The 68553-nt window shown below is 43.9% G+C and overlaps 3 protein-coding genes and 3 pseudogenes across 3 annotated transcripts; all 6 read left to right on the forward strand.

The window, feature by feature from the left end:
• The first annotated feature begins 14109 nt into the window (after nt 1-14109).
• On the forward strand, nt 14110-15054 carry LOC105756132 (olfactory receptor 1361-like). The gene has a single exon (XM_012554681.2). The coding sequence runs from the start codon at nt 14110-14112 to the stop codon at nt 15052-15054; it is 945 nt and encodes a 314-aa protein (XP_012410135.2).
• Nucleotides 15055-20501: 5447 nt separating this feature from the next.
• On the forward strand, nt 20502-21452 carry LOC105756111 (olfactory receptor 1361-like; annotated as a pseudogene).
• An 8304-nt stretch (nt 21453-29756) lies between these two features.
• On the forward strand, nt 29757-38550 carry LOC105756112 (olfactory receptor 1361-like; annotated as a pseudogene).
• A 4693-nt stretch (nt 38551-43243) lies between these two features.
• Nucleotides 43244-44185, forward strand: LOC105756113 (olfactory receptor 1F1-like). The gene has a single exon (XM_023728431.1). The coding sequence runs from the start codon at nt 43244-43246 to the stop codon at nt 44183-44185; it is 942 nt and encodes a 313-aa protein (XP_023584199.1).
• A 10395-nt stretch (nt 44186-54580) lies between these two features.
• Nucleotides 54581-55522, forward strand: LOC105756114 (olfactory receptor 1361-like). The gene has a single exon (XM_012554614.2). It carries the CDS (start codon nt 54581-54583, stop codon nt 55520-55522), a length of 942 nt encoding a protein of 313 aa, XP_012410068.2.
• A 2248-nt stretch (nt 55523-57770) lies between these two features.
• LOC105756115 (olfactory receptor 1F1-like) lies at nt 57771-58697 on the forward strand (annotated as a pseudogene).
• The last annotated feature ends 9856 nt before the right edge of the window (nt 58698-68553 follow it).

The following is a 68553-nucleotide window of genomic DNA, read 5'->3' on the forward strand; positions in this document are numbered from 1 at the left end:
CAACTCTGTAAATTCATGTATACCTATATATATAGAAAAAACAAAAACCAAACCCACTGCCATCCAGTTGATTTTGACTCATAGAGACCCTATAGGACAGAGTAGAACTGCCGTATACAGTTTCCAAGGAAACAACAGTCATAGCTCTTAATCACTGCACCACCAGGGCTCCAGATGTATAGAGAGATACAGATAAAGGGATACAGATATATAGCTAAAGATATGTTTTTAGCCTCTCTGTTCTGCTATGTTGATTTGGGTTTTTATTATTGTGCCAAGACTGGGCTATTTTAGTTTTAGGATTTTTTTTTTTTTTTTTTTGGAGGGGGGACTTGATAATACTTTGTGGTATCAGGTAAATTATTCTTGCAAAACCATGCCAAGATACAGCTACAAGAATGTTGATTGTTGTGAACACACACACGTAACACCTGAAAGAGCTCAAGTATCCTTCAATAGGGAACCAATAAATAGATTACAAATCATCCTTATAAGGGAATCCAATACATCCCCTAAAATGGATAGAGATTTGTACTTTCTTATATTGAAAGCACTTCAAGATATATTTTTAAGAATGTTTTACAGAATGATTTCTGTGTCAATAGAAGAATAAAGATTACACAGACATACACTTCTAAGAGAAGCCGTAGCTGTGTGGAGCTTGCCTTGGAGTTTCACTCTTCCCATCCCACAATCCTGCTTCCACCTCCTCCTTCCACAGGTGTTGATCTCTGGTAAACGTCTTGTACCTCAAAAGCCACCTTAGCATGTGCTTTTGGAGAACTGAAGCTGAGACAACATTTTAACATCAGTAACAACACCTGTATTGCCACTGTTATGGACTGAATTGTGTCCCTCAAAAATATGTGTTGTAAACCCTAACCACTATACCTGTGGAAGTGATCCCTTTTGGGAAAAGGATCTCCTTTGTTATGTTAATGAGGTCACATTAGTGTAAGGGTGTGTTTTAAACCAATCACTTTTGAGGTACACAAAGGGCAGATTAGGAACAGAAGCAAGTAAACACCAAAGGGGTGGGGGGGCTGGAAATAGATGCAATGCCACATGAAGACCCTCAAAGAATGGAGGAACACAGCGAAAAAGAGACAAGGACTTCCCCCAGAGCTAACAGCCAGAAAGCCTTCCCTTAGAGCCAGCACCCTGAATCCATACTCGTAGCTGCCTAAACTGTGAGGAAAAAAAAAAAAAATCTATTTTAGTATTTCTGTTGCATCAACACTAAGAAACTAACACAACCACAGTGAAAAAGAACAGCTACATCACGCTGCCTGACCAAAGTTTAGGTACTGGGACCTGGTCCATTTGCCAATCACTATTTACTGAAAACATTATTTAGTATTTTATCTGAAAATAAAATACAGCGATGCTATCCACTAATCTTCCTTGATTTCTCATGCATTTGGCATTGTTTAGCATTAGTTTTTTTTTTAACTCACATGTGCATTAGTGTCTTAAAAACTATTTTCGCCTTGCTGCCTGTCTCCTTGCCCCATTTATTTTGTCACCTCCTCATCTATCATCTCCGTATATATCTTGTCCGTCTGAGTTTTATTCTTGAACTTCTATCTCACTCTACACTCTCTCCCTGGACAATTAGATTCATTTTGGTGTCTGTAACTGAACTGGATATGGGGACGTCTAAATCCATATCCATCAAACCACCCCTTGACTGTAGACTTACAATACTCACCTCTTGGACAACTTCACCTGCATGTCTTACACAACTTCACACCTATCATTTCCTGCTGCTTCCACCAGCACCACAACCCACCCTACATGTGCAAACACACCTCATACTTCTCTCCAGCCTGCATTGCCTATCCTAATTGATGGTACCACTGTGTTGGGTATCACCCAACACTTGCTTTCAGCCCACATAGCCAATCAGCCACTAAGTGCTCTGCACTCTACCTCCTTAGCATCCCTCATGATATTCCCTATTCTCCATGTTTGCCATCGTTCAGGGTTGTACATCTTACTGAATTATGGCAATACTTAATATTGGTCTCTTTGCCTCAGAGTTCCCCTTCTCTGATTTAACTCACCACACTGCTGTCACAGGGATCTTTCTACAATGCAAATCATATCATATCCTTCGTGGGCTTGCAGTCTTTGAAGACACTTCCTCTGATCCCAGAATAAAATCTAAACATTTCTATATGGCTTATTGTGAGATATAATTTACCACGCAGACAATGATTGGGTAAAAGGAGACTATCAATAATTAGAGGTAAAATCAGACTTGCCAGGCAAACCAAATTGCATGATCACCCTCTTTTCTGGGATGTCGTGATCTGCTGTCTGCTCCGTGCCTCTTTCCCCGCTCTAATCCACACACTCTAACTCCACTCAAACCTGATTACCCCTTCTCCAGTAGACTAGGTTCCCTGATGGCCACACTTACTTCCTTCTGCCTGTAATATCTTCACAAGCCTCCTTCCCCAAACTGACCTCCCTTTCCTGAAAAGCACCTATTTGTGTTTAAAACTCAAGTCTTTCTTTACTTTTCTCCACCCATCCCAATGGAAATTGCTTATTTATGCTCCCAATGTGTCTTGTACAAACTTCTCTTGCAGTTTGCACTTGTGGGGAGTCTTCTATGAGAATATAGACCCTTGAAAGGAGAAATAGACATGTGAATCTATGGATTAGGGGGGAACTCTGAACTGGGTGATGCTTTGTGAGTTGGGAAGACATCCCAAGAGAAACCTACTCCAGGAGCCTGGAGTTCCTCAATCATGGCAATGCTATGTACTTCCTGATATATCCCCACCTTCCCCTACCCCATTACACACAGATTATCCTTCACACCAAATGTTTTAAGGAGTAAGGACAGCGTTATAATGTGCCCCAGCATTCCCACTGGCAAAGGCATCACTGAGTCCATGCAGTAGATGACCAGACATGAGAAGAAAACAGGTTTACAGGGATAACACTGTAATCCCCCTAGTTTCTGAGCTAAGAAAGCAAGAAGAAAAATGTCTTAATAGTGGAATTTCCAAACCTATAAACATAAGCCCAGATCAGCAAGGTGATGATATTTGAGGCTCCAGAGAATTTTGTCTGGGAATTGTCTGGACCCAGATTGCTTTATCTCCAAGTTCTGACCTAGGCCCAAGCCTGTTGCTGTTAAGTCGATTCCAACTTACAGCGACCCTATAGCACAGGGTAGAACTGCCATATAGGGTTTCCAAGGAGTGGCTGAAGGATTCAAACTGCCGACCTTTTGTTTAGTAGCCGAGCTCTTAACCACTGTGCCATAAGGAGTTACCTAATATTCTTTGTCATCATTCTTGAGTCCAAAGGGACTAAGAAGTAGGTGGTACAATTACTTTCTGCTTATCTGTAATGAGGCTCTCAGGGAATCTGGTCCCAGTGGCCATGGAGGCGGCTATAAACAGCTGATCTGTGATTGCTGCAAACATCCTTCTTGCACACAGGACCAAGACCATGAACCCCCTGTCTTCACTCACTCAGGACTTGCCTTCATTTCTGAAACTTTCCCATGTTTAGAATACAGTGGAGCATTGGCCACTCCATAATGACAGTACCCACTTCTCCCAGGTAATACTATATTACTGCTGTTATGTTGTTAGATGCTGTCAAGTCAGTTCCAACTCGTAACAACCCTATGTACAACAGAACGAAAGACTGCCCAGTCCTGCACCATCCAATCTTTGCTATGTTTGAGCCCATTGTTGCAGCCATTGTGTCAATCCATCTTGTGGGGGATCTTCCTCTTTTTTGCTGACTGTCTACTTTACCACGCATGATGTCCTTCTCCATGGACTGGTCCCTCCTGATAACATGTCCAAAGTACGTGAGGGTAAGTCTTGCCACCTTACCTTCTAAGGAGCATTCTGGTTGTACTTCCTTCAAGACAGATTTGTTCCTTCTTCTAGTAGTTTGTGGTGTGTTCAGTATTCTTCCCCAACACCATAATTGAAAGGCATCAATTCTTCTTTGGTCTTCTTATTCATTGCCAGAATTTGCATGCATATGAGGCAATTGAAAATGCCATTGCCTCCGTCAGGTGCACCTTAGTCCTCAAGATGACATCTTTGCTTTTTAACACTTTAACACTTTAAGAGGTCTTTTGCAGCAGATTCATCCAGTGCAATAAGTCGTTTGATTTCTCGACTGCTGCTTCCGTGGGTGTTGACTGTGGATTCAAGCATAATGAAATTTTTGACTACTTCAATTTTTTCGTAGTTTATCATGATGTTGCTTATTGGTCCAGTAGTGAGGATTTTTCTTGTCTTTGTGTTGAGGTGTAATCCATACTGAAGGCTGTAGTTTTCGATCCAGCATCATAGCAACATGAAAGCCACCACAGTGCGGCAAACTGACAGACGAGTAGGTAAGACTATAGCAGCGGAGATAGTAATACTTATTTACTGAGGAGTAAATTTTAGGAACTCCCTTTGCTAATTCTTGCAGATTCAAGAAGCAATAGTAGGAGTCATGAATTCATCAACTGGAGCTTGTGATAAACCCAGTAATAATAGGCTGTTTCTCTGGTCTCTTTAGGAGCAACTAAGTTGTTGGGAATGGGAACTCGGAAATGTAAGAGACACACAGAGTCATAGAGTGGACTGTGTACTTGCCTGTGTGCTTTTCAATGTAAATATACAAAACAAGAGTCAGTAAGCCAAGTAGGAATAGCAGGACTGAGTTTTGGAAACTGGGTGTGTACTTACAGTGGACAGATCTTGTCTTAGCAGATCTATTAATTGATTTGAAATATTGCCCATCCTGGAGCTTCATTTGCTGCAGTTGTTTGCATTTTGGTGGGTCTTCCCCTCTGAGAATATAAAGCCCTTGAAAGCAGAAATACACTTGTGGATGTATGGATTAGGGGGACACTCTCTTAATAGGGTGATCCTTTGTGAATTGGGAAGACATCCCAAGAGAAATTTACTAGAGGAATTAGGAGTTTCTCAGTCATGGCATGCTATGCACTTCCTGATATCTCCCTGTCTTCCGTCTATCCCATTACATACAGATTATCCTTTACACCAAATGCTTTAAGAAGTAAGGACAACTTTATAACGCACCCCAGGATTCCCAATGACAAACCAAAAAACCAAACCGGTTGCTGTCAAGCCGATTCCAACTCATAGCGACCCTATAGGACAGAGAAGAACTGCCCCATAGGGATTCCAAAGAGTGGCTGGTGGATTCGAACTGCTGGCCTTTTGGTTAGCAGCCAAGCATCACTACGTCCATGCAGTAGATAACCAGACAAGAGAAGCAAACAGGGTTACAGAGATAACACTGTAATCCCCCTCAGTGTCTGAACTAAGAAAGTAAGAAAAAAAAGTCTTAATAAGGGAATTTCTAAACCTATAAATATAAGCCCAGATCAGCAATATGATGACATTTGAGGCCCCAGGGAATTTTGCCTGGGAATTGTCTTCGTCCAGATTGCTTCATCTCCAAGTTCTGACCTAGGAGTTAACTAATATTCTTTGTCATCATTTTTGGGTCCAAAAGGACTAGGAAGTAGGTGGGACAATTACTTTCTGCTTATCCATAATGTGGTCCTCAGGGAATCTAGTCTCAGTGGCCATGGAAGCGCCTGTAAATGCCTGCTCTGTGATTGGTCCAAACTTCCTTCCTGCACACAGGGCCAAGGCCATGAGCTTCTTGTCTTCACTCACTAAGGACTTGTCTTTGTTTCCAACACATTCTCATCTTTAGAATACATTTGAGCACTGGCCACTCCATAGTGACAGCACCCACTTCTCTCAGGTAATGTTGTTAGGTTCCCTTGAGTCAGTTCTGACTCATTGCAACCCTATATACAGCAAAACAAAACACTGCCCAGTCCTGTGTCATACTCACAACCGTTGCTATGTTTGAACCCATTGTTGCAGACACTGTTTCAATCCATCTTGTTGAGGGTCTTCCTCTTTTTTGCTGACCCATGGACTCCAAGGACTGGTCCCTTCTGATAACATGTCCAAAGCACCTGAAACATTGTCTCGTGCCATCATCCCTTCTAACGAGCATTCTGGCTGTACTTCTTCCAAGACAGATTTGTTTGTTCTTCTGGCAGTCCATGGTATATTCTTCACCAACACCATAATTCGAAGACATCAATTCTTCTTCCTTCTTCCTTATTCATTGTCTGGTGCTCATTTTGATCGAGTCAATCCACAGGAGTGAAACAAACCTCTAGTTTCTTGTACTCTGGCGTCTTCTCTTCCCTTCGATATTTAAGACTACAACCTACCATGAATTGGTTTCTTTGTATAGTATGAGGTAGGGTTCAAGATTTATTTTTTATGATCCAGAACTATTTATTTAAAAGACCACCCTTTCTGCCACTGGTCTGCTGTGAACACTTTTACACAAATCAAGTCTCTAAATACATGTGGTTCTATTTCTGGAAAGCTTTGTTCCATAGTCTCTCTGTCTACCCTTTCATCAGAACCAGTGTCATGGATTGAATTGTTTCCCCCAAAAATATCTGTCAACTTGACTGGGTCATGATTCCCAGTATTGTATGATTGTGTACTATTTTATAATCTGATTTGATTTCCTTACGTGTTGTAAACTCTATCACTATGATGTAATAATAAGATGGATTAGCGGCAGTTATATGGATGAGGTCTAGAAGATTAGACAGTGTCTTAAGCCAATCTCTTTAGAGATATAAGAGAGAGAAGTGAGCAGAGACACATGGGAACCTCATACCACCAAGAAAGCCTGCTGGGAGCAGAGCACATCCTTTGGACCTGAGGGTCCTGTGCTGAGATGCTCCCAGACCAGGAGAGGACTGGTGGTGGGGACCTTCCTCCAGAGCCAACAAAGAAGGTATTCCCCAGGAGCTGACACCCTGAATTTGGACTTGTAGCCTACTGGACCGTGAGAGAATAAATTTCTCTTTGTTAAAGGCATCGACTTGTGGTATTTCTGTTATAGCAGCATTAGATGACCAAGACAATCAGTTTAGCTTTATGATAAGTTTTAACATCCAGGAATGTACAAACCCTCTAGACTTGTTTTAGCTATTATTCATCCATTTAGCTATCTATTCATCCATAGAATCAGCTTGTCAGTTTACACAAAAATATCACCTGGGATTTTGATTGGGATTTTTCTATAGATCAGTTTGGAGTGATTTGACATCATTACAATATTGAATCTTGCAACTCATGAACATGCTATATATCCCTCCATTTATTAAGGTCTTTTTTTTTTTTTCACTTACCACAACAGTGTTTTATATTTTACTCAGATAGGTTTGGCAACTTTCATTAGAATTTTCCCTGGCATTTGGTGTTTTGGATGCTAGTGTAAATTATGTTTTAATATAATTTTCTATTTTTTACAGATCTATAAAAATACAATTCATTTTTATATATTAATCTTGGATTCAGTGACCTTGGAAATTCACTTATTATTTCTAATCTATAGATTTTTCTACATATTCAGGCATGTCATCTGTGAATAATGGCAATATTTAATTAAGTATTTAAAGATTTTCAATCAGTATTTATATCTTTTAATTAATTTTCTTTCCTTATTGCTCTATCTAGGACTCCCAATAAAATGTTAAATAGAAGTGTGGTAGAGGTAATTCTTACTTAGTTTTAGAATTCAGGGGGAGAAGCTTTCAAAATTCTACCATTAAATATGATATTTATTGTCATTAAAAAAATAGTTAGCATTTATCAGTTACTATCACTGTGTAACAAACATCCCCAAATTTAGCATCATCAAACAACAATTTTATTATGCTGGTGGATTCTGTAACTCAGGAATTCAACAGGAAACAGCAGGTTTAACTTGTGTTTGTCAAGTATGGGGCTTGGCTGGGAAGAGTTGAAGGCTGGGGGCAGCTAGAGGGCTGGGGGCCAGAAGCATCTGGAGGTCCCTTTACTCACTTGTCTGTCATGTGGACTGAGAGGAATCAAAGGCTGAGCTCAGCTGGGACTCTGTGGAGGCTTAAGGGAGTGGATAATATTGCTGGTTTATCCAGTTATCCCGCACAACTAAACCCTTCACCTGAAAATCTATGTCTGTGAACCGGCAAACCACCTCCCAGGACTCAGAGGTGCTGGTACAAGCAACTGCGCAATGGGGTGATTGAAGTAACCTATCAATCAGCTGGAGATCAATTAAGCAGACACTAACAGGGTGGCTCGTTGGTCTAGGGGTATGATTCTCGCTTTGGGTGCACGAGGCCCGGGTTCAAATCGCGGACGAGCCCTGCTATTTTACTCTCTTCTTTAAGGAGGCAGACATTTTCACCTTTTGTGAAAGACAGGAGACTCAAGAGGTGGAAGGTTCCAGCTGCCACAGCCGTTGGGGGATCCCCAGGGTCGAGAAACTCCGACAGGTGGGACTAGTTCGCCTGCCCTGGCAATCAGGTCACGGTCCCAAAAGATCAGGTGGCGAGAGTGGGGCGCAAACCCCTAACCCCTATCGCAGAGCTAGGATCCTGGGCCTGGAACGTTGCTTAGAACAAGGAAACACGCAAGTCACGCTCTTTGGTTAGTTGTTGCCCAAGTCGTGTAATTCTTGTGTGGGCTCCAGAGGTTCTTCTGTCAGGCGGCGAGGGGCCCTACTCAGGCTTCAAATCGCGTTTTAGCGGAAAGCGGAGAGCGGGGCTGCCCGGGCTTAACTTCTGTGCGCGCTCCTGGCTGGTCTGGTCCCGAGGAAATCTCCACCTGTCGGGGGAACCGCGGGGAGGGGAAACTGCTGACCTTTTGGTTAGAAGAGTAGCTGTTAACCACTATGCACCAAAGTTTCCAAAATAATGTAGTTCTGTGAACAGACAAGGACTCCTCTAGGATTTGAACCTGGGACCTCTTGCACCCTAAGGAAGAATCATACTCCCAGACCAAGGAGCAGACACAAATCACACAGCCTGGGCCTGAAAACCGGAACCTGCAATATGGCATAGAACAAATTTTAAAGGCCTAAAGCTGGCTCCTGATGCTCCTAAGTTTTTAATTGGAGTCCTGCAATGCCAGAGTGTGTGGAGAGGGGGCAGGGCCTCCGGAGGAGCTCTGGTCATGTCCCATCCCAGTCCTCAAAGGGTTAGACTTGCCCGGGCAGAACAGTAACAGCCCCAAGTTCAAGGTCAGAGGATTAGCCCTGGGCTCGTGGGTGGACTGGGGAGTGTGAGTGACCCTTGAGTGGGACCAGACTTTCTGAGTTCCAATCCCGAGAGCTGCTTTCTGTAAAGGGTGAAATTTTCCCCCTTTCAGGGCCACCATGGGCCCAGGGGGCTCAGGTCCGATCTCCTACTTTCGGAGTGCCCCGCAGGCCCTGGGACTGAGGTTCAGTTTGATTTCCCAGGGGAATCCCCTCCGCCCAGAAGGTATTTAAAAACTCTTATGTGTTGCTTAAAGAAACACCACTGTCACAGCAGGAATTTACAAAGAAAAATTTTCCTGGAAAGAGCCATTTTCCAACAACAAGAACGGAGGAGGTTGTTGAGAGCAACCCTCTTGCTGAAAACAACCGAAAATGCTGGTATTAAAAATAAACAAATAAACTTAAAAGCATTGAAGAGCTTTCAGGAGAGTAAAGAAATTCCAGGCCAAATTTAAACCAAAGTGGGAACCGAATGGGGTGCGTCACTCTGAGGGCACTGGCCAAGGTGGCAAACGTGAGCACCTCAGGAATCTGGGAAAGAAAGGTACAGCCCAGGGCCCACTGCAGGTGGTGGAGTTCCCCATGAATTTGTGACCCCAAAAGACTAAATCTTTGGAAGAGTATGAACAGAAATACAACCGGCCCACCCCAAGTAGGACCCCCACTGCTTCAGGAAAGTGCCCCAGCCTGGGGACTCGTTCCTAAGACTTCAGGACCTTAATGTGTGCCTCCCTCCAGGACTTCTGCAGACGAAAAATTCTATCTCCCTTGCCAGCCACCATCCTACTCCAAAACCCTCAAGCTGTGGAATCAAGGAAGGTCACCTTTATAGAAGACAGCCAAAGGGCTTTATATCAAAGCCCAATACTCCACCACCTGATGCAGCCAGAGGCTGCTGCATTGCTTTCTGGATCCGTTCATCTGAAGGTAAATCCAGCACCTTTGGGAGCCTGAGATCCCTTCTGGAGGAACCAGACGCACCCGAATCCATGGAGCTGGTGCCGGTTGGAACCTGGGAAAGGAGAGCTCTGCAGGTGGAGAAGGTGCAGTCTGAGGCTAGGAGCTCCCAGGGAGGGCGAGGGTTCGACTGTTTGGTTCACTATGCTGTCCTCAGCAACTTAAAGAGAGGCTGGTACATTGTAGGAACTCAGCAAAGTTTTCTTGAGTAAATACTCAAACTCATTCTTGGATCACTTTCTGGCTACCAGTAATGAATGATTTCTTCTTTCATTTTTCCCATGAAAACACCTGCTGTCTGCCCCAGTGGTCTGACAGATAAGGCACTGGCCTCCGAAGCCAGGGATTGTGAGTTTGATTCCCACCTGGAGTAATGTCACTATAATCATCTTTAGATGTACAACTAAGTTTTTTATTACACAGACATTTAAAATATGTCTATTATGAGGTAAAAACAAATGCCACTGTCAAAAGGTAAATAAAAATGTGATAGATGGGGAAATATTTGCAACTTCAAAAATAAATAAGGAGTTAAAATAACCCATAAAGTTGACTTTTACACATTATAAAAGAACAACAACAAAACCACAACCTTACAGAACAATGGGAAAAGGACTCCAACTTTTCAGCCAATGCTTGGAAGAGTAACTTCAAATTTCTGTAAGCAAGTAGAAAAAAAGATGTTTTATCTCATTAGGTATGAGGGAAATGCAAATTAAAGTGAAACGTTTACTTCTCACGCAACACATTGACAAAAGAAAGAAAGGAAGAAGAAAAGAGCAGTGCATTCTCATACCTGGTTAGGAAAATGTGAAATGTCATTGATTTTTTGGAACACATTCTAGTAAGAGTAATTAAAAATGTAATCCTCCTTAACCCTTTAATTCTACTATTATGAAGTCAATCCGTCTTATAGGACAAAAGGACCAAGGTATGTTAGGATATTTTATTGCAGCAGAGTTTCATATGGTAAGAAAACAAGAATGGCCATCAACAGGGGAAGAGTTCACCCTCTAGAGCACAGTTCCACTCTGACACAAGGGAGATCACTATGAGTTGGAGTCCACTGGACAGCAACTCGTATTTTTTAATGTTTATGGTGAACAGTAGGCAGAGATAAACACCAAAAGATTATAGGGAAACTTGTTTAAATTTAAAAACCGGAAATTTTTGTAATTCTATTTCTTTACCTAGAACATTAAATTTCATTGTGTATCAAGAACCCATTAAAGTCAATGCCCTATCCATATGCTACTTAAAGTCTGGATGGAGACCTTTCAAAGTGTTAGTATCAGTTTTCATCTATCCTGAATGACAAGGTAGGAAAAACAGTCATAGAGAATGGCATAAATTTACACTATTCCTACCAGTTAGGGGTTCAAACCCACTCAGTGGTACTGTAGAACAAAAACCTGGCCATCTACTTCTGTTAAGATTATAGTCAAGAAAATCCTGTAGAGCAGTTCTCCTTTGCCCGTATGAGGTCACCATGAGTTGGAATTTGCTCAGCTGTGTAACACACAGGATCGCCAAGAATTGGAATCAACCCGACAGCAACTAACAACAACAGTTCAAAATACCACCTCTAGGAATCACCCACATTATCATAAAGGCGTATTTCCGCTTTGCAATTAGCAAGCAACCTGTGGAGTGATATAATTTGATACTATGGGAATATTCTGTTTCCAACAAACTTTTATCTCTTGCTTTTAACAACCCTTTGTGTTCATGACATCTATCAATTATTTCATTGGAAGCTGCAAAATGATGATTTCCCAATTCTATCATTTTCCACATTTCTTAACTGGACATGTTATCAGGAAGGATGAATTGCTGGAGAAGGACATTATGCTTGGTAGAGTAGAGGGTCAGTAAAAAAGAGGAAGACTCAATGAGATGGGTTGACACAGTGGCTTCAATAGTGGGCTCAAAAATACGTTCTATTTTGAGGATGTTGCAGGACGGGAAATGTTTCATTCTGTTATACCTAAGGTCACTACAAGTTGGCGGTGACTTGATGGCACCTGACAACAACAACCAAGGTCACACAACTGGTAAAGATGAGCCTGGGAAATGAGTACAGGTCTGTGTGAATTCAAAGATACTCTTAATCCCTATACAGCTCCATGTATATTTCCCAACAGTGACACCATCCAAGGTTGGGGGAAGTATAAAGTATAGGATTGTGAGTTCTCTTTAGCAGAAGAGTTGTTGCCAGGGATTACTCCCAGGATTGCATCATTTTCAATGTTGCCAAGTCCTGCAGCAGGAATTACATAACTCAGATGACAGGTCTTTATTATCAGTGTTGGATTGAAATAGCCCAAGGAAGAGAAGGGAAAATTACTCTCTGCTTGTCTCTAATGAGGCTCTCGGGGAATATGGCCCCAGTGGACATGGAGGCTCCTGTAAAGGGCTCACCGTGTGATTCCTCCAAATACTCTTCCTGCACCAAGGACTGAGGCCATGCACTCCAGCTCCTCATTCATGCATAATTAGCTTGCAATCCCCAGTAACAAGTCCCTGTCCTTCTGACCAATAACCTCTGGCCAGATCTGAAGAAGTGAAATGAGCCTGAGACTTCTGGTGACAGAGAGGACTGCAATTTTTGCCAGGTAAGAGTCACACCAGTGGAGACTTCACCAATACCTGCTTGTCAGGTTGGAAAGACTTATAGAGGGATTCCTCACTAAGTCTTTTAAGTGAAGCCACAGTTCTAAACTCACCAGCTGTTCCTTGAGATCACCCAGGAATGACCAGTACGTGCCCTGTCAATGAGTCCCTGGACTGTGGGCATCACTAGTTGGCCGAGTTTCTGCCTATACTTTTGAGTTATTTCCATTTCAATATTACCAGTTGGATTTAGGAAGCTGAGTGGATGCAGCCAAGAAGTCCTAACTGAGACCTTTGTAAAGTCTTCATAAGCATGAGCCCAGAAAGAAGCAACAGCAGAAGAAATATTATCACTGTCGCTTTGGAAGCAGTGGATGATGGACAGTTGATATAATTCTCTGAGCACATGTGTTAGGAATGTGTACCATGTCGGGATTAAAGATAATGAAACTGAAACTCAGAGAAGTTAACTATTTCCTCTAAGGCAACATCACTGATAATGTTGATAATATCAGTCACCTATTTTAAATACTTACTACATGCCAGTCTCTATGGTAACCATTGTACTTATGTGTTGTCCACCACTCAATTAAAATCTTAAAGTCTCTATTAATATTTTATATTTACAGTGTTTTAAACATTTACTTTAAAAAAATTCATGAGGCACAGCAGTCCAGGGACAGGGCTAGAAGGCAGAAGGGGCCAGGAAAGCTGGTGATAGGGAACCCAAGGTTGAGTAAGGACAGTGTTGATGTGTAGTGAGGTTATTAACCGTTGTCATAGGGCAACATGTGTACTACCTGTTTAATGAGAAACTATTTTGTTCTGTAAACCTTCATCTAAAGTGAGAATAGCAGCACAATTGGAAGAGCGTAGTCGATGTCACTGAACAGTGCACGTAGAAATTTTTGAAATGGTGTATCTTTGGCTATGTATATTTTCACCAAAAAAAGGGGGAGGGGTCGAGAAGGGAGAGGGTTGACATGTCGTGAGGTTATTGACCAATGTCATAAAGCAATATGTGTACTACTGTTTAATGAGAAACTATTTGTTCTGTAAACCTTCACCTGAAGTACAATAAAATAAATAAATAAATTCATGATAGTGGTAGAAATTTCAAACTGCACAAAAGGATTTTCAGAGAAAACCACTGTCACAATCTTTTGAGCATTCTTCCAGAGGTGCTATGTATGGGTAAGTATTTGTACTGATTTTGCTAATGAAGAAATAGAGGCTTTAAAAGGTCCAGTGGCTGGCTGAAACCCCCAGGGAGCAAAATCCTAACGACTTTCCTGTGGCATACAAAGATTTCCCCTTCTGATTTTCTTAATTGTCCCAACTCAACGATCCTTTTCTAGGTTTTAAAATTTGTTCTGTCTTATCTGAATCTGGACTCAAGTCCACATGCTCATGAGCAGAGAAAACCAGTCGAGTGTCTCCGAGTTCCTCCTCCTGGGGCTCTCCAGGCAGCCCCAGCAGCAGCAGCTTCTTTTCGTGCTCTTCCTGAGCATGTACATGGCCACAGTCCTGGGAAACCTGCTCATCATCCTGGCCATCAGCACAGACTCCCGCCTGCACACCCCCATGTACTTCTTCTTCACTAACCTGTCCTTCGTGGACGTCTGCTTCTCCTCCACCACTGTGCCCAAGGTGCTGACCAATCACATCCTTGGGAGTCAGACCATCTCCTTCTCTGGGTGTCTCATGCAACTGTATTTTCTCATCGTGTTTGGTGACGTGGACAATTTCCTTCTGGCTGTGATGTCATATGACCGCTTTGTTGCTGTGTGCCACCCTTTACATTACACAACAAAGATGACCCCTCAGCTCTGTGCCCTGCTGGTTGCTGGGTCATGGGTCATTGCCAATCTGAATGCTCTGTTGCATATCCTGTTGATGGCTCAACTATCATTCTGTGCAGACAACACGATCCCCCACTTCTTCTGTGATATGACTCCTCTCCTGAGACTCTCCTGCTCCGACACACACCTCAATGAGATGATGATTCTTACTGAGGGGTCCCTGATAATGATCACCCCATTTGTTTGCATCCTGGTTTCCTACATTTGCATCACCCATGCTGTCCTGAGAGTCCCATCCACAAAGGGAAAATGGAAAGCCTTTTCCACCTGTGGCTCCCACCTGACTGTGGTTTCCCTCTTCTATGGCACCATCATAGCTGTGTATTTCAACCCTTCATCTTCCCACTCGGCTGAGAAAGACACCACAGCTACTGTGTTGTACACAGTGGTGATTCCCATGCTGAACCCTTTCGTCTACAGTCTGAGGAATAAGGACATGAGAGGGGCTCTAAGAAAAGTGATTGGCAGAAAGAGATTTTCTACCTGATGAAAGCTTCGGTGCTGAATCTCATTCCCAAGCAAAGTTCTTTTTCGCCGGTTGAGTATAAGGTAGCAGTTCTTTTGTCAAAGCCAGTGTCATGGATTGAATTGTACCCCCAAAAAATGTGTGTATCAATTTGGCTGGACCGTGATTCCCAGTATTGTGTGGTTGTCCCCCATTTTGTGCTTGTAATTTTATGCTGACAAGGATTATGGTGGGATTGTAACACCCTTACTAAGGTCACATCCCTGATCCAATATAAAGGGAGTTTCCCTGGGGCGTGGCCTGCACCACCTTTTATCTTACAAGAGATAAAAGGAAAGGGAAGCAAACAGAGAGTTGGGGACCTCATACTACCAGGAAAGCAGTGCTGGGAGAAGAGAGTATCTTTTGGACCTGGGGTTCCTGCACTGAGATGCTCCCAGACCAAGGGAGGACTGGTGGTGGGGACCTTCCTCCACAGCCAACAGAGAAGGCATTCCCCAGGAGCTGATGCCCTGAATTTGGACTTGTAGCCTACTGTACTGTGAGAGAATAAACCTTTCTTTGTTAAAGCCATCCACTTGTGGTATTTCTGTTATAGCAGCACTAGATGACTAAGACAGCCAGTCTAGAAACAAACATATTGCTAGGGGCACGTAGAAGGCTGTTGTAACTTATTGACTAGTAGACTACGATTTGCCTGTAACCCTGCTGGATATGCTAAGAAATGAGACTTCTCTTTGATTACTAACTTTTGAATTATTTTACACCCAAAGTTTTCCTTTTTAGGTGGTATGTTTTGAAAGACACATGCTACAAGCGTTTTTGAATATTAGAATCACATGGGAAGTTTTTAAAACACCCATTGTCCAGTCCCCAGCACTTAACAAATAAATCAGACTCTCCGGGGTGGGCCCAACACTGATAATTTAAGGAAATTCTTGAGTGATTGTAATGTGCAGTCACACAAGATTCTCTGGTCTACCTCATACTCCTTTATATGTCCTCTGTGACAGTCAATCGTAAAAGTTGGGTCTTAAAAACCCTCACAAATTAGTTTTGAGACTCAGACAAAAGAACAGCAGGGTGAAATCTGAGGACTCAAGTGAATAATGACATTTCAGATGAGAAGAACCTCCGTTAGTCTTCATCCCTGATTATTGCCACAGTAATCTGTGCATTCTACTTCTCCAGCCCAGATTAAAACTTAAGATCATCTTTCCTTTATTTCTTCAATTATTCCCACCTGATCCCACCTACAGTTTCTAGGAGGAGTCCAATACCTCGCTCTTAGAGTCTCCACCAAGCTCTCCAGAAGCTCACTCAGTCCAAAGGAGCCAGCCAGTCCTGTTTTCCCCCACTAGGTGGAGAGAGAGTACTGAGGCTCCCTGACATGATTTCGTGAGTTGCTGGTACAGTGTGGTATTGAACCTTGATCTTGTTTGATTGCCTGTAGGCTTGTCTGCTGCTGCATTATGCCCATGGCCCACATCTCTCGCCTCGCCTTTTAAATATATATTGTGCTTTAGGTGAAAGTTTACAGCTCAAGTTAATTTCTCATACAAAAATTTATACACATATTGTTATGTGACTCTAGTTGCAATCCCTATAATGTGACAGCATACTCCCCCTTTACACCCCAGGTTTCCCATGTCCATCCAACCAGCTCCTGTCCCTTCCTGCCTTCTTATCCTGCCTCCAGACAGGAGCCGCCCATTTGGTCTCATGTATCTGCTTGAACAAAGAAGTACACCCTTCACAAGTAATAGTTTATGTTTTATAGTCCAGTTTAATTTTTATCTAAAGAGTGGGCTTTGGGGATGGTTTTAGTTCTAGATTAATAGAGAGTCTGGGGGCCATGGCTATGAGGGTTCCTCCAGTCTCAGTCAGATGGTTAAGTCTGGTCTTTTTATGTGAATTTGAGTTCTGCACCCCACTTTTCTCCTGGTCCATCAGGGACTCTCTGTTGTGTTCCCTGACAGGCAGTCATTGGTGGTAGCCGGACACTGTCTAGTTCTTTTGGTCTCAGGCTGATGGAGTCTCTGGTTTATGTGGCCCTTTTGTCTCTTGGGCTAATACTTTCCTTGTGTCTTTGGTGTTCTTCATTCTCCTTTGCTTCAAGTGGGTTGGGACCAATTGATGCATCTTAGATAGTTGCTCACTAATTTTTAAGACCCCAGACCCCACTCACCAAAGTACAATGCAGAACATTTTCTTAATAAACTTTGTTATGCCAATTGACCTAGATGTCCCCTGAAACCATGGTCCCCTGACCCCTGCCCCTGCTACTCTGTCCCTCGAAGTGTTTGGTTGTATTCAGAAAACTTCTGAGCTTTTGGTTTAGTCCAGTTGTGCTGACTTCCCCTGTAGTGTGTGTTGTCCTTCCCTTCACCTAAGATAATTCTTGTTTACTATCTAGCTAGTGAATACGCCTCTCCCTCCCTCCCCACCCTCATAACCATCAAAGAATGTTTTCTTCTGTGTTTAAACCTTTTCTTGAGTTCTTATAATAGTGGTTTTACACAATATTTGTCCTTTTGTGACTGACTAATTTCACTCAGCATAATGCCTTCCAGATTCATCCGTGTTGTGAGATGTTTCTCGGATTCACTATTGTTCTTTACTGTTGCGGAGTATTCCACTGTATGTATGTACCATAATTTGTTTATCCATTCGTCTGTTGATGGGCACCTAGATTGTTTCCATCTTTTTGCTATCGTGAACAGTGCTGCGATGAACATGGGTGTGCATATATCTATTTGTGTGACTGCTCTTATTCCTCTAGGATATATTCTAAGGGGTGGGATTGCTGGATCATATGGTACTTCTATTTCTAGCTTTTTAAGGAAGTGCTGAATCTATTTCCAAAGTGGTTGTACCATTTTACATTCCCACTAACAGTGTATAAGTGTACCTGTCTCTCCACAACCTCTGCAACATTTATTATCTTGTGTTTTTTGGATTAGTGCTAGCTTTGTTAGGGTGAGATGGTATCTCATGGTAGTTTTGATTTGCATTTCTCTAATGGTTAATGATCGTGAGCATTTCCTCATGTATCTGTTAGCCACCTGAATGTCTTCTTTGATGAACTGTCTGTTCAAATTCTTTGCCCATTTTTGAATTGGGTTATTTGTCTTTGAGGTCTTGTAGTATCTTGTAGACTTTAGAGATTAGACTCTGATTAGATATATTGTAGCCAAATTTTTTTTCCCAGCCTGTAGCTTATCTTTTCACTCCTTTGGTGAAGTCTTTTGACGAGCTTTGATTTTTAGGAGCTCCCCGTTACCTAGTTTCTTTTCTGGTGTTTGTACATTGTTAGTTACATTTTGTATTCTGTTTATGCCATGTGTTAGGCCTCCCAGTGTTGTCCCGATTTTTTCTTCCAGGATCTGTATTGCTTTAGATTTTATATTTAGGTCTTTGATACATTTTGAGTTAGTTTTTGTACACCACATCCCTTTTGTGACTCAATATTTTCTTTTTACTTTAAAAAATTGTCATTGAAAATATATACAGCAAAACATACACAAATTCAGCAATTTCTACTTGTAGTGTTCAGTGACGTTGATTACGTTCTTCAAGTTGTGCAGCCATTCTTACCCTTCTTTTCTGAATTAGTTCCCACCATTCATACAAACTCACTGCCCCTCAAGCTTCTTATCTAATCATTCTCAATATTCTTTTTATGAAATCTTCTTCTACTAAATTTGTCCAGGGTTTGCATTAGTTACTTGCAATTAAGAACTCTTACTGAAATATGCTGGAATGTAGCTAATCATGAGAAAAAGACTAAAACCCAGAACTAGAAAACCAGGAGGACTTTCTCCAACTAATATCTTCTCTTCTCTGTGTGTTTGCCTCTTTAGCCCCTCTCTGCTCCTCAATCCATGGGCAGTCAATGAGGCAGGCAGAAGAGGGTTGAGCGTACACATTCCAGACAAGCCACAGAGTGATAAGGACTGGCTGTCCTCCAATCCCAGTTCTAAACACCCTGGTCCAATCACCTATGGCGAAGGCGGAAGGAATGTAGTATAAACACATGATTGTTGGGACCCCACCACACTGTAGCTATGTGGATTAGGGGCTTCCACTCTGAGAAAAGGCTAAAACCTGTGGGTTGGACATATACCCCAAAAGAGGTCTAGAGTTCATAAATCACAGCATGCTGGCCTCTCCTCCAGCCAACCCTCCTTCAGAGTATCCTATATCCCAAATGGTTTTATGGTCTAAGTCCGGCTTTGTAATGTGTTCCTAACATTCCCATCAGCAAAATGGAGTAGACAGGTATCATTAATCGTCTCTAAAGATGACCATACATGAGAAACTAGGGTTACAGAGAAAACACAGGAATAGCCCCAGTTCTGAACATGGGAAGTGTGAAGAAAGAGGATTTAATCACTGAATTTTCACATCTATGGACACAGAACCAGAAGAGCAAGGTGATGAGAACTGAAGTCCTAGGGAATTTTGTCCGGGATTTGTCTCCATCAAGATGGCTCCATGTCTAATATCTTCACGTTTTGACCCAAAAGTTACACCTACATCTTAAGTAATCTGTCATCATTGTTTGGTCCAAAGGGGCCAAAAGGTAGGTGGTAATTACTCTCTTTTTGTCTCTAATGAGGCTCTTAGGGAATCTGTTCCCAGTGAACATGTAGACGGCTATAAATGCTTGCTCTGTGATTCCCCCAAATAGCCTTCCTGCAGACAGAACTAAGACTATGAACGCCTGCTCCCTCTTGCTCAAACCAAAAAAAAAAAAACCAAACCCATTGTCGTCAGGTCAATCATAGTGACCCTGTCAGACAGAGTAGTACTGCCCCATAGAGTTTCCAAGGAGTACCTGGTGGACTTGAACTGCTGACCTTTTGGTTAGCAGCCATAGCACTTAACTACTATGCCACCAGGATTTCCAGTCTGTATTTCCAAGACTTTCCAATCCTCAGAATAAAGAAGCATTGGCAAGTTATGCAGAGGTGAAAAACACATGATAGCTACAGAATAAACTTCCCTTGGTAAGATTACAACAGAGGAGACATCAATTTTTGTTTTTTAAGACATGAAATTCTTCCAGATCCAGGGAGCAATAATAGGAGTCCTACATCTATCAGCTAGAACTTGGGATAAACCCAGTAACAATTAGCTGTTTCTCTTGTCTCTTTAGGCACGACTGAGGACTTGGGAGTGGAAACTGGAAAATGTAAGCAGAGACGTAAATAGTCAGAGTTGGGGTGTGTATATGCCTGTGTATTTTTCAATGTTAAATATACAAAAGAAGCGCCAGTGATTTCAGTAGGAATGACATCAGAATTAAGTGTTGGAAATTGGGTGAATAATTTGGATGACTGATTCTATCTTAGCAACCCTATTATCTGATTTGCAAATGTGGCTCAACCTGGAGCTTGATTTGTCATATCATAACCATCCGTGTCTAGGTTTCTGAATTTGCTCTTGGGCATTTTCCTGGTTCTATGCCCATGAGCAGGGTAAACCAGTTGAGTGTCTCCGAGTTCCTCCTCCTGGGGCTCCCCAGGCAGTCCCAGCAGCAGCAGCAGCTCCTCTTCATGCTCTTCCTGAGCATGTACCTGGCCACAGTCCTGGGAAACCTGCTCATCATCCTGGCCATCAGTAGAGAGTCCCACCTGCACACCCCCGTGTACTTCTTCCTCAGCAACCCGTCCTTCGTGGACATCTGCTTCACCTCCACCACCATCCCCAAGATGCTGCCCAACCACATACTCGGGAGTCAGAACATCTCCTCCCCTGGGTGTCTCACACAAATGTATTTTTTCATTGTGTTTGGTGATGTGGACAATTTCCTCTTGGCTGTGATGGCCTATGATTGCTTTGTTGCTGTGTGCCACCCCTTACACTACAGAACAAAAATGACCCCTCATCTCTGTGCTCCACTGGTGGTTGAGTCATGGATTATTGGGAATTTGAATGTTCTGTTGCACACCCTGCTGATGGCTTGACTCTCGTCCTGTGCAAACAGCACGATCCCCCACTTCTTCTGTGATGTGACTCTTCTTCTGGGACTCTCCTGCTCTGACACACACCTCAGTGAGATGGTGATTTTTACTGAGGGTTCCCTGATAATGATCACCCCATTTGTCTGCATCCTGGTTTCCTACATTTGCGTCACCTCTGCTGTCCTAAGAGTCTCATTCACAAAGGGAAAATGGAAAGCCTTCTGCACCTGTGGTTCCCACCTGGCTGTGGTTTCCCTCTTCTATGGCACCATCATTGCTGTGTATTTCAACCCTTCATCCTCCCACTCAGCTGAGAAAGACACCACAGCTGCTGTGATGTATACAGTGGTGACCCCCATGCTGAACGCTTTCATCTACAGTCTGAGGAACAAGGACAACAAAAGGGCCCTAAAAAAAGTGATTTCTGTGAAACATTTTTTTTTTCAATAATAACATTGACTCTGAATGTCATAAAGGAAACTAGTTTGGAATAAAATCTTTTTTTTTTTCTCTTCTCTAAAACTTAGCATTTGTTCCATCCATGTATTTGCCTTGGGAGAATGAAACTCTCTGCACCATCCTCACATTCTTTGCTATGTTTGAACCCATGGTTACGGCCACTGTTTCAATCCTTCTAAGGAGCATTCTGGCTGTACTTCTTCCAAAACAGATTTGTTTGTTCTCCTGATTCTATTTCTGGAATGTTTTTGTTCCATAGTCTCTTTGTCTACAGTTGGGTCAAAACCAACTTAGCTTTATGATAAGTTTTGACATCCAGGAACGTACAAACCCTCCAGACTTGTTTTAGTTATTGTTCATCCATTGCATTTTCGTATTAGAATCAGCTTGTCAATTTACACAAAAATAGCACCTGGGATTTTGATTGCAATTTTTCTATAGATCAGTTTGGAGTGATTTGACATCATTACAACACTGACTCTTGCAATTCATGAACATAGTATATCCTTCCATTTATTAATTCTTTTATTTTTTTCACTTACCATAGTAGTGTTCTATATTCTACTCGGATAGGGTTTGCAGCTTTCATTAGATTTTCCCCCCACATTTTATGTTTTGGATGCTAGTGTAAATTATGTTTGAATATAATTTTCTATTTTTTACAGATCCATAAAAATACAGTTGATTTCTGTAGATTGATCTTGGATTCAGTGACCTTGGAAATTTGCTTATTATTTCTAATCTATAGATTTTTCTACATATTCAGGCATGTCATCTGTGAATAATGGCAATATTTAAGTAAGTATTTAAAGATTTTCAATCAGTGTTTATATCTTTTAATTAATTTTCTTTCCTTATTGCTCTATCTAGGACTCCCCATAAAATGTTAAATAGAAGTGTGGTAGAGGGCATTTTTATTTAGTTCTAGAATTCAGGCAAGAAGCTTTCAAAATTCTACCATTAAATATGATATTTATTGTCATTAAAAAATAGTTACCATTTATCAGTTACTGTTGTTGGGTGACAAACATCCCCAAATTTAGCATCATAAAACAACTATTTTATTATGCTGATGGATTCTGTGGTTCAGGAATTCAATGGGAACAGCAGGTTTAACTTGTATCTGTCAAGTCTGGGGCTCAGCTGGGAAGAGTTGAAGACTGGGGACAGCTGGAAGGCTGGGGGCCAGAAGCATCTGGAGGCCCCTTTACTCACTTGTCTGTCGTGTGGACTGAGAGGAATCAAAGGCTGAGCTCGGCTGGGACTGCGTGGAAGCTTAAGGGAGTGGATAAGATAGCTGGTTTATCCAATTATCCAGCAGAACTAAACCCTTCACCTGAAAATCTGACTATGTCTATGAACCAGCAAACCACATCCCAGGATTCAGCAAACAACTGCGCAGTGGGGTGATTGAAGTGACCTGTGACTCAGCTGGAGATCAATTAAGCAGACGGTAACAGGGTGGCTCGTTTGTCTGGGGGTATGATTCTCGCTTTGCGTGGGAGAGCTCCTGGGTTCAAATCCTGGACCAGCCCTGGTTTCTTTCCTTTCTTTAGGGAGACTGTTTCACCTTTTCAGCGGAAGACAGGAGACCCAGGAGGTGGAAGGTTCCAGCTGCCACAGCCCTTGGGGGGCCCCCAAGGTCAGGAGACCCCGAAAGGTGGTACTAGCTCCCCTGCCCTGACAATAGGGTCACGGTCCAGGCAGATGGAGGGACGAGAGTTGGGCGCAAACCCCTAGCCCATAACCCTGAACTGGGATCCTGGGCCGGGGAAGGTTACTTAGAGTAAGGAAATACGCAAGTCACGCTCATTGGTTGGTTGTTGCCCAAGTCGTGTAAATTGTACTTTAAGTGAAGGTTTACAGAACAAGTAGTTTCTCATTAAACAGTCAGTACACATATTGTTTTATGACATTGATTAACAACCCCACGACATGTCAACACTCTCCCTTCTCGACTTTTTTTTTTTTTTTTGGTGAAAATATACATAGCCAAGATACACCATTTCAAAGATTTCTACATGCACAACTTAGTGGCATCGATTACTTTCTTCCAGCTGTGCTGCTATTCTCACTTTAGATGAAGGTTTACAGAACAAAATAGTTTCTCTTTAAACAGTTAGTGCCCATGTTGCCTTACGACAATAGTTAACAACCCCACTACATGTCAACACTGTCCTTACTCAACCTTAGGTTCCCTATCACCAGCTTTCCTGTCCCCTCCTGCCTTCTAGTCTTCCTCCCTGAACTGTGTGCCTCGTTAGTCCCGTTTTGTTTTATGGGGCTGTCCAATCCCCCGCTGAACGGTGAACCTGAGAAGTGACTTCACCACTGAGCTAAAAGAGTGTCCGGGGGCCATACTCTCGGGGTTTAAAGTCGTGTAATGCTTGTGTGGGCTCCAGAGGTTCGCCTGTCAGATCGCGAGGAGCCCTACTCAGTCTTCAAATCGCGTTTTAGCGGAAAGCGGGAGGGTGAGGTGGCCCGGGCTTCCGCAGGCAGAACTTCGGTGGGAGCTCCTGGCTAGTCTGGGTCCGAGGAAATTTCCATGTGTTGGGTGACCGCGGGGAGGGGAAAGGCCGGGCACCGCAGGGCGCGGGACAGGTTCATCCATACCTACCGGATTCTTGGGGATCTGATCACGCTGGGAGACGCGGAAGGACAGACCAACAGCCGAGCATGCCCTGAACCTGACTCCGATTCCTGGATCCCTGGAGCCTGGACCCCTGGACACGGTCCCTGCTGTCCCGTGGGCGGCATCCTCCGCCCTCCCCACGACCTGGAGGGCAGGAGCAGCTGTCCCTGAATGGCACCCCGGTGGGGAGAGGGCATCACTGACCCGCCCTGGGTACCAGGAAGGTTGGTGGCCTGGCCCACTTCCTCCAGGGGCCGCATTTCCGGCCGCTGGCCTTCCCCGCGCACCTGAGGGCACAGCTGGCCCGCCCTGCCTGGTTCTCTCCTGGGGCAGGTGACTCCTAACCTCAGCCACGTGGGTTCGAACTGCCAGGTCGGGCGCTCGTTCTCTTGGTTTTGGTCCTGCTGAGAGCGGGGGGAGCGGAGCCCAGGGAAGCAGGCGGGGGGGGGGGGGGGTGGTAAGGCGGAGGGATAGGCTTATTTTCAGCACCCACTGGGTGCCACAGTGTGGATGCGGCCTTTCCAAAGAGGAATTGCCCCAGTGATTTCGGCTTCAAGACCCTCGTCGCAGCCGCTGCCCTGCGCTTTGGAGGTCCATCTGCCCCTCTGGGCTGGGAGTTCCCCTGGTCTTTTGTCCCAGCGCGCTCCTGGCTTCAACGAAGTGACCGAAGGGCGGGCCTACTTGGGACCGGGACCCCCAGATGCTGCCTGGCCGTCCCTACTCCTGGGCGGCCTTGTGGTTGTCCCAGCGCGGAGTGGAGGTGACTGCCCAGGAGGGCGGGTCCGGATCTGGGGCGCAGGGCCTGCCCCCCAATTTGTGCGGCTGGGAAGGGTGTGCTGGGCTCCCTCTGGCGTCTGAGCTCCTTCCCAGGAGCCTGAGATCCCGTCACCTCCCTAAGCTGGCTGGCTTCGGCCCTCCCACCCCAGCACAGTCGGCCACGCAGACAAGCCTCAGCGCTTAGTTGTGTGGCTCAGTGTCTAGGGGTGTGATTCTCGCTTAAGGTGCCACAAGTCCTGGGTTCAAATCCCGGACAAGCCCTTTATTTTCCGCAATGGATCACTTCCCTTCCTTTCTTCTCCTATGGATGCTGTTCAGAGATCTAGGTTCCCCTGAGACCTGAGCTCTGGACACTGAAACCGATCCTGTGGAAGGCGATATTTATGAAAAGCCTCAGAAAACCAGACCTACTGACTAGCTGAGACCTGAGGAATCCCCAAGACTATCACCCTGAGATACTCTTCAGACCTTGAATGGAAACTAACCCTTTAGGTCACCTTGTAGCTACATAATAAACTGGCTCAAAAAATAATGAACATTACCCATGAGTACTATGCTTCTTACAAAAGTCACCTCTCTGAGAACAAATGGTCAACAATTATTTTAAAACAAAGATGAGAAGGTAAGGGGGCAGGGAAACTAAATTAATGGAAACAGAACAGCCAGATGGAAGTAATGAGAGTGTTCACCCACTGTGAAGAATGTAACCAATGTCAGTGAACAACTTTTGTAGAAATTGTTCAATGGGAACTTAAACTGCTGTGTAAACCTTCACAGAAAACACAATATAATACATTTTTTTTAAAAAGAGAAGGAATAAACACAGTAATAAAAAATGTTTAATATAACTAAAAAAAGGGGGGAGGGCTCAAGCTTTTTCAAAAGCTGCTACTGACCCTTTTTAAATTTAATTGGGTCCCTGTCACCAGTGAGACTCCAGGGTCCTGTCCCTGCCTTGATATGCTACTTTTGTCAGTACAAACTCCAGCATGGAAGAAGAGAAGAGTCTTTTCTATTTCAGCAGGACCCATCTTCTCCACAGTCAGACTCCATCACAGTCCGAGCCTGGGTTCCCACTGCAGTCCCTGGCCCAGGAGGCCAGAGCTTAGGGATGAGGGAGCCAGCACTGTAGGGAGCAGTGATGGGCTATTGGATTTTGCTGCGCCCTGAGACCTTTCCCTTGCCTCCTCTTCCTTTCTTCTCTGTACCCGCCTCTGTTTCTGGGTCCTTTCCTACACGGGCATAGCCTCCTGGGGCTCCTATCCTCCCCGTTCCAGATCCAGAAGGAGTCCAGGACCCCAGGTTGCGGGCTGAGCTTGGGCTTCGGGGTACAGGGGTATCGAGTTCCAGCGCCCACCAGGAGGGGCATCTCCTCTGCTCTGTTCTGCCAGTCAGCTGTGCTTGGGCCTCCAGGGCCACCTCACAGAGCAATAAACAGACACAGAGACTCCAGACACGGAACACTGGGTTCCACTAACTTGAGAAAGTTATAAAGTCCAAACATATGAAGAACAATAGTGGATGCACTGTTGGTCTGAGGCTCTGATTCCATATGCTTACATCCCCTACACCACCCCCCATGCCCTATCAGCTAAATATGGTCAAGCAACGGATTCAGGAGAGGGCATGCCTTAAAATTGTACCAGAGAATATCAAGTGCCTATTAATAAACCTGGAATATACAGTAAAACCTGTGAGACTGGAACACAGACGGGACTGCCTTGTTTTTCCAGGTCTTGCAAGTTTTCCGCCCTTGACAGGGTGCAGTCTTACCACTTTTCTGTCACTTGCTTTAGTGGAGAATATTTGAGTTTTCCTTCTCTGACAGGTTTCTGCCTTACCCAGGTCCTGGCTTTTGCAGGTTTTACTGTACTGTTCAAAAACTCTACAAGGGTGAAAATAGCTTCTTCAGAATCCCTCAGTTGTAAGACATCTTGTCCCCCAAGTACTTAGGCTTGAGGGGGAGCCTAGGTGGGTTTATGCCTAGTCTGTACTCACATGAGGGTGATCAGCTCCGCCAGCCGCACCCCTTTGTCCAGCCCACAGGACTGGAGAGAGCCCTCTGGTGGGCGGTCACAAGTGCTTGCTGTCCAGTGCCTTCGGCATGTGCTGGAAAGAGGAGTGCTGAGGGCCCAACGGAATCTGCCTCACACAAGAGCTGGTGGATGGTCACACTGGAGAGGTGGAAGCAGGGGAACGGAATGGTGGGAGACCATACGGTTGGACATGTGTTATTGGTAGAGTCTTTGTCTTTGTTTGGGATGGTGCATTTGAGAGCATGTCATGAAGCACCACGGAGGTAAAAAACACATTGCCGTGGGGTCGATTCCTACTTATAGCCACCCTGTAGCACAGAATAGAACTACCCCACAGTGTCTCCAGAGCAGTAATCTTTACTGCAGCAGACTGCCACATCCTTCTCCCATGGAGCAGCTGGTGGGTTCAAACCAGGGACCTTTCAGGTAGCAGCTGAGCACACTTAACCACTGTGCCACCACGGCTCCTTGTCATGAACCAAGGGTCATGAACAATCCAATTTCATGCATTTAAGGACCAACGGGGGAAAAACAAACAAACAAACAAGCCACCACCTTAAGCAGAAGTTCAAGTGACCCGTGACCAGAAACGCCCTTGGGCCCCTGGCAAAAGCAAACGGAAGCTTTCTGTGGAGAAACACTTTGATTCTAGATCTCACAGAATTCCCCACAAAGACATTTACAAGGAAAATGGGCAGCTCACAGTGAGGAAACAAACAAACAAACAAAAAAAACCCAAAAAACCAGCAAATAAGGTACCATGAGCAAAAACCAATAAATAACTCAAAATACTTGTTGCCGTTGCATCAATTCCGACTCATAGCGACCCTATAAGACAGAGTAGAACTGCCCCATAGGGTTTCCAAAGAGCAGTTGGTGGATTCAAACTGCTGACTTTTTGGTTAGCAGCTGTAGCTCTTAACCACTACACCACCAGGGCTCCGCTATGTAACAGGCAGCATAAATATAACTGCAAAGACTTCAGTTGCTAAGATTATCAGACACAGATTATAATACGACCAGGTGCTCCTTGGAAACCCTATGGGGCAGTGCTACGCTTCCTGTAGGGTCGTTATGAGTTGGAATCGACTCAACGGCAACAGGTTTTTTTTTTTTTTTTTTATCCTTATTATAGAAGTCCCTGGGTGGCACAAATTGTTTCGCTCAACTACTAACCCACCCATAGGTGCTGCAGAAGAAAGGCCTAGTGATCTGCTTCCTTAAAGATTACAGCCAAGAAAACTCTATGGAGCAGCTGTACTCTGTAACACATGGGGTTGCCATTAGTTTGAATCTACTGGAAGGCAATGGGTTATCCTTTTTATAGGTCCCTGGGTGGTGCAAACGGTTTGCGCTGGATTACTAACATAAAGGTTGGCGGTTTGCAGCAGTGGAAGAAAGGCCTGGCCACCTGCTTCTGTAAAGATTACAGCCAAGAAAACCCTATGGAGCAGTTCTACTCTGTAACACCTGGGGTCACCCTAAGTTGATATCTACTCCATGGCAATGTTTTTTTTTTAATCCTTATTGTGGCTAAATAAATGGAAGACAAAAATGAAAATATGTTCAAGAACAGGAACTATGTAAAATGCTCTGAGGATTAAGAAAGAATCAAACAGCACTTTTAGAAATCCTGGCAAAAGACAAGAGAGGGGACTCTGGTGGGTTGCCAGGTGCAGCCCTGCCTGGGAGGAAGCAGTGACGAGCTCCCTGCTGCCGAAAACAGTATCAAAGGGGCAGGACCAGCTCAGCCCAGCTCTCAGGTGACTCAGGAATCAGGACACACTCGGACCGGCGGACAGACAGAGGACAGCCCCGGCGCACCCGGGAGACTGCGTCATGGCCTCTCGGATTCGCCCGAGTGCGGCCGCTGCTGCCGGGTGGGCCTAGTTCCTGTGGCCGTTGTCGGAACTCCGACCGGGATCGGGCCGGGCCTCCTGGGTCTCCGTCCGGCTTGCGTCCATCCTCTAGCGCCGAAAAGGCCCATGGAGAAAAGGCCGGACCGCGAGGGTTGGCGGGAACCTGGTCGTGAGACTGAGGGTCTGTCCAGACACTCGTGGACAGCTGGAGTCCCGGCTGGGCTGGCTCGGATCGGTGCCCCGAGCTCGTTCTAGCCTTGAGGTCGGACACGGGGTGGGGGGTGAGCACTGCAGACCCACCCGGGAGCCCCAGTTCAGGTTCAGGTCCCCTCCGCCGGCCGCCAGGTACCAGCCAGTCTCTGGCCCCGTTTTAAGTTCAGGGCAGCTCAGTCAGTGAGCTCAGGGTCCTGGGTTCCAGCCCCACGTGGGGGGTCGCTGCTTTTGATTTAGCCTTGGGGAGCCTGGGCTGGGGACGCTGGGATGTTGGGCGAAGCCAGCGTGTTAGTGAGCCCCTGCTGTGTGCCTGCCCCTGCGGGCCGGTTAGACTGTGCGCTCCCCCAGGGCACCGGCCCGGCGGACGTTCGCCTCACGTGTGTGGCTCTGTGACTGTTTGTTGACTGTGGAAAGGGGGCGACTCTTGAGTAGGGTGTCAGCAGAACCCGATTTGGCCCCCGGTTCTGGGACGCTTGTTTTTGGCGTGCAAAAGGCGGGGAATAGAGGGCAAGAGGCCCGAATCCCAGCTGGGGCTGGGGGAAGGAGAGGGAGGTCTGCAGAGGGAAGAGAAGGTTCGTCTGCCGCGTCGCAGTCTCTTTCCACGCGCTAGACGACTTTGCCCCCAGGGAGGACCCCGCGCGGGCCTAAAGGTTTCACTGTTTCCGCCGGTGGAGTGGACACTCGCGGCCTTATCTGCCCCCTCCTCCGATTGTCACGCCCCCGCAGCTTCCCTCGGCCCCCCTTCTCGTCGCGGTGCTGCGCCATTATGCATGGGTGCATGGCAGTCACAGGGAACGGCCTGCTGTCCTTTTCTTGGGAGACGGACAACTCTGGCTCCGGGGTGGTGAGGGAAGTCTATGGCAAGCACCCTGAAACCTGGGTGCCAGTGGGGAAGGGAGGCTTGGCGGGGGTCCTCTGTGAGGTCCAGGCAGCTTGGGCCAATGCGTCCCAAGGCTCCGCGAGCAAATCAGTCGATGGGTATGTGTGCGCAAGTGCCCAGCAGGATGGGCCGCCGGCCCTGGCAACCTGGCCACAGACCCTCAAGATAAAGCTGCGACCGTGGGACTCCAACCTCGCCCCTGGTCCCCACAGGAACTGGAGAGGGGCAACCAGCGTTTGGAGCCTGGGTGGCCGGGCCGAGCTTTGGGTGTGGACTAAGGTCGCCGTGGGCACCTAGGCGCGGGCTCTTTGCTCTGGGGATGTGACTTTCCCTTTGGGCACGCAAGGGTTCGCCCCAGCTCTCTTCTTGCTTTAAATCGTTTGCATTTCAGCAAAGAGACGGAGAAAAAGGAGACCGGGACTTCTGCGTTCATTGCTCCGCCCCTGGTTGGGCCGGGTCTGGCCCCTCTCTCGCTGTCCAGGCCCTGGGGCCCTCAAAGACTGGGCTTTGATGAAACTTGCGACAACGGAGCTAGAGCAGAGGGCGGGCCTCCCGGCTCTTCCGGTCCACTGGGACACAGGGGCAGGTGACTGACAGGTGGAGGCAGGTGTCCGGAGCCGGACCTGCCTGTGCAGACTGCCCTTGGGTGCGGCCGCTGCAGGACCCTCAGGTGCGTTTGGTTGATGGGAGCTGAGGAGGATATAGCTGAGCCGTCCCTGGGGCCCACGTCTGATTCATCCCCTGACCAATTTCCTGCCACTCTGGTGCCACACCAATAGTTGCTCAATACCATCCATGTGCCTCTCAGATGCCCCCGGTGCCCGATTAGCTCAGTCAGTAGAGCGTGAGACTCAATCTCAGGGAGGGTCATGGGTTTGAGCCTCACGTTGGGCCTTGCGTTTTAAAGCCCAAGCTGGCAGTTTACATGCTCCAGTCATGCCTTCCTGCCCTTTCCCGAACCCTCACAACAGCTGAGTATTTGTCCAGAATGGTAGCACCCTGCGGAGAACTTCAAAGAAGGGGGAAACCTAACCTACGGGGCTCAAGGTCGTGGCTGTTCACCAGAGGTGGGGGTACCACTCTGTGGATGTGGCCTTTCCAGGGAGGGCGTGTCCCAGGGGTGTGGCTCCAAGACCCGGATGCAGTCACTGCGTCCCCTCCCTCCTGGTAGGGCGGTCTGTCCCTCTGGGCTGGGGACTCCCTGCTGGGTTTTGTCCCCATTGCATCCTTCTTTTGAGGAGGACGAGTCCACAGGATGGGAGCCCAGAACGCCTCAATTTGTGCAGCAGAGAGAGGGGCAGGGTGCTGGGTTTCTCTCGGCACCCACACCCGCTTCCCGGCGGGTCTAGGTTCCGAAGTCCTCTTGGCACTACCGGCTGGCTCCGCCGCTCTTGCCTCTGGACGCCACGTCAGGTATATAGAAAAGCCGGGGGTGGGGGGGAGCACCAGGTGTGTCTCGTTGGTTTAGCGGTATGGTCCTCGCTTAGGGTGCGAGATGTCCCGGGTTCAAATCCCGATGAGCCTTTGTCTGGGTCAGTCCCCGAGACCGCAGCGCTGGGTCTGAAAACCCGATCCCGCAAAAGGGAATAAAACAAATTTTTAAAGGCTTCAAGCTGGCCTCTGACGCTCGTAGCTTTTTAACTGGAGTCCTGTGATGCCACAGCGTGTGGAGAGGAGCGGGCAGAGCCTCCCCCCAGGGCTCCGGTCACGTCCTATCCCAATCCCCAAAGGGATGAACATGCCCTGGCAGAACCACAACAGCCCCAAGTTCAAGGTCGGGGAAATAGCCCTGGCTCGTGGGTGACTGTGGAGCGAGGTGGGGCTCCCCAGGGCGAATCAAAGCTTCTGGCCTGTGCAGAGGCCCATGTTCCGCGGCTGGGGGTCAAGGCATGATTTTGATCCTTAAGTCGCGCCAGACGTTCTGAGTTCCAATCCCGGGAGCTGCTTTCCGTAAAGGGCGAAGGTTCTTCCCTGTCAGGGCCACCGTAGGCCCGGGGTCGGGGCTCAGGTCCGATGTCCCACTTTCGGGTTGCCCCGCAGGCCCTGGGTCTGATGGTCGAGTCCGATATCCTGGATGAACCACCTCCGCCCTAAAGGGTATTTTAAAAACTCCTACTTGTTGTTTAAAGAAGCACCACTGTCACAGCAGGAAATCACAACGAAAAACGCTCCGGGGAAAGAGCCATTTTCTAACAACACGAGCCAGGGAGGGGGTAGCTGAGAGCAACCCTCTCGCTGAAAACAAACAAATACGTTGAAGAGCTTTCGAGAGAGTAAAGAAATTCCAGGCCAAATTTAAAACGACGTGGGAACACACTTGGGTGCCTAGCGCCCTAAAGCCGCCATCACTCCAAGGGCACTGGCCAAGCTGGCGATCGTGACCGCCTCGGGAACCTGGGGAAGGAAGGTCCGCTCCAGGTGGCGGAGTCCCCATTGAATCTGTGACCCCAAAGGACTAAATCCTTGGAAGTGTGTTCACAGAAATACACCTGGCACACCCCAAGTGGGGCCCCTGTTGCTTCAGGAAAGGGTCGCAGCCTGAGGGCTGATTCCTAAGACGTCGGGACCTTAACGTGTGCTTCCCTCCAGGACTTATGCAGAAGAAAAACCACATTTCCCACGCCAGCCACCACCCGATCCCCAAACCCTCAAGCTGTGGAATCAAGGCAGTCACCTTTATAGAAGACAGCCAAAGGGCTTTATATCAAGGTCCAATACTCCACCGCCTGATGCAGCCTGAGGCGGCTCCACTGCTTTCTGGATCCGTTCATCCGAAGGAGAATCCAGCACCTTCGGGAGCCTGAGATCCCTTCTGGAGGAACCAGACGTACCCGAATCCACAGAGCTGGTGCGCCGGCTGCAACCCGGGAGAGGAGAGGGCAGCAGGCAGAGAAGGCGCAGTCTGCGGCTAGGCGCTCCCAAAGAGGGCGAGGGTTTGACTGATTTCTTCACTACTGTCCTTGGCCACTTGAAGAGAGGCCGGTACATTTCAGGAACTCAGCAAAGTTTTCTTGAGTAAATACTCAAACTCATTCTTGGATCACTTTCTGGCCACCAGTAATGAATGATTCCTTCTTTCAATGTTCTCATGAAAGCACCTGCTGTCTGCCCCTGTGGCCTAATGGATACGGCACTGGCCTCCTAAGCCAAGGATGGTGGGATTGAGTCCCACCTGGAGCAATGTGGCTGTGGTCATCTTTAGACGTACAACAAAGTTTTGGGTTACACAGATATTTAAAATACGTCTATCTTGAGGTAAAAAAAAAGGCCACCGTCAAAAGGTAAACAAAAATGTGATAGATGGGGAAATACTTGCAACATCAAAAATAAATAAGGAGTTAAAATAACCCATAAGGTTCAGTCTTACACATTGATAAAAGAACAACAAAACCACAGCCTCACAGAACAATGGGCAGAGGACCCCACCTTTTCAGCCGATGCTTGGAATAGTAACTTCAAATTTCAGGGATGAAGTAGAAAAAAAGAGGTTTTATCTCACTAGGCATGAGGGAAGTGCCAAGTAAAGTGAAACCTTTACTTCGCATCCAACACATTGACAAAAGAAAGGAAGGAAGGACAAAAGAGCAGTGCATTCTCATACTTGGTTAGGGAAATGTGAAATGTCATTGATTTTTGGGAACATATTCTAGTAAGAGATATTAAAAATATAATCCTCCTTGACCTTTCAATTCCACTATCATGAATTCAATCCATCTTATAGAATAAAAGTACCGAAGTATTTACAGGATATTTTATTGCAGCAGAGTTTGATATGGTAAGAAAACAAGAATGACCACTGACGGGAGAAGAGTTCACCCTCTAGAGCACAGTTCTACTCTGACACACAAGAGGTCACCATGAGTAGGAGTCCACTGGACAGCAAGTCATTTTTTAAATGTTTGTGCTGGATATGTAGGCAGAGATAATTACCAAAAGATTATAGGGAAACTTGCTTAAATTTAAAAAGTAGAAATTTTAGTAATTCTATTTCTTTACCTAGAGCATTAAATTTCATTGTGTATCCAGAACCCATTAAAGCCAATGTCCTATCAATATACTACTTAAAGTCTGGGTGGAGATCTTTCAGAGTGTTAGTATCAGTTTTCATCTATCCTGAATGACAAGGTGGGAAAAGTAGTCATAGAGAATAGCATAAATTTACAATGAGTATACCTTGGAAACCCTGCTGGCGTAGTGGTTAAGAGCTGTGTCCGCTAACCAAAAGGACAGCAGTTCAAATCCACCAGGCGCTCCGTGGAAACTCTGTAGGGCAGTTCTATTCTGTCCTATAGGGTTGCTATGAGCCAGAATCAACTTGACAGCAACAGGTCTGGTTTCTTGGTTGTTTTTTTTTTTTTTTTTTTGATGCCTACCACTTGGGGGTTCAAACCCACTCAGTCGTACTGCAGAAGAAAAACCTACCCATCTACTTCTGTTAAGATTATAGCCAAGAAAATCCTGTAGAGCAGTTCTACTCTGCCCACATGAGGTTGCCATGACTTGGAATTCACTCAGCCCTGTAACACATGGGATCAGCATGGATTGGAATCAACCTGACAGCAAGTAACAACAACAACAGTCCGGGATACCGCCTCTAGAAATCACCCACATTATCATAACTGTGTATTTTCCCCCTTTGCAATTAGCAAGCAACCTGTGGAGTGATATAATTTGATACTATGTGAATGTTCTGTTTCCGATAACCTTTTATCTCTGCTTTTAACATCCCTTTATGAGCATCGTCTCTATTGATTGTTCCATTGGAACCTGCAAAAGAATGATTTCCCAATCTATCATTTTCTACATTTCTTAATTGGCATTATTCTGTAAAGAAGTCTACTTTGGTTATTATTAATATCACTCGCTCTGCTTTCTTTTGGCTTGTGTTTGCTCATTCTCTCCGACCCTCTGAAACAGTTTGCTCGGATGAAGTGTTCTTTCCCTCAGTGTCAGAATCTTTTTGGAAAGTTTGCAAAATTTTATGATAGTATCTCCGGCGTTGTTTCTATCCCAAAGGTCATATTTTCCAACTACCATAACATTCTTTGTTTCCAACTTTTGCATTCCAATCACCAGGAATTATCAATGCATCCTGGTTGCAAGTTTGATCAATCTGAAACCACAGAAGTTGGTAAAAATCTTTAATGTCTTCCTCTTTGGCCTTAGTGATTGATGCGTAAATTTGAATAATAGTTGCATTAACTGGTCTTCCTTGTAGGCATATGGATATTATCTATCACTAACAGCATTGTGCTTCAGGACAGATCTTGAAATGTTCTTTTTGACAATGAATGCAATGCCATTCTTCTTCAAGTTGTCGTTCCCGGCGTAGCAGACCATATGATTGTCTGATTCAAAATGGCCGATACCAGTCCATTTCAGCTCACAAACACCTAAGGATATCCATCTTTATGCACTCCATTTCATTTTTGACGACCTCCAATCTTCCTAGATTCATACTTCGTACATTCCAGGTTCTGATTATTAATGGATGTTTGCAGCTGTTTCTTCTTATTTTGAGTTGTGCCACATCAGCAAATGAAGGTCCCAAAGGCTTGACTACATCTGCGCCATTAAAGGTCAGCTCTCCTTTGAGGAGGCAGTGCTTCCCCAGTGGTATTCTGAGTACCTTCCAACCTGAGGGACTCATCTTCCGACACTGTATCAGACAATATTCTGCGGCTATTCATGAGGTTTTCACTGACTAATTCTTTTCAGAGGTAGACCACTGGGTCCTTCTTCTTAGTCTGTCTTAGTCTGGAAGCTCAGCTGAAACCTGTCCACTAGAGGTGACTCTGCTGGTGTTTGACTACCGGTGGCACAGCTTTCAGCATCACAGCAACATGCAAGCCCCCACAGTATGACAAACTGACAGACGCGTGGGGGCTTCACAGCTCTACAAGATGAATATTATTTCCCCACTCTACAGACGGCGAAATTTTGTGATTCAGTGAGAATCAGTCACTTACTTTGGACATGTTATCAGGAAGGACTAATTGCTGGAGAAGGACATTATGCTTGATAGAGCAGAAGGTCAGTGAAAAAGAGAAAGCCTCTCAACGTGATGGGTTGACACAGTGGCTGCAACAGTAGGCTCAAAAATAAACTCCATTTTGAGGATGTTGTGGACCAGGAAATGTTTCATTCTGTTATACGTAAGGTTGCTGTGAGCCAGAGCTGACCTGACGGCACCTAACAACAACAACCAAGGTCACACAACTGGTAAAGGTGAACCTGGGAATTGAGTACAGGTCTGTGTGAATCCACAGATACTCTTAATTCCTATACAGTTCCATGTATATTTCCCAACAGTGACACCATCCAAGGTTGGGGGAGCTATAACGTATAGGATTGTGCATTCTCTTTAGCAGAAGGGTCGTTGCCAGTGATTACCCCCCAGAATTGCATCATTTCCAATGTTGCCAAGTCCTGCAGTAGGAATTACATAAGCTGGATGACAGGTCTTTATTATCAGCATCAGATCGAAAGAGCCCAAGGAAGAGAAGGGACATTTACTCCCTGCTTGTCTCTAATGAGGTTCTCGGGGAATATGGCCCCAGTGACCATGAAGGCTTCTGTAAAGGGCTCACCCTGTGATTCCCCCAAACACTCGTAGTGCACGAAGGGCTGAAACTATGCACTCCAGCTCCTCATTCGCGCATACTTAGCCTGCAATCCCCAGTGATGAGTCCCTGTCCTTCCGACTAATAACCTCTGCCCACATTTGAAGAAGTGAAGTGAGCCTGGGACTCCTGGTGACAGTGAGGACTGCAATTCTTCCAATGTAATAATCACACCAGTGGAGACTTCACCAATACCTACTTGTTAGGGTGGAAAGCCTTATAGAGGAGTTCCTCACTAAGTCTTTCAAGTGAAGCCCCAGTTCTAAACTCATCAGCAGTTCCTTGAGATCACCCAGGAATGACCAGTACATGTCCTGTCTGTTTATGAGTCCCTGGACTGGGGGCATCACTAGTTGGCTGAGTTTCTGCCTATATGTTCGAGTTATTTCCATTTTAATTTTACCGGTTGAATTTAGGGAGCTTAGTGGACACAGCCAAGAAGTCCTAGATCAGAGCTCTGTAAAGTCTCTGTAAGCAAGAGCCCAGAAAGAAGCAACAGCAGCAGCAATATTATCACTGTCACTTTGGAGGCAGTGATTGACGGACAGCTGATATAATTCCCTAAGCACATGTGTTAGGAATGTGTACCATGTCAAGATTAAAGATGATGAAACCGAAACTCAGAGAAATTAACTACTTCCTCTAAGGCAACTTCACTGATGATGTTGATGACATCAGTCACCTATATTAAATACTTACTACATGTCAGTCTCTATGGTAACCATTGTACTTATAATTTGTCCACTACTCAATATAAATCTTAAAGACTCTATTAAAGTTTTATATTTACAGTGTTTTAAATATTTACTTTTTAAAAATTCATGGTAATGGTAGAAAGTTCAAACAGTACAAAAGGATCTACAGAGAAAACCATTGTCACAATCTTTTGAGCATTCTTCCAGAGGTATCATGTATGCATAAGTGTTAGTTTTGATTTTGCTAATGAAGAAATGGAGGCTCAGAGAGATCCAGTGGTTGGCTGATACCTGCAGGGAGCAAAATCCTAACAACTTTCCTATGCCACACAGAGATTTCCCATTGTGATCTTCTTAACTCTCCCAACACAACCATCCTTTTCTAGGTTTTAAAATTTATTCTGTCTTATCTGAATCTGAACTCAGGTTTCCAAGCCCACGAGTGGGACAAACCAGTCGAGAGTCTCCGAGTTCCTCCTCTTGGGGCTCTCCAGGCAGCCCCAACAGTAGCAGCTCCTCTTCATGCTCTTCCTGAGCATGTACCTGGCCAGAGTCCTGAGAAACCTGCTCATCATCCTGGCCATCAGCACAGACTCCCACCTACCCACCCCCATGTACTTCTTCATCAGCAACCGGTCCTTCATGGACATTGGCTTCTCCTCCACCAACGTTCCCAATATCCTGGCCAACCACATTCTCGGGAATCCGACCATCTCCTTCTCTGGCTGTCTCACGTAACTGTATTTTCTCATTGTGTTTGGTGATGTGGACAATTTCCTCCTGACTATGATTTCATATGACCACTTTATTGCTGTGTGCCACCCCTTACACTACACAACAGAAATGACTCATCAGCTCTGTGCCCTGCTGATGGCGGGGTCGTGGGTCATTGCCAATCTGAATGCTCTGTTGCATATCCTGCTGATGGCTTGACTCTCTTTCTGTGCAGACAACACGATCCCCCACTTTCGTGATGTGACTCCTCTCCTGAGACTCTCCTGCTCTGACACACACCTCAATAAGATGATGATTCTTACTGAAAGGGCCCTGATAGTGATCTCCCCATTTGTTTGCATCCTGGTTTCCTACATTTACATCACCTCTGCTGTCCCGAGAGTCCCATCCACACAGGGAACATGGAAAGCCTTCTCCACCTGTGGCTCCCACCTGGTTGTGGTTTCCCTTGTCTATGGCACCATCATTGCTCTGTATTTCAACCCTTCATCCTCCCACTCAGCTGAGAAAGACACTGCACCTACTGTATTGAACACACTGGTGACCTCCATGCTGAACCCTTTCATCTACAGCCTGAGGAATAAGGACATGAGATGGTCCTTAAGAAAAGTGATTGGCAGAAACAGATTTTCTACCTGATGAAAGCATCAATGCTGAATCTCATTCCCAAGAAAAATTCTTTTTCACCAATTGAGTATAAGGTAGCAGTTATTTTGTCAAAGCCAGTCCAGAAACAATCATTTTGCTAGGTCACATAGAAGGCTGTCATTACTTATTTATTAGTAGACGGGAAGTCACCTGTAACCCTGCTGCATATGCCAAGTAATGAGACTTCTTTTTGATTACTAACTTTTGAATTATTTACACCCAAAATTTTCCTTTTTAGGTGGTCTGTTTGGAAAGACTCATGCTACAAGTATTTTTGAATACTAGAATTACCTGGGAAGTTTTTAAAATACGCTGTTGTCCAGTCCCCAGCACTTACCAAATAAATCAGACTCTCAGGTAGTCTCAACACTGATAGTTTAAGGAAATTAAGTGAGTGTAATGTGCAGTCACAGGAGATTCACAGGTCTACATCATACTCCTTTATATATCCTCCGTGAAGGTAAGTCACAAAGGTTGGGTCTCAGAAGTCCTCTCAAATTAGTTTTGAGACTCAGACAAAACAGCAGGGTGAAATCTGAGGACTCAAGTGGGTAATGACATTTCAGATGAGAAGCACCCCCGTTAGTCTTCATCCCTGACTATTGCCACAAGTAATCTGTGCATTCTACTTCTCCAGCCTGGATTAAAACTTAAGGTCATTTTTCCTTTATTTCTTCAATTCTGATCCCATCCGTCATTTCTAGGAGGGGTCCAATACCTCCCTCTTGGTGTCTCCACCAAGCTCTCCAGAAGCTCACTCAGTCCGAAGGTGCCAGCCATTTCTGCTTTTCCACGTTAGGTGGAGAGAGAATATTGATGCTCGCTGACATGATTTCATGAGTTGCCGGTACAGTGTGTTGTTGAAACTTGGTTTCGTTTGATTGCTTGTAGACCTGTTTGCTTAAGCATCGATGCCCATGGCCCACATCCCTCTTTTTCTTTTTTTTTAATTGTGCTTTAGGTGAAAGTTTACAGCTCAAGTTAATTTCTCATATAAAAATTTATACACATATTGTTATGTGACACTAGTTGAAATCCCTATAATGTGACAGCATACTCCCCCTTTACACCCCAGGTTTCCCATGTCCATCCAACCAGCTCCTGTCCCTTCCTGCCTTCTCATTCTGCCTCCAGAAAGGAGCCGCCCATGGGGTCTCGTGTATCTGCTTGTACTAAGAAGCACACTTCACGAGTATTACACTATGTTTTATAGTCCAGTTTAATCTTTGTGTGAAGAGTGGGCTTCAGGAAAGTTTTAGTTTCGGGTTAACAGAGCATCTGGAGGCCGTGGCATTGAGGGTTCCTCCAGTCTCATTCAGACCATTAAGTCTGGTCTTTTTATGTTAATTTGAATTCTGCACCACACTATTCTCCTGCTCCGTCAGGGACTCTCTGTTGTGTTCCCTGTCAGGGCGGTCGTTAGTGGTCCCTGGGCACCATCTAGTTCTTCCGGTCTTAGACTGATGGAATTTCTGGTTCATGTGACCCTTTTGTCTCTTGGGCTGATATTTTCCTTGTGTCTTTGGTGTTCTTCATTCTCCTTTGCTCCAAGTGTGTTGGGACTAATTGATGCATCTTAGATGGCCGCTTGGTGGCTTTTAAGACCCCAGACACAACTCACCAAAGTGGGATGCAGAACATTTTCTTAAATTTTGTTATGCCAGTTGATCTAAATGTCCCCCGAATCCATGGTCCGCAGACCCCAGCCCCTGCTACTCTGTCCCTTAAAGTATTTGGTTGTTTCAGGAAACTTCCTAGCTTTGGTTTAGTCCAGTTGCATTGACTTTCCCTATAGTGTGTGTTGTCCTTCCCTTCACCTAAGATGATTCTTGTCTACTATCTAGTTAGTGAATTCCCCTCTCCCTCCCTCCCCACCCTCATAACCATCAAAGAATGTTTTCTGTGTTTAAACCTTTTCTTGAATTCTTATAACAGTGGTCTCATACGATACTTGTCCTTTTGCGACTAATTTCACTCAGTATACTGCCTTCCAGGTTCATTCATGTTGTGAGATGTTTCACAGATTCATCATTGTTCTTTATCGTTTGCATAGTATTCCATTGTGTGTATATACCATAGTTTGTTTATCCATTCGTCTGTTGATGGGCACCTAGATTGTTTCCATTTTTTTGCTATTGTGAGCAGTGCTGCAATGAACATGGGTTTCCGTATATCTATTCGTGTGATGGCTCTTATTTCTCTAGGATATATTCCAAAGAGTGGGATTGCTAGATCATATGGTACTTCTATTTCTAGCTTTTTAAGGAAGTGTCAAATCGATTTCCAGAGTGGTTGTACCATTTTACATTCCCACCAGCAGTGTATAAGTGTTCCAGTCTCTCCACAATCCCTGCAACATTTATTATTTCATGTTTTTTTGGATTAGTGCTAGCCTTGTTGGGGTGAGATGGTATCTTATTGTAGTTTTGATTTGCATTTCTCTAATGGCCAATGATGGTGAGCATTTTCTCACGTATCTGTTAGTCACCTGCATGTCTTCTTTGGTAAAGTGTCTGTTCAAATCCTTTGCCCATTTTTTAATTGGGCCATCTTTCTGATGTTGAGGTCTTGCAAATTTGTAGCCAATTTTTTCTCCAAGTCTGTAGGTTGTCTTTTTACTCTTTTGGTAAAGTCTTTTGATGAGCATAAGTGTTTGATTTTTAGGAGCTCCCAGTTATCTAGTTTCTCTTCTTGTGTTTCTGCATTGTTAGTTATGGTTTGTATTCTGTTCATGCCATGTATTAGGGCTCCCAGCGTTGACCCTATTTGTTCTTTCATGATCTTTATCATTTTCAATTTTATATTTAGGTCTTTGATCCATTTTGAGTTAGTTTTTGTACACCACATCCACTTTGTGACTCAATTTTTTTACTTTAAAAAAATTGTTGTTGAAAATATATACAGCAATACATACACCAATCCAGCAATTTCTACTTGTAAAGTTCAGTGACATTGACTATGTTTTCCAAGTTGTGCAGCCATTCTTACCCTTCTTTTTCAATTTATTTCCCATGACTAATATAAACTCACTGCCTCTCAAGCTTCTTATCAAATACTTCTCAGTATTCTTTTTATGAAATCTTCTTCTACAAAAATTATCCAGGGTTTGTGCTCATTACTTGCAACTAAGAACCCTTACTTAAATATACTGCAATGTAGCCAATCATCCGAAAAAGACTAAAACCCAGAACTAGAAAACCAGGAGGATTTTCTCCAACTAATGTCTTCTCCTCTCTGTGTGTTTGCTTCTTTAGCTCTTCTCTGCTCCTCAGGCCATGGGCAGTCAATGGGACATGCAGAAGAGGGTTGAGTGTACACATTCCAGCCAAGCCACAGACTGATATGGACTGGCTGTCCCCCAATCCCAATTCCAAATACCCTCTCCCAATCACCTGTGATGAGGAGGGTGGGGATGTAGGATAAACATGATTGCTGGGGCTCCACCACACTGAGACTATGTGGATTAGGGGTTTCTACTCTGAGAAAAGGGTAAACCATGTGGGTTGGAGAGATTTTCCAAAAGGGGTCTAGAGTTCATAAATCACAGCATGCTGGCCTCTCCCTGAGACAACCCCCTTCAGGCTATCCTTTATCCCAAATGGTTTTATGGGCTAAGTCCAGCTTCGTAATGTGTTCTGAACATTCCCATCAGCAAAATGGAGAATACAGGTGTCACTAATCATCTCCAAAGATGACCACACATGAGAAACAAGTGATACAAAAAAAAAAAAAAAAAAAGACATAGGAATAGCCCCAGTTCTGAACCTAGGAAGTGAGGAAGTAAGAATAAAGAGGATTTAATAACTGAATTTCTATGTCTATGGACACAGAATCAGAAGAGCAAGGTGATGAGGATTGAGGTCCTAGGGAATTTTGTCTGGGATTTGTCTCCACCAAAACAACTCCATGTCTAATATCTTCATGTTTTGAACCAAAAGTTCTCTAAACCTTAGGTAATCTTTGTTATCATTGTTTGGTCTAAAGGGCCAAATGTAGGTAGGACAATTACCGTCTTCTCGTCTCTAATGAGGTTCTCAGGGAGTGTGCTCCCAGTGGCCATGGAGACACCTGTAAATGCCTGCTCTGTGATTCCCCTAAACATCCTTCCTGCAGAGAGGACTAAGACCATGAACGCCTGCTCCCTACTTGCTCAGGGACCTCCTGTATTTGCAAGACTTTCCAATCCTCACAATAAAGAGAAATATTGGCCAGTTATGCAGAGGTGAAAAACACATGATAGGTACAGAACCAACCTCCCTCAGTAAGATTACAGCAGAGGAGACATCAATTTTTGTTTATTAAGATATGCAGTTCTTCCAGATCCAGGGAGCAATAGTAGGAGTCCTGCATCCATCAGCTAGAACTTGTGATAACCCAGTAACAATCAGCTGTTTCTCTTGTCTTTTTAGGCATGACTGAGGAGTGGGGGTGGAAACTGGGTAATGTAAGCAGAGATATAAATAGTCAGATTAGGGCTGTGTATATGCCTGTGTGTTTTACAATGTTAAATATACAAAATAAGTGCCAGTGATTCCAGTAGAAATAGCATCAGGATTGACTGTTGGAAATTGAGTGTATAATTGGGAAGGGCTGGTGCTATTTTAGCAATCCTATTATCTGATTTGCAACTGTGGCTTAACCTGGAGCTTGACTTGCTGTTGTGTATTAACTTGGGTCTGTGGCCATGAGTGGGGCAAACCAGTCTAGTGTCTCCGAGTTCCTCCTCCTGTGGCTCTCCAGGCAGCCCCAGCAGCAGCTCCTCTTTGTGTTCTTCCTGAGCATGTACCTGGCCACAGTCCTGGGAAACCTGCTCATTATCCTGGCCATCAGCACAGACTCCTGCCTGCACACCCCCATGTACTTCTTCCTCGGCAACCTGTCCTTCGTGGATGTTTGCTTCTCCTCCACCACCGTCCCCAAGATGCTAGTGAACCACATACTCAGCAGTCAGACCATCTCCTTCCCTGGGTGTCTCACACAGATGTACTTTGTCTCTGAGTTTGCTGACATGGACAATTTCCTCCTGGCTGTGATGGCCTATGACCGCTTTGTTGCTGTGTGCCACCCCTTACACTACACAACAAAAATGACTCATCAGCTCGGTGCTCTGCTGGTGGTTGGGTCGTGGGTCATTACCAATTTGAATGCTCTGTTGCATACCCTGCTGATGGCTCAACTCTCTTTCTGTGCAGACAACATGATTCCCCACTTCTTTTGTGATGTGACTCCTCTCCTGAGACTCTCCTGCTCTGACACACACCTCAATGAGATGATGGTGTTTACTGAGGGGATCCTAATAATGATCACCCCATTTGTTTGCATTCTAGTTTCCTACATTTGCATCACCTGTGCTGTCCTGAGAGTCCCATCCAAAAAGGGAAAATGGAAAGCCTTCTCCACCTGTGGCTCCCACCTGGCTGTGGTTTCCCTCTTCTATGGCACCATCATTGCTGTGTATTTCAACCCTTCACCCTCCCATTCAGCTGAGAATGACATCGCAGCCGCTGTAATGTACACAGTGGTGACCTCCATGCTCAACCCTTTCATCTACAGTCTGAGGAACAAGGACATGAAAAGGGCCCTAAAAAAAGTGATTTCTATGAAAATTTTTTTTTCTTTTCAATAATAACATGGACTCTGAATGTCATAAAGGAAACTAGTTTGGAATAAGAAAATTTTTTTTTCCTATTCTCTAAAACAGCATTTGTTCCAGCCACGTATTTGCCTTGGGAGAATGAAACTCTTGATAGAGGCTCTTCAAGTTAAAGAGGGAAAGAAAAATCCTTTTACAAAATGACAGAACTATTCCAACTGCCAAGGCCCTCCAGCAAAAACCACCAGCAACACACCTCTAGTTTATTGTGTTTATTACTCATTACAACAAGAAAGAAAACACTCAATCGGGAACCATGGAACTTCTCAGTAGGAGGGTTTTAGAAAGGTCTTATAGGATTTGAGTGTGAGCTGATTTTGGTGAGGATTTAAGATCAGGGCTTTGATCTGAATTAGATGTTGTGAGAAAGCAAAGGTAATTCTTATTAGACATGTCAGTATCTTATCTAGAAGGAGGGAAGACTAGAGGGAGGGGAAAGCTGTAATTTGTAAGCAATCAGCCGTCACTTATATCAGCCAGGATGGGGGATGTTTGGTCATTTCTGGGGCTTGCGCAATGTTTATAGTTTTGTCTGTGTTCAGACGTGACCACAGAGGTCTTGTTTTGTCTTGATCCACCATGGTCACAGAGTGACCTTGTCTGATACTGATGGTCTGTGAATTTCTATAGGTTCAACAGGGAAAGGGTTCATTTAGGGCTCCAGAAAGTCTTAATTCTGTCAGACATTTGAGCTAATTATTCTTACATTTTTACCTGAGCTTTATGTATCATACAACATTACAGCAGGAATATGGGTAATTTAAACAAGAACTGTTTTCCTTAACGTCAATGCCCAGCCATGCTATCTTCAGCTTTTTCTTGTCTTCTGTCAATGTGCTCGGGTATTTGTACATAGATTCTAACTTATGTCTTGACTTTCCACTTTCATTTTATAACAAACTTTTTCCAATTTTTTATTATTATTGTACCTTAGATGAAGGTTTAGAGAACAAACTAGCTTCTCATTAAACAATTAGTACACACATTGTTTTGTGACATTGGTTACCAACCCCACGACATGTCAATACACTCCCCTTCTCAACCTTGGGTTCCCTGTTACCAGCTTTTCTGTCCCCTTCTGCCTTCTAATCCTTGCCCTTGGGCTGGTGTTCCCCTTTAGTCTTGTTTTGTTTTATGGACCTGTCTTACCTTTGGCTGAAGGGTGAACATCAGGAGTGACTTCATTACTGAGCTAAAAGGGTGTACGGGGGCTATACTCTGGGAGTTTCTTCAGTCTCTGTCAGACTGGTAAGCCTGGTGTTTTTTTGTGAGTTAGAATTTTCTTTTACATTTTTCTCCAGCTCTGTCCGGGACCCTCTGTTGTGATCCCTGCAGAACAGTTCTGACCTAGGAATTAACTAATATTCTTTGTCATCACTGTTGGGTCCAAAAGGACTAGGAAGTAGGTGGGACAATTACTTTCTGCTTATCTCTAAAGAGGCTCTCAAGCAGTCTGGTCCCAGCGGCCATGGAGGCTCCTGTAAATGTCCGCTCTGTGATTGCCCCAAACATCCTTACCGCACACAGGGCCAAGGCCATGAACCTCTTGTCTTCACTCACTCAGGACTTGTCTTTATTTCCAACACATTCTCATCTTTAGAATACATTGGAGCACTGTCCACTCCATAGCGACAGCACCCACTTCTCCCAGGTTGTTGTTGTTATATTGTTAGATGCTGTCGAGTTAGTTCTGACTCATAGCAGCCCTATGTGCAACAAAAGGAAACACTGCCTGGTCCTGTGCTATCCTCACAATCGTTGCTATGTTTGAACCCATTGTTGCAGCCATGTTTCAGTCCTTCTAAGGTATTCTGGCTGTACTTGTTGCAAGACAGATTTATTTGTTCTTCTGATTCTATTTCTGGAAAGTTTTGCTCCATAGTCTCTTTGTCTACTCTTTCGTCAAAACCAATTTAGCTTTATGGTAAGTTTTGACATCCAGGAATGTACAAACCCTCCAGACTTGTTCGTCCATTACATTTCCATGTTAGAATCAGCTTGTCAATTTATACAAAAATAGCACCTGGAATTTTGATTGGGATTTTTCTATAGACCAACTGGAGTGATTTGACATCATTACAATATTGAATCTTGCAATTCATGAACATGCTATATTCCTCCATTTATTAAGGTCTTTTATTTTTTTTCTATTACCACAACAGTGTTTTATATTTTACTCAGATAGGTTTTGCACCTTTCTGTAGAATTTTTCCAGGCATTTGATGTTTTGGATGGTAGAGTAAATTATGTTTGAATATAATTTTCTATTTTTTACAGATCTATAAAAACACAATTGATTTTTGTATATTGATCTTGGATTCAGTGACCTTGGAAATTCACTTATCATTTCTAATCTATAGCTGTTTCTACACATTTAGGCATGTTATCTGTGAATAATGGCAGTATTTAATTAACTATTTAATGATTTTTGATCCTTATTTATATCTGTTAATTAATTTTCTTGCCTTATTGCCCTATCTAGGACTCCCAGTAAAATGTTAAGTAGAAGTGTGGTAGAGGATATGCTTACTTAGTTCTAGAATTCAGGGGGAGAAGCTATCTAAACTCTACCATTATTTATGATATTTATTAATTAAAAAATAGTTACCATTTATCAGTTACTATTGCTATGTAAAAAAATCCCCAAATTTAGCGTCATGGAACAACTATTTTATTATGCGTGTGGATTCTGTGGGTCAGGAATTCAATGGGCAACAGCAGGTTTAACTCGCATCTGTCAAGTCTGGGGCTCAGCTGGGACAGTTGAAGGCTGGGGGCGGCTAGAGGGCTGGGGGCCAGATGCATCTGGAGGTCCCTTTACTCTTGTGGACTGAAGGGAATGAGCTGAGCTCGGCTGGGATTGCCTGGAGGCTTAGGGAGTGAATAGTATTGCTGGTTTATTCAGTTATCCAGCAGAACTAAACCCTTCACCTGAAAATCTGACTAAGGCCGGGAACCGGTGAAACACATCCCAGGATTCAGAGGTGCAGGTGCTAGCAACCACGCTACGGGGTGGTTGGAATGACCTGTCAATCAGCTGCAGATCAATTAAATGGACAGCAATATAGTGGCTCGTTGGTCTATGGGTATGGTTCTCGCTTTTGGTGTGAAAGGTCCTGGATTCAAATCCCGGACGAGCCCTGGATGTCCTCCCTTTGGAGAGATATTTTCACCTTTTCAGCCGAAGATGGAAGACCCATGAGGTGGAAGGTTCCAGCTGGCACAGCCTTTGGGGAACCCCGGTGTCGGGAGACTGGGGTCCTGGGCCCGGAAAGGCTATTTAGAATAAGGAAATATGTAAGTCACGCTCCTTGGTTGCTTGTTGCCCAAGTCGTGTAATTCTTGTGTGGGCTCCAGAGGTTCGCCTGTCAGGTCGCGAGGAGCCCTACTCTTAACTTCAAATCGCGTTTTAAGCCGAAAGCGGAGAGCGAGGCGGCCTGGGCTTCCGCGGGCGGAACTTAAGTGGACGCTCCTGGCTAGTCTGGATTCGAGGAAATTCCCCTGAGTCGGGGGAACGGCGGGGAGGGGAAAGATTGGGTACCGCAGGGCGTGGGACAGGTTCATGCGTATCTGCCGGATTCTTGGGGATCGGATCACGCTTGGACACGCGGAAGGACAGACCAACAGCCGAGCTTGCAGTGAACCTGACTCCGACTGCTGGACCCCTGGAGTCTGGACCGCTGAACAAGACCCCTGCTGTCCCGCGGGCCGCGTCCTCCACCCTCCACACGACCTGGGGGGCGGGAGCAGCTGTCCTCAAATGGCACCCCGCTGGACAGAGGGCATCGCTGACCGCCCTCCCCCAGTACCGGGACTACTGTGGCCTGACTTGCTTCCTCCGGGGCCCGCAGCTCCCGCCACTGGCTTTGCTGGCGCACCTGAGGGCACAGCTGACGGTGCCCGCCTGGTTCACTCCTGGGGCAGGTGACGCCTAACCTCAGCCACGTAGGTTCGAGACCCCAGTTCGGGTATTCGTTTTCTTGGTTTTGGTATTGCTGGGAGAGAGGGGGAGCGGAGCCGAGGGAAGCGGGCGGGAGTAGGGCGGGAGGGACCGGCGTATTTTAAGCACCCACTGAGTACCCCAGTATGGGTGCGACCTTTCCGAAGAGGGAGTGCCCCAGTGATTTCGTCTCCAAGGCCCTCGATGCAGCCGCTGCCCTGCCTTTGGAGGTCAGTCGGCCTCTCTGGGCCGGGAGTTCCCCGGGGCTTTTGTCCCCAGCGCGCTCGCGGCTGCGACAAAGTGACCGAAGTGCAGGCCTCCATGGCACTGAGACCCACAGATGACGCGAGGCCATCGCCATTCCTGGGCGGGCTTGTGGTTGTCCCAGCGCGGAGTGGAGGTGACGGCCCAGGAGGGCGAGTCCGGATCTGGGGCGCAGCGGCTGCCGCCCACTTTGTGTGGCTGGGGGCGGGGAGGGGGCGCTGGGCTCCCTCTGGCGTCTGATCTCCTTTCTGGGAGTCTGAGATCCCCGGTATCCTTCACGCGATGGCCGGCTTTGGCCCGCCCACTCCAGCACACAGCTGGCCATAGAGACAAGCTTTAGTATTTAACCTGAGTGGCTTTTTGGTCTGGGGTATGACTTTTCGCTTAGGGTGCGAGAGGTCCTGGATTCATATCCGGCACTAGCGCTTTGTTTTCCTCAGTCACTTCCCTTCCTTTTTTCTCCTGTGGATGCTGTTCAGAGATCTACGGTCCCCCGAGACCTGAGCTCTGGACATTGAAACTGACGCTGTGGAAGGTGATCTTTACATGACCAAACAAACAAACAAACAAACAAACAAAAAAAACACCACACTCCTCGCTGTCCAGTCGACTCTGACTCACAGCGACCCTATAGGACAGAGTAGAACTGCCCCACAGGGTTTCCAAGGAGCAGTTGGTGGATTCAAACTGCTAACCTTTTGGTTAGCAGCTATAGCTCTTAACCACTGTGCCACCAGCGCTCCAATATAGAACAGGCAGCATAACTGTAATTGCAAACACTTCAGATGCTAAGATTATCAGGCAAAGATTATAACACAACCAGGCGCTCTTTGGACACCCTATAGCGCAGTTCTACACTGTCCTATAGGGTGGCTATGAGTTGGAAACCACTCGATGGCAACAGGTTTGGTTTTTTTTTTTAATCCTTATTATACAAGTCCCTGGGTGGCACAAATTGTTTTGCTCAACTACTAACCCACCCAAGGGCACCACGGAAGAAAGGCCTAGTGATCTGCTTCCTTAAAGATTACAGCCAAGAACATTCTATGGAGCAGCTGTACGCTGTAACACATGAAGTTGCCATTAGTCTGATTCTACTGGAAGGCAATGGGTTATCCTTATTATAGGTCCCTGGTGGTGCAAATGGTTTGCACTGGATTGCTAACTAAAGTTTGGAAGTTTGGCGCTGCAGAGGAAAAGCCTGGCAATCTGCTTCTGTAAAGATTACAGCCAAGAAATCCCCATGAAGCAGCACTACTCGCTAACACACGGGGCCACCATGAGTTGAAATATAGTCCACGGTAATATTTTTTAATCTTTATTACTTCTAAATAAATGGAAGACAAAAATGCAAATACCTTCCCGAACAGGAACCATGTAAAATGCTCTAGAGGATTAAGAAAGAATCAAACAGCACTCTTAGAAATGCTGGCAAAAGTGAAGAGGAGAGGGGGCTCCGGTGGGTGGGTTGCCAGGCGCAGCCCTCCCTGGGAGGAAGCAGGTGACAAGCTCCTGGCTGCGGGGAGGAGCATCAAAGGGACAGGACCAGCTCAGCCCAGAGCTCACGTGACTCAGGGATCGGGACTCCCTCGGACCCGAGGACAGATAGACGATAGCCCATGCGAACCCACGAGACTGCGCTGGGGCATCTCGGATTCGCCCCTGGGTGTGGCCGCTGCTGCCAGGTAGGCCTGGTTCCTGTGGCCCTCCAATTAAGGCAAAGTAGCTTTAAATTTCTCTCTCTGTTTTTATAATATTACTATTGATTCACAGATTTTAATTTATTTGATACATCATAGTCACTTAAAGTTGTTATTTTTTTTGATGCTCAAATCGTTCCACATTTGGCCAGTGGGATAACGTTTTGAAGCTGGCACCTGTATTCCTTAAAAGCAAACAAAAAAACAACTCTGTTTATTTACAACGCTATTTTCAAAATGTTCAAACCTAAGAGAAGTTGAAAGAATAGTACATTAAACAATATACAGAGGTGGTGATTCATTCAATCTTTTTCTGCCCCAAGCTGCAATCAGCCATTTCTCTAAGGCATCCCATTTCATTTCATTAGGGATTGGTATTTAGAAGCCAAGATCTTGGTTCTAAGGGAGCTCATTGATATTGGGCTATCATTTGCTTACAGGTTTTTTTACTTCACCTTAACTTTTAAAACACCTTAGTATTTTCTCTCTTGATCTTAAGTGCTTCTTTCTTCTCCAGTCCTTTTCTTTACCCTGCTGATGGTGTGACTCTAGTGGTTCGTGATAACTAGACTCCTTGTTCATGAGCGTCCCTTCCCATTTCCATTCTTCACATCTGTTCGGGAAACTCCTCCCCTACTTCTTTCAGTCCTGGTGATAATGTCCATCCCTAGATACCCCATCTGCCATGGAGTGGGTTTATGACCCAGGCTAACTGGAATACCCCACTCTCCCATCAAGAATGGTTGGTTCATCTTGGGAACATGAGCCAAGTCAGGCTGATAATTTTCCTGGAGTTAATAAATAAACATTGGTAGAGAAAGAAATTCAGAGTCACTGGGTAGTGCAAATAGTTAACGCACTTGGCTGCTAACCAAAGGGTTTGTTTGAATCCACCCAGAATTATCTCAGAAGAAAGTCTTGACAATCTACTTCGCATAGAAAGTAGGTTGTCAGGTCTTTGAAAACCCTATGGACTACAGTTCTACTCTGACACACATAGGGTCACCATGAGTCAGAATCAATTTGAAGGCAACTGGTTTATGGGGGCAGTGGTGGTTCAGTGGTAGAATTCTTTTCTTCCATGCAGGACACCTGAGTTCTATGTGCCTTGGAATTGCTACTCTGGGAGAATGTGAGTTTGGAGAACTCATGGCCATCTTGCCTGCCACTTGGAGAGAGACAGTATGCAGAATGAAGTTGAACAGATATAAACAGAGTTGAGAAATACAAATTCCTGATGCCATTATTAGAGCCCTGGTGGTGCAGTGGTTAAGAGCTCAGCTGCTAACCAAAAGTTTGGGAGTTTGAATCCACCAGCTGCTACTTGGAAACCCATGGGGCAGTTCTACTCTGTCATACAGGGTTGCTATGAGTTGGAATCGACTTGAGGGCAACAAGTCTTCCCCGCCGCCGCCCAATGGATGCTGTTATTTGGGTACTTGAATCTAGCCCTACCTGAAACACACAGGCTTTGCAAGCAGATATCATGGACTTTGGAATTATATCAATTAACAGATTCCATTTCTATTTAAGCTAATATGGATTGTTTTCTATCACTTGAAAACAAATGTCATTACTAATTCAGTAACTATTCCCCTCTAATCTTTTCTAATTAGCTTTGGGGTGGGGTGTTCCTCCCTGTGAGGAAGAATGAATAAAACTTGACGTCTGTTAGCATGTGTTTGATGGATACATGAGGGTTCATTGTTCTGTAAGTTTCTTATCTTGAGTTACTGTGTGTTTGTGAATGCTATTTATTAAGACATCACAGTCAGCATGAGGAACACATTGTTTATAAATAACTCCAAGTGGAAGATAAGTTAGAGGAACTTTCTGGTGTCCAGAGGACAATTTTTCAGGGATGCAACTACTACATCTAACTCAGGGTGCATGGTATTTACGCGTAATTCTTTAACATTATCAACCCAGGAAAATAAACTTTACAGTGTATAAGGTCAAATGCTTTATGTACACATTAAAGCCAGATATTGTCTTCAGAACAACTATAGAGGAAAATTCTTGAATTGTGATACCTGCTGAACTCAGGAATTCTCTGTTCCTCATTGATGCCCTAATTCTACCAGTTTATAAGCGTTCATCAAGGGTTCCTATTTCTACCTCATTTACTCAAACACTAAAATGCTGAAGAGAAGACTTGTCATCTAGTCCCTTATAAAAATGAGTATTGAGATACAAAGACAAGCATGTGACACTGTTTTCAAATGATATTTATCCAAAGTGCAGGTGATTGAGCAGAGAGTGAAGACTGTAAATATCATTTAATATATCTTTAATCTTCACCTAGTGGACATGGTCCTAACCCAGTACTTTGATGAGGTTAGGGCTCATGGGGTGCTTAACATAAACTACCTCATTTAGTCGTCACAACTCTACAAGGTGAATATTATTTCTTCACTCTACAGATGGTGAAATTTTGTGATTCAGTGAGGACAGGTCACTTAATTTGCACATGTTATCAGGCAGGATGAATTCCTGGAGAAGGATATTACGCTTGGTAGAGAAAAGGATCAGTGAAAAAGAAAGAAACCCTCAACGAGATGATTGATACAGTGGCTACAATAAACCAAATCAAATCAGTTGCTATCGAGTCAATTCTGACTCATAGTGACCTTATAAGACAGAGAAGAACTGCCCCATAGGGTTCCCAAGGAGCTGCTGGTGGATTCAAACTGCTGACTTTTTGGTTAGAGCCAAGTTCTTAACCACTGGTGGGCTCAAAAATACCTACTATTGTGAGGATGGTGCCTGACTGGGCAACGTTTCATTCTGCTATACATAAGGTCACTATGAGTTGGAGCCAACTTGATGGCACCTAACAACAACAACTGAGGTCACACAACTGGTGAAGCTGAATCTGGGAATTGAGAACAGGTCTCTGTGAATCCACAGATACTCTTAATCCCTATACAGCTCCATGTATATTTCCCAACAGTGATACCATCCAAGGTTGGGGAGGTATAAAGTATAGGATTGTGAGTTCTCTTTAGCAGAAGGGTTGTTGCTAGTGATTACCCCCAGGATTGCATCATTTCCAGTGCTGCCAAATCCTGCAACAGGAATTACATAACTTGGACGACAGGTCTTTATCATCAGTGTTGGATGGAAAGAGTCCAAGGAGAAGGGACAATTACTTTCTGCTTGTCTCTAATGAGGCTCTCAGGGAATATGGCCCCAGTGGCCATGGAGGCTCCTGTAAAGGGATCACTCTGTTATTCCTCCAAACATCCTTCCTGCACCAAAGGCTGAGGCCATGCACTGCAACTCCTCGTTTATGCATACTCAGCTTGCAATCCCCAGTGACAAGTCCTTACTCTTCTGACCAAAAACCTCTGTCCAGCTCTGAAGAAGTGAAGTGAGCCTGGGACTCCTGGTGACAGTGAGGACTGCAATTCTTCTCAGGTAAGAGTCACACCACTCACCAATAACTTCTTGTTGTGGTTGAAAGCCTTAGAGAGGGGTTCCTCACTAAGTGTTTTAAGTGAAGCCACAGTTCTAAACTCATCAGCAGTTCCTTGAGATCACCCAGGAATGACCAGTACCTGTCCTGCCTGTTCTTGAGTCCCTGGACTGTGGGCATCACTAATTGGCTGAGTTTCTGCCTATACCCTTGGGTCATTTTCATTTTAATTTTTCCAGTTGGACTTAGGCAGCTTAGTGGACACAGCCAAGAAGGTTTGACTCTGACTTCTGTAAAGTCTCTGTAAGCATAAGCCCAGAAAGAAGCAACAGCAGCAGCAATATTATCATTATCACTTTTGAAGCAGTGATTGATGGTTGGCTGATATAATTCTCTGAGCACATGTGTTAGGAATGTGTACCATGTCCAGATTAAAAAGGATGAAACTGAAACTCAGAGAAGTTAAATATTTCCTCTAAGGCAACATCATCAATAATGTTGATGAATCAGTTGGCTATATTAAATACTTAGTACATATTAGTCCCTATGGTAACTATTGTACAACATTATTGATGATATTGATGACATCAGTTACCTATATTAAATACTTATTACATGTCAGTCTCTAAGGTAACCCATTGCACATATATACGTGTTGTCCAGTACTCAGTACAAGTCTTGAAGTCTCTATTATTATTTTATATTTACAGTGTTTTAAAACATTTCCTTTTAAAAAATTCATGGTAATGGTAGAAAGTTCAGACAGTAGAAAAGGATGTACAGACAAAATCACTGTCACAATCTTTTGAGCATCCTTCCAGAGGTACTATGTATACATAACTGTTTGTTTTGATTTTGCTAATGAAGAAATGGAGGCTCAGAGAGGTTGAGTATCTGGCTGAAACCCCCAGGGAGCAAAATCCTGATGACTTACCTATGTCACACAGAGACTTCCCATTGTGATCTTCTTAATAGTCCCTTTTCAACTATGTGTTTCCAGGTTTTGAAATTTAACCTGTCTTATCTGCCTCTGGACTCAGGTCTCCATGTCCATGAGTGGGGCAAACCAGTCAAGTGTCTCTGAGTTCCTCCTCCTGGAGTTCTCCACGCAGCCCCAGCAGCAGCAGCTCCTCTTCATGCTCTTCCTAAACATGTACCTGGCCACAGTCCTGGGAAACCTGCTCATCATCCTGGCCATTAGCACAGACTCCTGCCTGCACACCCCCATGTACTTCTTCCTCAGCAACCTGTCCTTCATGGACGTCTGCTTCACCTCCACCACTGCCCCCAAGGTGCTGGCCAACCACATACTCAGGAGTCAGACCATCTCTTTCCCTGGGTGTCTCACACAGATGTATTTTTTCATTCTGTTTGGGGACATGGACAATTTCCTCCTGGCTGTGATGTCCTATGATCAGTTTGTTGCTGTGTGCCACCCCTTACACTACACAACAAAGATGACCCATCAGCTCTGTGCCCTGCTGGTTGCTGGGTCGTGGGTCATTGCCAGTCTGAATGCTCTGTTGCATACCCTGCTGAAGGCTCGACTCTCATTTTGTGCGGACAACATGATTCCCCACTTCTTCTGTGATCTGACTCCTCTCCTGAAACTCTCCTGCTCTGACACACATCTCAATGAGATGATGATTCATACTGAGGTGGCCCTGATAACGATCACTAGATTTGTTTGCATCTTGGTTTCCTACCTTTGCATCACCTGTGCTGTCCTGGGAATCCCATCCACAAAGGGAACATGGAAAGCCTTTTCCACCTGTGGCTCCCACCTGGCTGTGGTTTCCCTGTTCTATGGCACGATCTTTGCTGTGTATTTGAGCTCTTCATCCTCCCACTCAGCTGAGAAAGACATTGCAGCTGCTGTGATGTATACAGTTGTGTCCCCCATGCTGAACCCTTTCATCTACAGCCTGAGGAACAAGGACTTGGAAGGGGCCCTAAGAAAAGTGATTGGCAGGAAGTTTTCTACCTGATTAAAGCATCAATGCTGAATCTCATTCTTAAGCAAAGTTCTTTTTCACCAGTTTGGTGTAAGATAGCAGCTGTTTTGTCAAAGCCAGTCTGGAAACAAATATATTACTAGGGGCACATAGAAGGCCATCATTACTTGTTACTCGTTTATTAGTAGACTGGGATTTACCTGTAACCCTGCTACGTATGTCAAGTAATGAGACTTCTTTTTGATTACTAACTTTTTAATTATTTTATACCCAAGGTTTTCCTGTTTAGATGGTCTGTTTGGAAAGACACACGTGTCATGGATTGAATTGTGTCCCCCAGTAATATGTCAGTTGGCTAGGCCATGATTCCCAGTATCGTGTGATTGTCTACTCTTTTGTCATCTGATGTGATTTTCCTGTGTGTTGTAAATCTTACCTCTACGATGTTAATGAGACAGGATTATTGGCAGTTATGTTAATGAGGCAGGACTCACTCTACAAGATTAGATTGTGTCTTAAGCCAATCTCTTTTGAGATAGAAAAGAGAGAAGTGAGCAGAGAGACATGGGGACCTCATACCACCAAGAAAGCAGTGCCAGGAGCAGAGCTTCATCCTTTGTACCTGGGGTTCCTGCGAGGAGTAACTCCTAGACCAAAGGAAGAATGAGGACAAAGACCTTCCCCCAGAGCTGACAGAGAGATAAAGTCTTCCCCTGGAGCTCATGCCCTAAATTTGGACTTCTAGCCTCCTAGACTGTGAGAAAATACTCTTTGTTAAAGCCATCTGCTTGTGATATTTCTGTTATAGCTGCACTAGGTAACTAAAACACACACTACAAGTATTTTTGAATATTAGAATCACCTGGAAAGTTTTGCAAACATCCTGTCGTCCAGTCCCCAGTACTGACCAAATAAATCAGAATCTCTGGGGTGGGCCAGACACTGATAGTTTAAGTAAATTCTCAGGTGATTCTAATGTGTAGTCAGGGTCCAGAATCACTGGTCTACCTCACACTCCTTTGTATGTCCTCTGTGATGGTCAATCATAAGATTGTGTCTGAAAAGCCCTCACAAATTAGTTTTGAGACTGAGGCAAAAGAACAGCAAATTGAAATTTGAGGACTTAAGTGGGTAATTACATTTCAGATGAGAAGCGGAGGCCCTAGTGGGCACTGTGGCCCAGAACACCAAGAGGTGAAGAAACACAGAATCTTGGAAACTCTTCATGACCATATGTCTTGGTTTCCTGACTTTGAGGGGTGGGTTCAGTTGGAGTCATGTCTTCGTTATCATGAAAAAAGAATCAATATTTTCTATTTCCTCTGTCCAGACCAACTTCCCTTGTTTTCTTCTCAGGCTGACAAACTTCTCCCCCACTCCATATCTTCAAAAACCAAGTCAAAGGTCACCTCCTCCTCCATGCAGCCTCTCAGAATTTTGTTTGGGATTTGTCTCCATCAAAATGGCTCCATGTCTAATATTTTCAAGTTTTGACCCAAAAGTTACGTCTAAATCTTAGGTAATCTTTGTCATCATTGTTTGGTCTAAAGGGGCCAAAATCATATGGGACAATTACTCTCTTCTTATCTCTAATGAGGTTCTCAGGGAATCTGTTCCCAGTGGCCATGGAGATGCCTGTAAATGCGTGCTGTGATTCCCCTAAACATCCTTCCTGCAGAGAGAACTAAGACTATAAACCCCTGCTCCCCACTTGCTCAGGACCCTCCTATATTTGGAAGACTTTCCAATCCTCAGAATAAAGAGAAGCATTGACCAGTTATGCAGAGGTGAAGAACACATGATAGCTACAGAATCAACCTCCCTCAGTAAGATTACAGCAGAGGAGACATCAATTTTTTTTACTAAGACATGAAGTTCTTCCAGATCCACGCAGCAATAGTAGGCGTCCCACATCCATCAGCTAGAACTTAGAATAAACCCAGTAACAATCAGCTGTTTCTCTTGTCTCTTTAGGCATGACTAAGGACTTGGAGGTGGAAACTGGGAAATATAAGCAGAGAGAAAGAGTCAGAGTTGGGCTGAAGTACATGCGTGTGTGTTTTTTCAAAGTTAAATATACAAAATAAGTGCCAGTGATTCCAGCAGGAATAGCATCAGGATTGAGTGTTGGAAACTGAGTGTACAATTTGGCTGCCTGATTCTGTCTTAACAACACTATTAACTAATTTGCAAATGTGGCTCAACCTGGAACTTGATTTGTCATATCGTAACCATTTGTGTCTAGGTTTCTGAATTTGCTGTTGTGCATTAACCTGGTTTTATGCCCATTAGCAGGGCAAACCAGTCCAGTGTCTCTGAGTTCCTCCTCCCGGGGCTCTCCAGGCAGCCCCAGCAGCAGCAGCTCCTTTTCCTGCTCATCCTGAGCATGTACCTGGCCACGGTCCTGGGAAACCAGCTCATCATCCTGGCCATCAGTGCAGACTCCCATCTGCACACTCCCATGTACTTCTTCCTCAGCAGCCTGTCCTTTGTGAACATCTGCATCTCCTCCACCATCTTCCACAAGATGCTGGCCAACCACACAGTCAGGAGTCAGACCGTGTCCTTCCCCAGGTGTCTCACACAAATGTACTTTCTCTTTAAGTTTGCTGACATGGACAGTTTCCTCCTGGGTATAATTTCCTATGACTGATTTGTTGCTGAGTGCCACCCCTTACACTATACAACAAAGACGACTCATCAGCTCTGTGCCCTGGTGGTTATTGGGTCACTGGTCATTGCTGTCTGAATGCTCTGTTACACACCCTGCTGATGACTCACCATTCGTCTGTGCAGACAACACCATCCCCCATTTCTTCTGTGATCTGACTCCTCTCCTGAGACTCCTGCTCTGATGAACATCTCAGTGAGATGATGATTCTTACTGAGAGGTCCCTGATAATGATCACCCATTTGCTTGCACCTGGTTTCCTATATTTGCATCATCTCTGCTGTTCTGAAAGTCCCATCCACAAAGGGAAAATGGAAAGCCTTCTCCACCTATGGATCCCACTGGCTGTGGTTTCCCTCTTCTATGGCAGCTCATCTACGCACTTCATCCTCCCACTCAGCTGAGTAAGACACCATAGCTACTGTGATGTGCTCAGTGGTGACTCCCATGCTGAACTCTTTCCTCTGTAGTCTGAGGAACAAGCACATGAAAGGGGATCTAAGAAAAATAATAGGCTGGAAGACATGTTCTAACTGATGAAAGAATCATGGACTGTCAGTCCCAGGTATAGAAATCTTTGCCAGCTCACCATAATGTAACAATCTATTTGCCAGTGTCTGTAAGGAACTTAGACTAAATATTCACAATAGGTACCTATCAATGGACTCTGACTAAGCTACAACCATGGCCCCTCAAATAGGTAATGATATTTGTTTTTAATTACTATACTATAAAATATTTTGCATAAAGGTTAGCCTTTTCCTTTCTAAGTGGTCAATCTGAAAAGCTCCAGCTAACAAATTTTTTTGTTACCTAGAAACCCTCCTAGGACATCACAGTCTAATGTGGGGACTATCAATAGGGGTGAAAATTCTCTGTGGAACTCTCTGCTGGCCAAAGTGTTCTTGGGCTAAGCCCAGTCCTTTGTCCATAATTCACATTCCTGTGCCTCACACAGAATCCTAAGAACATGTCATCCTTTTTAGTGTCACAACATCCAATTTAACTGTTTTTCATGTGAGAGTATATTTAGCATGAGGTATGCCTTTTTTCTTAGGAGTCCCTTGGTGGTGCAGATAGGTTAGGTGCTCGACTACTAGCTGAAAGATTGGTAGTTTGAATCAACTTGGATGTGCCTTGGAAGACTAAGCCTGGCCACCTGCTTCTGAAAGTTCACAGCCTTGAAAACCCTATGGAGCAGTTCTACTCTGCACACGTGGGGTTGCCATGAGTTGGAATAGACTCAATGGCAAATAAGAACAATAACAACAACGACTTTTTTCTTTCTAAAAAACAGGTGAACATTTGTAATTCCATCTCTCCAGGCACTACTGAAAATGAGTAGAAACAGTCTTCCTTGTAGGCATATGGATATTATCCTATCACTGACAACGTTGTACTTCAAGATAGATCTTGAAATGAGGCAGTCTACTTCTGAAAAGAATTAGCAGTGAAACCTTTATGAATAGCAGCAAAACATTGTCTTTTACAGTACCGGAAGATGAGCCCCCCAGGTTGGAAGGCACTCAAAAGACAACTGTGGAAGAGCTACCTCCTCAAAGTAGAGTCGACCTTAATGACATGGATGGAGTCAAGCTTTTGGGACCTTCAATTGCAGAATGGCACAACTCAAAATGAGAAGAAACAGCTGCAAATATCCATTAATAATCAGGACGTGGAATGTACAAAGTATGAACCTAGGAAAATTGGAAATTGTCAAAAATGAAATGGAGCACATAAACATCGATATCCTAGGCATTAGTGAGCTGAAATGGACTGTTATTGACCATTCTGAATTGGACAATCATATGGTCTACTATGCCAGGAATGACAACTTGAAGAGGAATGTCTTTGCAGTCATCAACAAAAAGAACATTTCAAGATTTATCCTTGAAGTATAATCGATGCCTTTGATTTACAGTGTTGGTGAAGAATATTGAATATACCATGGACTGCCAAAAGGATGAAAAAAATCTGTCTTGGAAATACTGCCAGAATGCTCCTTAGAAGCAAGGATGTCGATACTCAATGACAACTAAGAACAATAACAACAATGTCTTTTTTCTTTCTAAGAAATATATGAACATTTGTTATTCCATCTGTCCAGGATGACTTGCCTGTCCTTTCTTCATGACCCTTCAACATCCAAGTCAGTGTCATCTCCTTTGTGAATTTTTTGCTGATTCCTCTTGCTGAGACTGGCATTCCCTCTTCTAGGTTCCCACAAAAAAAAACAAAAAAACTATACTTTGACTTATTGTTCATGTGACACTGTCTAGTTCACTACTGCTGTTTCCTCTCTTGTTTCCCTAGAGACTTTGAGATGATTGGAACTCACACAAAATGTTTACTTTGGTTGCTATTATGGATTGAATTGTGTCCCCCCAAAATATATGTTGTAAATCCTAAGCCCCTATACTGTGGATAGAATCCCATTTGGAAATAGGATTTTGTTTGTTATGTTAATAAGACCATATCAGTACAGGGTGTATTTTAAGCCAATTACCTTTGAGAAATAAAAAGAGCAAATTAGGCACAGAGAAGGAAGCACAAATGGAGGGGAATATACATAGCACATGAAGATCACCAAGGACCCAAGGAACAGAAGTTAAAGAGATAAGGATCTTCCCCTAGAGCCAACAGAAAGAGAAAGCCCTCCTCTAGAGCCAGTGCTCTGAATTCGGACTTCTAGCCTCCTAAACTGTGAGAAAATAAATTCCTGCTTGTGAAAGCCACCCACTTGCGGTATTTCTGTTATAGCAGCACTAGATAGCTAAGACATGGATTGTGCAGATAGTCCCTTTGTCCTTGTACCCTTTTTGTTACTTGACTTCTAGTTGTTCAATAATAAAAATCACTACCTGTGCTTCCTTGTGGTTTGGGCTTACCAGGTACATACCTGCCCCTTCTCTAGGCCACTGTCTGAGTTGTGAGACTTGGGAGATGGATTCCTGTCCTCAGTGTTAGGGTTTTTTGTTTTTTTTTTTTTAATAAAGGCTCTCTTGCTGTATCTGCTTCTGGTAAGTGATAAAAAAAATATAGGTCAAAGTCTACTGTTGATGCCTTCACTTTACATTCATTCTTAAAAAATTTTTTTTTCTGATTATAAAACACAATACATTTTTATTATAGATTTTTTTAAGAAAATGCAGGAAATTATAAAGAATGAAGCCTAAACTTCTAATAAGGTGATTATTCTATGAAGCCTTCATGAATAATTTTTGTATTTCTAGCCAATCTTTTTCCTTTAAAAGTATAATCAATGTACTTAAATTTATACATTTATAAATTTAGATTATAATCTATATAAAGTGCTATACTCTGCTTTTTGGGGGTTTAACATTCATTATGTAAGATTTTAAGGCTCGCTAGTGGCACAGTGGCTAAGTGCTTGACTGTTAACCAAAAGGTCGCTGTTTTGAACTCACCAGCTCCTCCTTTAGATAAAAGACCTGTCAATATGCTCCCATGATGATTACAGTCTTGGAGTCAAATGAAAATGAAACTACAACATAACAAAAACTTATGGGATGCAGCTAAGGCAGTAGTCAGAGGGAAACTTATCGCAGTAAATGCCTACATGAAAAAAGAAGAAAGATCTAAAATTAACAGCCTAACTCAACAACTCCAGGAATTAGAGAAAGAAGAGCAAACTAAGCCTAAACCTACCAGAAGAAAAGAAACAACAGAGATCAGAGCATAAATAAGTAAAAACAAAAATAATAGAAAGAATCAATAAAACCAGAAGTTGGTTCTTTGAAAAAATCAATAAAATTGACAAACTTTTAGCTAGACTGACAAAGAAAAAAGAGAAAAGATGCAAATAAACCATAAGAAATGAAAGATATAACTAACCCAACAGAAATAAAGAGAATTATGATACAATATTATGAACAACTGTACAACAACAAACTGGATAACCTAAATGAAATGGAAAAATTCTTAGACGCACACAACCTACCCAAACTGACAGAAGAGGAAAGAGAAAGTTTCAACAGACCCATAACAAGTGAAGAGATTAAATCAGTGATCAACAACCTTCCAACAACAACAAAAAAGTTCTGGACCAGATGGCTTCACTGAGGAATTCTACCAAACATTTGGAGAATTGACACCAATACTGTTTAAACTCTTCCAAAAGTGAAAGAAGAAAGAAATACTCCCTAATTCGTTCTATGAAGCAAACATAACCTTAATACCAAAACCTGACAAAGACACAAGAAAAGAAAACAACAGGCCAACATCTCTTATGAATACAGATGCAAAAATCCTCAGCAAAAGACTAGCGAACAGACTCCAACGGCATATTAAAAGTCATACACCATGACCAAGTCGGAATTATTCCAGTAATTCAGAGATGGTTCAACATTAGAGAATCAATGTAATACACCACATCAATAGAACAAAGGGAAAGAACCCATGGTGATCTCTGTGGATGCAGAAAAAGCATTTGATAAAATCCAACACTTTGTCTTGATGAATACCCTAAAGAAGATTGGAATAAAAGGGAAATTCTTCAATATAATTCAGGACATATAGGAACAGCAAACAGGCAACATTGTACTTAATGGAGAAAGATTGAGAGCTTTCCCCTTGAAATCAGAAACAAGAGAAGGGTGCCCTCTCTCACCGCTTATATTCAATATTGTATTAGAAATTCTAGCCAGAGCAATAAGACAAGAAAAAGAAATAAAAGGTATTCAAATAGGAAAAAAAGTAAAATTCTCTCTCTTTGCGGATGATATATGATCCTATATATAGAAAATCCCGGAGTCCAAAAGAAAACTTTTAGAGCTAATAGAGAAATTTAGCAAAGTTACAGGTTACAAGGTCAATAAATAAAAATCAGCTAGGTTTCTATACACCAGCAATGAGAAATCTGAAAGGGAAAATAGGGAAACAATTCCATTTCCAACAGTATCTAAAACAATAAAATATTTATACAATGAAAACTATAAAACACTGCTGAAAGTGATTAAAGAAGACTTAAATAAATGGAAAGATGTTCTATGTTCATGGATTAGAAGACTTAACAGTGTTAAGATGTCTATACTACCCAAAGTGATTTGTAGATTCAACACAGTCTTGGTCGAAATTCCAACAGCCTTCTTTAGAGAAATAGAAAAACCAATCCTCAACTTTGTATGGAATGGCTAGAGGTCCCAAATAGCTAAGGCAATGTTGAAAGAGAGAAACAAAGTAGGAGGACTCAAACTTCCTGATTTTCAAACATACTATACAGCTACAGTAATCAAAACAGTCTGGTACTGGTATAACCAGAGACACAGAGACCAATGGGATGGAATCATCCAGAGTCCAGAAATAAACCCACACATCTATGGTCAACTGATTTTTGATAAGGATTCTAAGTCCATTCAATCGGGAAAGAAGAGTCTTTTCAATAAATGGTGCTGGGAAAATTTGGATTTCCAAATGCAGAAAAATTAAACAGGATCCATGCCTCATACCATACACAGAAACAAATTCAAACAGATTAGGGACCTAAACATGCAAACTAAAACCATAAAATTCTTAGAAGAAAAAATAGGAGTAATGCTGTGAGGCTCAGCTTTTAACAATGGATTATGTAACATAATAACAAAACCACCAACAGAAAAAGACAAAATATATAAGCGGGACCTCATAAAAATTAAAAACTTCTGTTCATAAAAAGACTTAACCAAAAAAGTGAAAAGACAAGCTGCTGACTGGGAAAATATCTTCAGAAACCATGTATCTGACAAGAATCTAATAATCAAAATATATATAAAACTTCAACAACTTAACAACAAAAAGACAAATAACCCTATCATAAAATGGGCAGAGGACTTGAATAGACATTTCACCAAAGAGGACTTTCAAATGGCCACCAAACACATGAAAAGATGCTCAGTGTCACCAGCCGCCAGAGAGATGCAAATCAAAACCACTATGAGATACAATTTCACTCTCACCAGGATAGCTTAAAATAAATAAATAACAAATGCTGTCGAGGATGTAAGAAAATTGGAACCCTCATCCATTGCTGGTGGGAATGCAAAAGGGTACAGCCATTGTGGAAACAGTGTGGCAGTTCCTCAAAAAACTAAAAAGAGAACCACCATATGACCCAGCAATTCCACTCCTGGGTATATACCCAAAAGATTTGAAAGCAAAGACTCAAACTGAGTCTTGTACACCAATGTTCATTGCAGCACTATTCACAATAGCCAAAGGTGGAAACAACCTAAATGCCCCTCAACAAATGAATGGATAAACAAAATGTGGTACATACATACAATAGATTTCTACTCAGCCAGTAGAAGAGATGAAGTCTTGAAACATGCTACAGTACTGATGGAGCTGGAAGACATTACATTGAGTGAAGTAAGTCAATCACAAAAGGACAAATATTCTATGATCTCACTTATATAAAAAGACAAGAAAAGGTAAGTGTATACAGAACAAAGTTTACTAGTGGTTAACAGGCGTAGAAGGGAGGGGAGAAAGGGAGTTAACAGTGATGTAAAAATCACATTGATTAAGGGTAGGGATGCACAGTTGTTTACTGTAATTGCTGTCAATAAGTTGTACACCTGTAAAAAGTTGAACTGGCAAAAGTTGTGTGATAGATATATTTACAACAATGACAAAAACAGAGTAGCTGCTGAGGCTGCTTATGCACAACCAAAAACCTCATGGGATTTGGTTTCTTGTTTTGGAGGTTTAGGGTCATGGTTACATGGGATATTCCAGTTAATTGGCCTTATCACATATTTAGTGCATCTGTTCTACCTCCTACTTCATTGTGTAGTGCCTGGAGTCTTAAAAGCTTGCAAGTGACCATCCAAGGCACAAAAATTGGTCTTTACTTGACTGGAACAACAGAGGAAGAAGGAGTGTCAGGAATAGGAGGAGGATATGGAATATGTGGCTAATTGCCTCTATGAACAACCACCTCCTCTGCCATGAAGCCAGAAGAACTGGATGGTGCCCAGCCACCATTACTGAACATTCTAATCAAAGATTCCATAGAAGAATTCTGATCAAAAGGGGGAAAATGTAGAACAGAATTTAAAATTCCCATGGACTTCAGATGTCCTGGAGCCATGAAGTTTGGGTGAACGCCTGAAACTATTGTCCTGAGACAATCTTTAAACCTTAAATTAAAAAAAAAAAAAAAGCCCTGAAGTCTTCTTAAAACTAAACAGTAATTTAGCTTAACTAGAAAAAAAATCTGCCTTTTAACAACTATCTATATAGGATCAAACTGACAGCAGCAATTCAAAAGATTAGATAAGAACTTTTGGAGGCAGGAATTTATGCTACTGAAGGAGAAACAATGCAGAAAAGGAGGGTGAGAATGGGTGCACAATTCTAGAATGTAATCAGGGAGGCAGGGCCAAGATGACAGAGTAGTCAGATGCTTCCAGTGGTCCCTCTTACAACAAAGACCTGAAAAAAAAAGTGAATCGATTATATATGACAATCTAGGTGTCCTGAACATCAAAGGCAAAGTTGAGGAATCGGACTGAGTGGCAGGGGAAGTGAGAGACAGTTCCGAAGCAGCAACGAGTTGCCATACCTGACCTGGTGAGACCCTGAGCCCTTCAGGCCAGATCAGCTCGTGGTGCATGGTGAGGCAGGCAAGCAGCGGTGCTCGGGAGGCGTGTTCCACACTGGGAGAGACCCAGCAGCAGAGAGTCTACTCGGCCATCCAGAATCAGTGAGAAGCAGCTCTCAATTGGCAAAAGATAAGTACTTTCACCTGGCCTACTGTGCGGATCAAAAACAGCCCCCTTTGGGAAAAACCTCTCTCCCATTTACCTCCCTGATCCCTGCTCTGCACTGGGTCTGGGACAGCTTCAGCAATTGCTGAGTCCCCTGGGCCAGAAGTAAGAGCCGTCACACTCTCTGAGCCATTCTCCTGGCCTTGGAGAGGGAACAAATTAACAAACAGGGGAAAAAATAATCTGCCAGTTCCCCTGCCAGGAACTCAGTGTAGGCACAGCTCCTTCGCCTAGGCATAGGCATAAGGGGTCCATAGACTTTGAGTGCCTTTCCCCTGCATAGACTTGTGTGGGTCCATTTCAACATCGTAGACTGTCATTACCACAGTACAACAGTGTATATACCTGAAGTCTAACTTCAACTGTCTCAGCTGAGAAGTGGCAGGTTCATGACATTTGACTCTGCTCCACCTGTTAAGCAGGGTTTTCACCTACCCACATCAGGGGCCTGAGGACTGGCAGCTCCACCCACACCACCTAGCCACCTGTGACAGGGGCCCAAGAATAAGTGGTGCCCCCTAGTCCTTACAACCAACAGCAATGGGTGCTCACAGTCCAGTTGCAAAACCCATCCACCTAAGTGCCCTAAGGAACAGAGACACGCTTTCCTCCTGGACACTTGGGGGTGGCCGTCGGCCCCCTTCCTTGCTCAGCATGTGACCCCCTGATGCAGTCAGATGCCTGTGCCTACACCAATCACCCATGCCTGTCTAGGACTGTAGGTGAGAGCCTGCACCACACACTTGGTGGCTGACTACCTGGATACCTGAGCTGAATCCATACAGGAGGAGTGGGTGGACTCGTGGGCTCACATACTTATTAACAGGTCTGGCCACCTGGTGGCAAGACGTAGGAGCATTAGGGGTGCCAGTGATTGGACCAGCTCACACAAGCAGCCTAGTTGGGCATATCAAAACAAAACAAAACAAGAAGCTAAGACACAGTAAGCAAGCATAAAATAAATAAATACAATAACTTATTGATAGCTTGGAGACAACAGTCAATATCAAATCACATAAACAGGCAGACCATGATGGCTTCAGCAAGTTCCCAAAATAATCAAGGAATTTTCCAGAGGAAGAGAATTTCTTGGAATTACTGGAGGCAGAATGCAAAAGATTATACAGAACTCTTCAAGAGATCAGAAAGGAAATCAGACAAAATGCAGACATAGCAATACAGGAACTTAAGAAGATTAGAGAAGAGCATAATGACAAATTTAACAGGCTGCAAGAATCCATAGATAGACAACAATCAGAAATCCAGAAGATTAACAGTAAAATTTCAGAATTAGACAACTCAATAGAAAGTCATAGGAGCAGAATTGAGGCAATGGAAGTCAAAATTAGTGAGACTGAAGATTAAGCACTAGACATCAACTTATTTGAGGAAAAATCAGGTAAAAGAATTTTTAAAAATGAAGAAACCCTAAGAATTATATGGGATTCTATCAAAAGGAATAAACTACAAGTGATTGGAGTACCAGAACAGGAGGGAACAGAAAATACAGAGAGAATTGTTGAAGATTTGTTGGCAGAAAACTTCCCTGATATCGTGAAAGATGAGAAGATATCTATCCAGGATGCTCATTGAACACCACATAAAGTAGATTCCAAAAGAAAGTAACCAAGGCATATTATAATCAAACTTGCCAAAACCAAAGATAAAGAAAGAATTTTAAGAGTGGCTAGGGATAAGCAAAAAGTCATCTACAAAGGAGAGTCAATAAGACTAAGCTCGTACTACTCAGCAAAAACCGTGCAGGCAAGAAGACAATGGGATGACATATATAAGGCCTGGAAGGAAAAAAAATTGCCAGCCAAGAATTATATATTCAGCAAAACTGTCTCTCAAATATGATGCTGAAATTAGGGCATTTGCAGATAAATAGAAGTTTAGGGAATTTGCAAAAACCAAACCAAAATTACAAGAAATACTAAAGGGAGTACTCTGATTAGAAAATCACCAACATCTGATAACAACACAAGACTAGAACACAGGACAGAGCAACCAGATATTAACCCATATAGGAAAGTCACAAAAATATATCAAAGCTAAAACACTGAAAATAGGGAAACAAAGATGTCAATATGTAAAAGATGACAACATTAAAACAAAAAAGAGGGACTACAAATATAGACGTAGATTTTTCATATGAGGAGGAAGTCAAGGTAATATAAAGAAATAAAAGAGTGGTTTAAATTTAGAAAAATAGGGGTAAATATTAAGGTAATCACAACGGAAACTAACAATCCTACACATCAAAATAAAAAACAATAAAAATATAAAGACTCAACAAATAGAAAATCAACAACAATGAAAATGATGAAAAGAAAATACATAAAGAAAAATGACTCAGCACAGAAAAGTGGAACAAAGAAACTCAACAACATACAAAAAAAGACATCAAAATGACAGCACTAAACTCATACCTATCAATAATTACACTGACTGTAAATGGACAAAATGCACCAATAAAGAGACAGAGAGTGGCAGAATGGATTAAAAAACATGATCCTTCTATATGCCGCCTATAAAAGACACACCTTAGACTTAAAGACAAAAACAAAATAAAACTCAAAGGATGGAAAAAATATATCAAGCAAACAATACTCAAAAAAGAG

Source organism: Trichechus manatus, unplaced genomic scaffold, assembly GCF_000243295.1.
Source record: "Trichechus manatus latirostris isolate Lorelei unplaced genomic scaffold, TriManLat1.0 scaffold00024, whole genome shotgun sequence".
In the NCBI taxonomy this organism is placed as follows: domain Eukaryota; kingdom Metazoa; phylum Chordata; class Mammalia; order Sirenia; family Trichechidae; genus Trichechus; species Trichechus manatus.

What these genes read in the sequence shown, in the direction of transcription:
- LOC105756114 (XM_012554614.2), top strand. Translation starts at nt 54,581, where the DNA reads ATGTCCATGAGTGGGGCAAACCAGTCAAGTGTCTCTGAGTTCCTCCTC.
- LOC105756132 (XM_012554681.2), top strand. Translation starts at nt 14,110, where the DNA reads ATGCTCATGAGCAGAGAAAACCAGTCGAGTGTCTCCGAGTTCCTCCTC.
- LOC105756113 (XM_023728431.1), top strand. Translation starts at nt 43,244, where the DNA reads ATGAGTGGGGCAAACCAGTCTAGTGTCTCCGAGTTCCTCCTCCTGTGG.